General features: G+C 37.4%; 5 protein-coding genes and 2 long non-coding RNA genes across 8 annotated transcripts; 6 read left to right on the top strand and 1 right to left on the bottom strand.

Annotated features, from left to right (window-relative positions):
• Positions 1 to 15,751: 15,751 nt before the first annotated feature.
• On the top strand, positions 15,752 to 17,962 carry LOC133030136 (uncharacterized). The gene is made up of 2 exons (XR_009684002.1): positions 15,752 to 16,382; positions 17,427 to 17,962. It is a non-coding gene; the product is annotated as an uncharacterized LOC133030136 (long non-coding RNA).
• A 1,333-nt stretch (positions 17,963 to 19,295) lies between these two features.
• Positions 19,296 to 22,064, top strand: LOC115701298 (protein IQ-DOMAIN 28-like). The gene is made up of 5 exons (XM_061102357.1): positions 19,296 to 19,633; positions 19,965 to 20,053; positions 20,147 to 20,299; positions 20,747 to 21,077; positions 21,927 to 22,064. The coding sequence occupies exons 3-4, from the start codon at positions 20,210 to 20,212 to the stop codon at positions 21,065 to 21,067; spliced, it is 411 nt and encodes a 136-aa protein (XP_060958340.1). The 5' UTR covers positions 19,296 to 19,633; positions 19,965 to 20,053; positions 20,147 to 20,209; the 3' UTR covers positions 21,068 to 21,077; positions 21,927 to 22,064.
• On the top strand, positions 21,405 to 24,562 carry LOC115699884 (protein IQ-DOMAIN 29). Its single transcript, XM_061103115.1, has 5 exons — positions 21,405 to 21,539; positions 21,927 to 22,070; positions 22,699 to 22,779; positions 22,875 to 23,886; positions 23,976 to 24,562. The coding sequence occupies exons 1-5, from the start codon at positions 21,405 to 21,407 to the stop codon at positions 24,017 to 24,019; spliced, it is 1,416 nt and encodes a 471-aa protein (XP_060959098.1). The 3' UTR covers positions 24,020 to 24,562.
• Positions 24,563 to 28,510: 3,948 nt separating this feature from the next.
• On the top strand, positions 28,511 to 29,982 carry LOC115699883 (probable serine/threonine-protein kinase PBL3). Its single transcript, XM_061103114.1, has 6 exons — positions 28,511 to 28,583; positions 28,690 to 28,788; positions 28,878 to 28,970; positions 29,065 to 29,417; positions 29,529 to 29,664; positions 29,792 to 29,982. Exons 1-6 carry the CDS (start codon positions 28,511 to 28,513, stop codon positions 29,980 to 29,982), a joined length of 945 nt encoding a protein of 314 aa, XP_060959097.1.
• On the top strand, positions 29,769 to 32,059 carry LOC133030135 (probable serine/threonine-protein kinase PBL3). Its single transcript, XM_061102356.1, has one exon. It carries the CDS (start codon positions 30,049 to 30,051, stop codon positions 30,637 to 30,639), a length of 591 nt encoding a protein of 196 aa, XP_060958339.1. The 5' UTR covers positions 29,769 to 30,048; the 3' UTR covers positions 30,640 to 32,059.
• On the bottom strand, positions 30,765 to 35,118 carry LOC115699098 (probable serine/threonine-protein kinase PBL3). Of its 2 annotated transcripts, XM_030626335.2 has the most exons (7): positions 34,813 to 34,988; positions 34,530 to 34,703; positions 32,896 to 33,242; positions 32,675 to 32,810; positions 32,090 to 32,226; positions 31,865 to 31,988; positions 30,765 to 31,597 (listed from the first exon to the last, which is right to left on the bottom strand). In XM_030626335.2, exons 2-7 carry the CDS (start codon positions 34,591 to 34,593, stop codon positions 31,143 to 31,145), a joined length of 1,263 nt encoding a protein of 420 aa, XP_030482195.1. In that variant the 5' UTR covers positions 34,594 to 34,703; positions 34,813 to 34,988; the 3' UTR covers positions 30,765 to 31,142. The 2 variants fall into 2 exon arrangements, with proteins under 2 accessions (XP_030482195.1, XP_030482194.1); XM_030626334.2 differs by having other exon boundaries at positions 34,530 to 35,118.
• A 19,221-nt stretch (positions 35,119 to 54,339) lies between these two features.
• Positions 54,340 to 54,731, top strand: LOC133029982 (uncharacterized). The gene is made up of 3 exons (XR_009683904.1): positions 54,340 to 54,428; positions 54,530 to 54,631; positions 54,711 to 54,731. It is a non-coding gene; the product is annotated as an uncharacterized LOC133029982 (long non-coding RNA).
• The last annotated feature ends 16,880 nt before the right edge of the window (positions 54,732 to 71,611 follow it).

Below are 71,611 nucleotides of genomic sequence, written 5' to 3'. Positions count from 1 at the left end.
AAATAAACGGTGTTGAGGGGATGGTCTCGAACATGGGCGGCGGAAGTCGAAATGGTTTTATGTTTTTAAGGTTCCTGGGATCAGGACCGACTTTAATCGCAGACCCAGTATGTCGCATATTTGTTGACTTAGATAAAATCTGTTACTTTGTTTTTCGAGATCTTTTGCTAACTCGTTTTTTTTTTGTTGTCATCCCAGATAGACCAGCTCGACCAACGCTTGACGCGAATAAGAAGGGGGTAGCTGAAATTCTTGGGAGTCTTCCGGTACAAGATCGCGACTGGCGATTACTGTGTACGACTGCCAAATTGCGAGAACATAAGGCGATCCCACGAGAACGCGAGTCTTCAACGGGAGCGCAGTATATAAAGAACCATACGAGAAACGGGAGCGGATAGATAAACGTCTTTCTAAGCAAACTCCTCGACAAACTTCAGGTAACTCGTCCTTTTGCTATAAATTGACGGGTAGGATTGTGATTTTTACTTATGTGTTCTTTGTGTTTGTAGACATGACTTTCTTGAAGTACGCACGTACGAAGATCAAGCAAAGGGTGGAACACCGGCCGACTTCGCGGTCGTTGCCCCGAGAAGAGGAAGAGCGATGTGATGACTTCGCTTCTTGCAGATTCCTCCAGAAGTTGGCTAAGACTACTCGGGACAAGGGAAGAAAGTCGTCATCGACTCTCCTGTTCGTGCTCGCGACTTTCTGGCCATGCGGGGAAAAATTACGGGCCGAGATTCCTTACGAGGATCTTGCTTCTCGATCTACCGAATCGGCCGAGTACAATCCATGGCTTTGTTCATGAAAGCCGCGGCTACTCCTTCGAAGAGCCGATTCGGCCGAAGAGGCGGAGACGTCCATTTTCAAGAGAACATAAAGAAGGCTGAAGCGGGGAGGTGGCGAGGATGGAGGGAGCTTGACAAGGCCAAGGAGAAGGAGCTCGAGGAAGTCAACGGGGCAAAAGAACGAGGTGGAGCTCGAGCTCAAGAAGTCGCGAGGACACGATCGGCGAGATGGCTCGCGACTTGGAGGTGAGAAAGAGAGTGGGAAGAAACGATACGATCGGTACCGTGTCCGACTACATTTACACTTACTCTTTCCAAGGTCCACGACTTCGACTTCTCGGCCGCTTGGAGCCGAAGGCTGCGAAATGGTGAAGCCTTTCGCGCGATGTCTCCTACCCGGACTCGGGGTAACCTTCCGATGAAACGAGGGCACGGTGAAGAGGTCGAGAATGAAGTCGTGAGCAAGATTGCAGACGAGGCTGCTCCTGATGAGACTACTCCCATTGCTCCAGGCGTTTGATTATTTTCTATCTTATGTTGTTGTTTAATTTCACTCTTACTCTTTTTTTTTTATATATATGCGGTACACGGGTACTCGCACTTCTGTACTTAGAGAATTTTATCTTACTTTTTGGACAAATTTTCTATCCTCGCAGGGATAGCTTACATTTTAATATTTACGCAGTACACGGGTACTTGCGATTTTATATATATTTAACTTTGATCACAGCTTGGTGTGAATGCAATTATATATATATGCGATTTTAATTACAGCTTGGTGTAATAAAGTAGGAAAAACTCGGTAAATCAAATTACTCGAAAAACTTAATAAGTGATTTTATTCAAGCAATCAGTAATACATGCGGGTACACATGCCCCTATACTTAGGAAGTATTTTGAACAATAAACATCTAAGTATAAGTACTCGAATTATCATAACTGAATAACGCGAATATTACTGATAATAAAATTTCAAGCTCTCGCTATTCCATGCTCGTGGAATCGCGGTTCCATCGAGTGTTGCGAGTCGATAAGTGGCATCACCAATTTGATCTGCGATTTTGTATGGTCCTTCCCAATTGTCTCCAAAGACTCCGTGAGCTGGGACTTTGGTGTTTGGCATTACTTTTCTAAGGACCAAGTCTCCTACTCGCAGAGGTTTTATCTTTACTTTCGAGTTAAAGTACCTTGCTGTTCGTTGTTGATAAGCCGCGTTTTGTAGTTGCGCTTTATCACGCTTTTCTTCTAAAAGATCAAGGCAAAACAAGCTGATTCTCGGCTTGCGAGATATCGAAAGCATCTCTACGCAAGGATCTGCCCCAACTTCTCTATCAGGTAACATGGCCTCGCACCCATAAGAAAGTGAGAAGGGTGTTTCGCCGGTTGTAGATCGAGGGTTGTATTGTAAGACCATAGGACTTGCGGTAATTCATCGGCCATGCCCTTTGCGGTCTTCTAATTTTCCCTTTATGGTGTGCTTAATTATTTTGTTGGTAGCCGTGCCCATTGCTACGGGTAAGCGGCTGAGAAAAGGCTTTTTAATTCCTAAATCATCGCATAGTCGTCGCATCTCTTTACAACCGTTTCCCATTATACGAAATGAGCTTGTGCGGAATGCCAAAGCGACGAGATGATGGAAGTGTAGGCGACGACTCGCGCAACCCGTTGCTATGATGGTCGCGAGTGCTTTCGCTTCAGACCCACTTTGTGAAATAGTCAACCGCGACTACAGCATATTTGACTCCGCCTTTTACCTTGGGTAACTCGCCAATTAAATCAATTCCCCATATTGCAAAGGGCCGGGGACTCGTGATAAAATGGAGGTTACTCGGGGCGGTGTGTGTAAGTGGCTATTCGCTGGCATCTATCACACCTTTTTGCAAATGCGAGGGCATCTTGTCGCAATGTTGGCTAGTAATACCCTTGCCGCATAATTTTTAAGGCAAGGGAATTACCTCCAGTATGATTGCCACAAATTCCCTCGTGTCCTTCACGCGATATGTAAACAGCAGTCTTCTCAATCGATACATTTGAGAAGTGGTTGACTAAAACCTGCGATACAAGCTCGGTCATATATCACATAGCGGGCTGCTCGTTGTCGCAATTTCCTTGCTTCTATTTTATCATTAGGTAAGAGCCCCTTGTCAAGGTATGCGAGGATAGGGGTCATCAGTAATCTCGAACGTCATCGATCTCCATGATTGTTTCTCGATCTATGGTTGGATGAGACAATACGTACGGAATTACATCGAGTAATGGTCGGCTTCTCTAGTGGAGGCCGGTCGGGCCAAGGCGTACACGCATGGGCATTTTGAGTACGCGGTACTCGAGACACAACTACATGTTTGAACTTCTGCATGATTTCGCGAACGATGGCTAAGTATTTAACCAATCTTCCGCCTCTCGCTAGGTATTCTCCACTTACTTGACATACCACGATTTGAGAGTCGCTAAATGCTTGTAGGTATTCGACTTTCATCTCGAGAGCCAATTTCGGACACTGCGATTAAAGCCTCATACTCGGCTTCATTGTTAGATGCAAGAGAATTCGAAACGTAGAGCGGCGTGTACCTTGAAATTATTGGGACGATTAACAATATCCCACTTTCGCCGAGAACCTTCATTATTTGAGGCCCCATCGACATACAATGTCCATACCTCTTTGTCTATCATGGCGATGTCATTTCCACCCTCTACAACCGCTACCTCTGTGCTCGGGAACTCAAGTATAAAATCTGCTAGGGCTTGCCCCTTGATCGCGGTTCTTGGTTTATACTTGATGTCGAACTGACTCAACTCCATAGCCCACTTTAATAATCTCCCCCGATGCCTCTGGCTTTGCCAAAACTTGTCTTAAGGGAAGTTTGTCAAAACTTCAATGCGCGTGAAACTTTGGAAATAAGGTCGCAATTTTCTTGAGGATATTATCAAGGCAAAAGCTAGTTTCTCCATCCGAGGGTAACGCGTCTCGGCGTCCAATAATCGCTTGCGACGTAGTACACGGTGTCTTGACGTCCTTGGTCTCGCGAACAAGTGCGGGCGATCGCATACTCGGAGGCTTGCTAAATAAATAGACAAGACCTCTCGGGCAACGGTTTTGAAAGAATTGGAGGTTGCCCCGGATGCGTTTTTAACGCTTGAAAAGCCTTCTCGCATTTCTCATCCCATTGAAACCTCTTGTTACCCTTCGGGATACGAAAAAACTCTTTACACTTGTCGAGAGGATGCGGATATGAAGCGGTTTAAGGCGCGACTTTACCTGTGAGGCTCTGAACCTCCTTTGGCTTAGTCGGAGACGGCATTTCTACCAACGCTCTAATCTTCGCGAGATTGGCTTCTATTCCGGCCCGATTCACCATAAAACCGAGGAATTTTCCGGAACCCACCCCAAAGACGCATTTTAAGGGGTTTAGACGCATCTTATATCGTCGCAATATGTCGAACATGGCCTGCAAGTGCGTGATATGATCCTCCGCATGTTGCGACTTTACGAGCATATCGTCAACATATACCTCCATTGTCTTTCCAATCAAATCTGCGAACATCATATTCACTAGCCTTTGATAAGTCGCACCTGCGTTTATTAAACCAAAAGGCATGACCTTGTATGGTATAATCCTCGATCGGTAATGAACGAGGTATGTTCTTTGATGCAGTTCGTACATCGGGATTTGATTGTATCCCGAGTATGCATCCATGAAGCTTAAAAGTGCGTGGCTGCGTGGCATCGACAATTTGGTCGATGCTAGGAAGAGGAAAGGCTTGTCTTTGGGACGAGGCTTTGTTCAAATCAGTAAAGTCAACGCATGTACGCCATGAGCCATTGGGCTTTGGCACGAGTACGGATTGGCTAACCGGTCGGGGTAAAATGACTCCGTATAAAGCGCGAGTGCAAGAAGGCGGTCAACTTCTTCTTTCGGCGCTTGGTACCTCGCGGGGGTCCATTTTGCGGCGCTTTTGTCGGACACCTCGCACTTCGGGGTCAATGTTCAAGCGATGACACATGACACATGGAGATATCCCGACCATATCTGAATGTTTCCAGGCAAAGATATCAAGATTTTGTTTCAGAAAAGTTGTTAATTGTTCTCGCAACTGTATGTTTAATCTAGAACCAATTTTTAAAACCTTGTTATTATCTACAGGATCTATAGGTACCTCGATTGTATCTTCCGCGGCTTGGGCTGCGGCGGTGTGATCAAGGATTCTCGGATCCAAGTCGGTTTGTCTATGTGCGGTACCTCCTCGATCCGAGGATCTCCGGCGAGGTGGTGGTGCGTCCAAAAGGTGGATAACATTCACTTGTCCTTTTTTCGCGAGCTTGACCGCATTGTAACATTCTCGAGAGTCGATTGGACTCCCCTCACTTGATCCTACTCCCGGAGGGAGTAGGGAACTTCATTGTTAGATGATAGATCGAAGTCACGATCTTCATCTCCTTCGGAAATTGGCCGTCCAATTACGGCGTTATATGTCGAGTATTGATCAATTACGCGAAGTCGGCCATCGACTTGGCGAGTTATTGAAAGCGATTCCCAAAGTGATTGGGAGTTTGATCATCCCTTTGATAGCTATGACATCTCCCGTGAAACCGTAGATGCTCGATGTCATTGGCCGCAAATCTTTTTCTTGTAGCCCCATTTGCTTGAAAGCTTGGAAGTTCAGTAAATTCACCGAACTTCCATTGTCGACCAAAATGCGATGGACGTTATCTCCACCTATATTGGCGACTATCACAAGTGCGTCGAGAATGCGGGTGGTGGACCCATCTCGCATCGCTCTCCATAAAGACAATGTCCTCGCATTCTCTCTTGAAGAGCTTCTGGCCGTTCACCAAGATTGTTCACATTGGTAAGCGGCTTCTCTTTGGCTTCTGCAGCATATCGTTCTTGTGATTTGCGAGAGTCGCTGCGATGTGTGGTCCTCCGTTATAGTCGGGATATTGCGAGGTGTTCTGGAGCCACTCGCATTGGTTTTCTCCTTTGTCATCCGCTCGGGGGTGACTTTCCTCGCTCCTTTTATACTTGTCGAATTTTCCCTTCGATCAATTCTTCAATTTCGTCTGCCAATACCCAACAACTCCCGGGGGTAGTGTGGCCGATATCCTTGTGGTACTTACGGAACTTTTTGGGGTCTCTTCGGTCGCGATTTCCCACGATGGGGGTGGCTTCTTGAAGACGCGCGTTCCTTTCCTCAGCCGCATAGATGTGGTCTCGAGGTATGGCAAGGTGTAATTGACGAAGCGAGGTCCTCCTTTTCTTTTGGGCGAGGACTCCTTTTTGGAGGCGACTTAGCCAACTTCGGGCTCGCGGTTTGCGTGGGCTGCGTCTTACGGGGCTTCGGCCCCTGGAATTCTTTCCTCGCGGACTGCGGGACCGTGACCGCGGTATGGGTGATCGCCGCTTGTTCTTGCCCTTCTCCAATTCCGCCAAGGAGTTCTCGATTCTCTTATGAGGTTCAGCCATGGCGAAGAATTCTACCAAGGATTCGGCCTTCGGCTGTAGCCTCCTTCAAAAGTCGGTTCTTGGCAAGACACCGTTATTAGCATGCAAACAAGCGAAGACTCGGGGGCCTTCTCAACTTTTGTTACTTCGGCGTTAAAACGCTTGAAATAATTCTGCAAAGACTCACCGGAGTTCTTGCTTGATGTTTGCCAAAGTCGTATAGGGTGGCCTATACGTCATTGTGGCTGAAATGTGTGAGAAATAGATCGACGAAGTTCTCCCATGTCGATATCGATGCCTGCGAGTAATTGGGTGAACCAATCATGGGCATTCTCCTCCAAAGGTGTGCCGCGAGAATGCGACACTTCGCGAGTTGCGGCACTGGTCCACTTCCATTATGGTGTTAAATTTTTCTAGGTAGTCTAACGGGTTAGAAGTACCTTTATATTTGAGGATTCGGATAAACGGAACCCCTTTGGAAGTTGGGCCTCGTCGCACTCGGTAAAAGGCGAGGTGCCGTGCAGCTTGTATATGGGCTTACGCTGCTCGAGCATCTTCAAAGCTTGCGGAAGCATACTTTGGTCGATTCCTCTGTCGCGGGAGGTGGAGTTACACCGGTGGGGCTCGCAGCCACGCTGCGGCAAGGTTCGAAGGGATATTAATCCCGGTGGTCGCGATCGGCGCGATGGGCGGGTTATTAAGCGTGACCGACACCTGATCGCCGTATGGGGATCATGGAGCGTCTCCATGTTATGCGGGCCGCGGAGCGTGCCCGAAGCTGCATTGAGATGATCACGCGGATCACCTCGGTGTACACGGTAGCGTCCTCCTTGTGTTTGCACGAGCCGGACCTCGTATACCGCTTGGAGTTCGGTCATGCGAGGATGAAGAGGCCGACTGCGTCGTTATCACGAGGGTGACGATCTTGCGAGGGTTGCGGCGCTCGGGATCCTCGTCGGTTTGTGCGCTCGGTTAGGCAACCTTACGTATTGGTCTCTTGACGTCGGGTGATTCAAGTCCAAAATTTCGGGATGCGATTCTTCGTTCCTGCGTGCATGGTTAGTTTGACGTCGAGAAGCCGTTACCCGAGGGTTTTCGTTACGAACAGCGAGGGGACCCGAGGAGGGCGTCGAGCTCGGCTCGTCCATCCACCTCAGCGTGTGCTCGCGGCCGATCCTGGATTGCGGCGTATTGATCGGTCGTGGTGGACCACTCCTTCGGACACGGCCGCCGGGGTGACGGGGGGAAAGTGCATGGTTGCTTGGTGGTGTGGACGTGCCTCGACTTGAGGACCGGTTGTTTACGGGAATAGGTTGAGTGGTCGATGTTGCTCCTCCTGCCCGCCGTTGATGACGTCTACGAGGTGGCACTCGGTTCCGAGCAATGGTACGCTCATCGTTCCAATGTTGATGGATTCATTGTTAGCTCGTTAGCGTGATTTCCGGCCATGTTGAGTGATGTTCTTTGAAGTGAATAGAATCTTACGGTCGAATTTCCCACGGACGGCGCCAAATGTTGTTACGATATTTCGCAACACCAAAAAGTACAATTTAGCGGAAAAAGAGAGAATAATTTGAGAGATGACAAATGCGAGTATTCGGCCTAGAATGGCGAGTACTCGAATAGGAATGCGAGAGTAAACAACAAAGCTGGAAAAATAACTGAGACGAGTGAATTATAGTGGTTCGGTCGATTTCGTCTCGCTTTAGTCCCTTTAAGGATTCGTAGGTGCATTTTCACGGTGGATCACCCCTTTATATACAAAGCAGGTGCCCAATCGGTTACATGAGGATCACATTTATTGTTAATCCATTATTTACACATTGAATTGCAATGACTAAACTCAAACAACGTTAACATTAATAAATGTATGACAGTTACTGAATTCATCAACGTATGCGTCTTTCGCATCTGCGAGTTGACCGTTCATGTTCCGTCTGTTGAGCTCGTAGGATCGCACATACGTTTGGAACGTCTGCGTCCTTAAGTAATCGCCCGTTGTAGACGTCGCTTGTTGAAGCTGATAACATCTGGACATGCGAACTTATATTGGTCTGTTAGGGCTGTTGGGTCGCTGGGACCAAAAACTACCTCATAGGGCATCGGTCTCCATACTCGTCGCGGAGGTATAGAGGGAGACACTCGCACATGTTCTGACATATGCGAGTTGGGTCTACCCTGCATAATGAGGATTATGGTTATGCGGTGTGAATTAGGTCGCACCCGCAATATCTCGCTGGTTTTATCCTGGGCGAGGTCTAAACTTCGAGAAGTCTCTCACGGACATTTCAGCTTTCATTGGGAATCTGAATACACGTGTCCTTTTAAAGAGGAGTCTGGTCTCGAGTTTCTAGGTGAGAGAAATCTCACTATAACAGTCCTGATTACTTCAACACTATTTATGACATGTTCAGCAATGTATGGACCACTAGACACAATATGCCACAAATCATAGTCTATAGATTGAAGGTAAGTTTTCATTCTAATTTTCCAATAAGGAAAATCTACTCCATTGAAGTATGGTGTTCTATTTGTGCTAAAACCTTCTAACAAGTTATTTTGTGAATTACTTGAAAACGCCATGCTCTAGATTGTGAAATCTAATCAAATAATTTTCCCTTGCTCTGATACCAATTGTTAGCCCAAGATATGTTTCTAAGAGGGGGGCAAATTAGAAATTTAAACTAATTTCAGTAAATTAAAACTTTTAACACAAAATTAAGCAATTAACCACTTAATCAAATAAAAGCAAGTAATAAGGCAAGCAATGTATTATAACAAATATTCAAACCTGTAAAGTAAAGAGTTTAAGGATTAGAAAATACAAACTCTCGATTTTTACAAGGTTCGGTAGAACTATGCCACCTACGTCCTTGCTCTTTAAAGCTATGGATCTAGCTTTGAGTTCCAATATCGAGCCAAGTTAACGGGCTTGACTAACCCTTACAACTGGGAAATTTTCACCAAGGTATTTCCAAACCTCTTACAATAGTTTCGTACCCCCGAGGACTATTAACCTCTTTCTCAGATTGTTGAAGTGCCAATCTCACTATAATCGAGTTGTTTACAATACCGGTGCCTACCTCACCTCAATCACAATATCAAAATGTATTTGATATTACAAGAAAAATCACTCTAGAATTATGATAATACAATGGAAACCTAAAGTGATAAGCAAGCACACTCAAGATGAATAAACACAAATTTTGGCTCAAAGTGTGTGAAAAGTGTTTGTTGGATTTTAAACTTGGAAGCTCATTAATCTCACTTAGATAGGTTAGGTGTATGACATAAATGCTCAGCCAACTTGATTTTTTAGTGAAAAATCGAGTTTCTATAGTGTTTAAGAGAAAAGTAACCGTTTATAGCCGTTAGCATGCTTCTCAAGACAAAGTCAGTCGTGCACCGAAATTTTGAATAGGAACTGAAATTCCGAATTAATGACAACCGGAATTCTTGATTCCAACTGGAATTCCGGATGGCTAACAGAGGCAAAATGCCATTTTTCGAGACTAAAATGCGCATAACTTCTTACTTGATTATCCGATTTCAGAAATTCTAATTTTTTTTCTCTTAGTTAAATGAAATGTGATTTAGAAATCCAATCAAAAAAAAATTTGAACTATCGTGTAAGAAAACTTGTTGCACAAGTTAGTGAGTGGGCCAAATTTTGAATTTATAAAACCTAGTGTGCTATGCAAATCACTTTAACAAGACTAAAGTAAATTTATACCATTGGATTTTGAGTAGTCTTGATGTAGATGAGCCTCCTAGCTTGATTTGCATGTTTTTGATCCCATGTTGAATTTCCTGAGAGTTGACTTTGACTTTGACTTTTAGGTTGACTTTTGACTTTGGGCTTTTGAAGACCTCTTTTGACTAGGGTCTTGAGTTGTTGATCCCTTGATGAATCTTTTTGCTCTTGATAAGCTTGTTGAATCCATTTTGAGTTGCTTTGAAAAGTTTGGTAAAAATACCAATTTATCTTAAAAGATTTATTTTCTCTTTTAATTTTGCTACAAAATCAACAAATCATTAGTAACAAATAATAATCAAATATTTGTTAATCATCAAAATAAGGAGACCTAAAAGTTTGAGTTAACAAAGACTACTTTGAAAAAAGTTTTAATTTTATGAGATTTAGACAACACACTTTCACCAACTGTATTTAGACCTAATCACACCCATTGGTATGATCTCTTCAGATATCCTATATTCGTGACAAGGTACATAAATGGACCTAATGCTATAAATACAGGTCAAGCCTTTCAACACAGTACAAAACTAGCATGAGCCCAAAAGGCCCAAGCACAAACTAGCTCAAATAATACGATATTAGGCACGACATGACATGATATGCCTAAAGGCATGGCATATAAGCACGAGCAGATTAGCTCGAAAGCATGACACATTAAAAAATTCAATAATTTAATAATAATAATAATAATATAAAAATATTTATCTATCAACTATAAATCAATCAAAATGATAATAATTATTTAAATTAATAATTATAATTAATTTTTTCTACATGATTGTGGGTAATTATTGTTAAATAAGTAACTCAAATTTGTAAAAAATAGTTAATAATTATATTATTAATTAGGCTAATTATGATTTTTGTTCCCTGAACTTGGACATGTACCAAATTATTGCTTTTACCAATTATTTTACAAGATTAATATAATACAAATATAGTACAATAAAATTTAGCAAAATAAAAGAAATGTAGTGTAATAGAAAAAAAATCAATCGGTTGTAAGTTATATTCCCTTACTTTTTTTTTTTTGAAAGCTATATTAGTTGAGAGAATTCTTATATGAAAGCGTATTATTCTCATTAAGAAATGAATGAATATCTCAGTACAATATTTATAGAGCAGAGCTCTTACATACATGGGAAGAAAGTAAGGAAAGAGTTGTTACAACAGTATAATAGAAAGTATAACTAACTCTAACCAACACGTGCCCAACTAATCTAACTACTAACAAACTCTATGGAGTCTAATAGCCCCCCTCAAGATGGAGTGTATAAATCTTTGACACCCATCTTGAAGATAATATCCTTGAAGGCAACAAGAAATAGAGCCTTGGTGAAGATGTCAGCGAGATTGTTGTTGGAGAAGACGTGTAGCATCTTAAGCTTCCCTTGTTGAACTTTTTCCCGAACAATATGACAATCAATGTCAACATGTTTAGTGTGCTCATGAAATACTGGATTCTCATAGATATGGATTGCAGCATCATTGTCACAATAAAGGACAGCAAGTGTAGAGTGAGAAATATTGAAGTCTTTGAGTATGGCAAGTATCCAAGTTATTTCACAAGTGGCATGTTCCATTGCTCGATATTCAGCTTCTGTTGAGGAGCGAGAAACAGTAGCCTGCTTTTTTATTTCCAGGATACTAGAGAGTTGCCAATAAACAAACAATAACCAGAAATGGATCTTCTGGTGTCAATGCAACTACCCCAGTCCACATCAGAAAAAATTTTGATGCTGAGACTGGTTTCTGCATAAGCAGAGATTTGAGTTCAACTTTGCTGGAAAAAAAGAGGCCCTGACCTGGTGTGGTTTTAAGGTACTGAAGTATTCTTTGGGCAGCAGTAAGATGTGGTTTTCTAGGGGAAGCTAAGTATTGACTCAATCTATTGACGACATAAGAAAGGTTAGGCCGTGTGATTGTGAGATACAAAAGCTTCCCAATTAGGCTACCATAGGAAGTGGGATTGGATAAGAGTTGGCCATCAGTAGAACTCAATTTGAGATTGGGCTCCATTGGTGTTGAAACTGATTTTGCACCAAGATAACCGGTTTCATTGAGCAACTGGAGAGCAAAAGTTCGTTAAGAAATGTAGATTCCTTGTGGAGATCTACTGATTTCAATGCATAGAAAAAACATGAGGGGACCAAGGTCTTTTAATTTGAATTTGTTGTTGAGAAATGTTTTAAAAACATTAATTGTTGTAGCATTGTTGCTAGCAATTACTATATCATCTACATAGATGAGAATGGCCATGAAGAGGTTGTTGTTTAATTTAATGAATAGGGAATGGTCAGATTGAGACTGAACAAAGCCATGAGAGAGAAGCGTGGTACTTAATTTTGCATACCATTGTCTTGAGGCCTGTTTAAGGCCATAAATGCTCTTTTGAAGTTTGCAAACTGCATTTGGGGGGGAGTTTCCCAGCTGGTTTGTAACCGGGGGAAGTTTCATGTATATATCTTCATGTAAATCACCATGAAGGAAGGCGTTATTTATGTCCATTTGATGCAATTCCCAATTGTATATTACAGCAAGTGCAAGTAGTATTTTAAGAGTGTTGAACTTAGCAACAGGTGTATAGGTATCAAGGTAATCAATACCATATTTTTGTTTGTAGCCTTTGGCTACTAATCGTGCTTTGAGTCTGTCTACCTCACCATTGGGAAGGTATTTTATTTTATAGACCCATTTGCATCCTATGGGTGTGTATCCAGGGAGAAGAGAGATGACAATACAGGTGTTTTTATCTTCCAAGGCTTGAGTTTCAGTATTCATTGCCTTGTTCCATCTCAGGTCTTTGGAAGCAGCAGAATAGTTTGTTGGTTCAGTAATTTTATAGGCAGATAAGATAGCAGTAAGGAATTGTGGAGATAGTTTATGATAGGAAATGTATTGCTGGATAGGGTGAGAAGTGGGGTTTGCCGTGGTTTTCACAGAGCAGATGCAGTCCTGTAAATGCTGAGGTTTTTTGAGTGATCTTCCAGTTTTTGAAACTTTGGGTGATTTTTGTTTGGGGGGGGGGGGGGAATTGCTGCTGGTGTGAGATGGAACAGAAGCAGGGACAGCAGTGTGGAAAAATTGATCTAAATGATCTTGAGTAGTATTATTTGGGAAATGGGAATATTGTCTCATGAAAAACAACATCTCTGGATTGAAAAATCTGATTTGTTGCCAAGTCTAATAAGGTGTAAGCCTTCATACCAGAAGGGTAGCCAAGAAATATGCAACTCTTGGCTCGAGGAGCAAATTTATGTCTTGCTCTATTGAGGGTGGAGGCATATGCAAGACAACCAAAAGTTTTGAGGTGATGATAGGATGATTGTTAATTGTGTAATAACTCATAAGCAGTTTTCTTGTTTAAAATTTTAGATGGAATTCTATTGATTAAGTAGGTGGAAGTTTGTATGGAAAATGGCCAATAAACTAAGGCAACTTAAGATTGAAATAATAGTGCCCGAGCCACATTAAGAATGTGTTGATACTTTCTTTCCACAACTGAATTATGTTGTGGGGTATCAACACATGAATTATAATGCATTATGCCTGCATTAGTATAGAAAGAAATGATGTTGAATTCTTTAGCATTTTCAGTTTTTATAGCTTTTATCTTTGCACCAAACTGAGTCAGAATACTTTTGTAAAATGCAGGGATGATAGTTTGAACCTCTGATTTAGTTTTCATCATATGTATCCAGGTGTATCTTGACTTATCCTCAACTATGGTGAGGAGATATCCATACCCTTCAAGACTAGGAAGATGAACGGGTCCCCAAACATCCATGTGCAATAAATCCAATAGATTGGCAGAAAAATTATTGTGTGAAATAAATGGTTGTTTCTTTTGTTTTGCTTCATGATAGGTAGAACAATGGAATAAAGGCTGCTGATGAAAAGAAAAGACAATCTCTTTATTAATTCCTGTTGAAATTGTTACAGATGGATGACTAAGGCGATTGTTCCATAGGTCATTCTTTTGAACTATATTATTGACAGTACATGTATGATTAAGTAGAGATGTTGAACCAATTGTGATTGGAGAATGCTTCAAGATGTAAAGCCTGCCAATCTTTCTAGCCATCCCAACCTTCGAAGTCATTAGGTGTCCCTGAATAAAATAGTGAGTGTTAGTAAAGAGGACTAAATTATTGTGATCCTCAAGGTAGGAAGTAACAGAGAACAGATTGCACTTGAAGGAGGGTACATAAAGCACATTGGTGAGTTTTAGGTGCTGGTTTATATAAACGGTACCCGAATTAACAATAGGAATTAAGCAACCATTAGGTAACACAACATGTTTAGGATGATGATTATTATTGAAATGAAAAAAATGCTTAGAATCAAAACAAATGTGGTGAGTAGCACCACTGTAAACAATCCAAAAAAGAGAAGATGGAGGGACATTACCAGTGAGGTTAGTAGCAGCAACAACCGAGGTAGTGTTAGATTTGGAGTTTTGTTGGTGGATTTGTTGACTCAAGAAAGAAATCAGTTGTTGATAATGAGTAGTAAGATCAGGTGGTTGTGTAGACAAGGCTGGATTAGGTTCAGTGCACAGAGAAGGTGCAGAAATTGAACCTTGAGAAGTGCTTGTCTGGTGTGCCTGAGGATTGGATTTAGATTTGTCTGATTTGGATTTATCACCATAACCAGGGGGAAATCCATGAACAAAATAACATTTATCAACAAGATGGCCAGGCTTGTGACAATGAGAGCAAGAAGGTCTTGGTTTCTTGCTTCTTGGAGGGTTTGAAGGCTGAGTAGCAGCAGCCATGGGAGGACGACCTGATCCGAGAGTCCTTAGGCGTTCTTCTTGAACAACCATTGAAAAAACTTTGGAAATGGAAGGCAAAGGTTCAATAAGCAAGATTTGCGCTCTTACCGAATTGTAGGATTCGTTGAGGCCAGTGAGGAATTGGAGTACTTGATCCATGTTGTAGAAATCTTGAAGGCGTTGAAGAGCACCACAAGTACAGTTGGCTATGGGTTGGAATTCCTTCAGTTCGTCCCATAGGGATTGAAGCTTGGTGAAGTAAGAGCTGATGGATTGATCTCCTTGCTAAATGCTATGGAGTTCGGCCTTTAATTGAAAGATGCGAGGACCATTCCCTTCGTTGAACCGATCGATCAAGTCATTCCACATTTTAGATGCAAGATTGAAGAAAACTATACGTTGGGAAATTTCTAGCGAAACAGAGTGAAGAAGTCAGGAAATTACCATGTTATTGCACCTGGTCCAAGAACAGAAAGCATGATCAGAAGGTATTGGTTTTGGAAGACTGCCATCAAGAAAGGCAGTCTTGTTTTTGGCAGCAAAAGCCATAGAAATAGCTCGACGCCAGGACTGGAAATTAGGTCCTGTGAGAGGAGCAGATACAAGCACAAGCCCAGGATGATCTCCAGTGCTCAGAAAATATGGACTGGATAAGTCCTCATGAGCAGGTCGATCCCTGTTTTCCATTGAAGCTTGTTGAATCGGAGCAGAGGTGATTTCAGGATTTGGAATGGGATCGGAAGTAGTATCGCCATTATCCTCATTACACTAATACAAAAGACCCTATTTGCGTCGGTCAACGCGTCACACTATAATGGTTGACCGAGGCAAAAAATAGAGGGAGGTTTTATGCTTTAGAGTATAACTGAAGTTAAAAAAAAAAAAAAGAATTAGCATCAACTCGTTCCCCGACGCTAAAAGAAGAACCGAGGAAAAAGGTGAAAATTTTAAAAATTATCTTTCTCTCTTGTGAAACTATCTTTCTCTCTCGTTTGAATAGAGCATCAAGGTTCTTCTTGTTTTTGGGCTGTTGTATATAGGCGGTTGGGTTTTTGAACTGTTCTTTCTTAATCTTCCTGTGCTACCTTAGTTTGGTAGAAGAAGTTCCTGTAGGGTTTATTTTTTTGAGGCAATCCCTTTAGGTTGCGTCTAGTTGGGTTCTGATCTATATACTTGCTTTTTTGAATTTGTGATTTCATTTAGCGAAAATGCACTCCAGTTTGGTTAATTTATATGGAAATCTGAAGGGAAAAAGAAGTTTTCTTTATATTTTTGAGATAAACTCATACATTGTAATTTTTTTTGTTGGCATTTTGAATACGAAGAGAGTAACAAATGTGTTTTTTTAATAATAAGCATAACGTGTAAAAGGGGGAAAAAAGATGTGGGCATAGTGGCATTTGAATCAACAAGCTCAGGGATTGAGAATTTCTGTAGGGTTCTCTGGTTTTAATGGTTGACAATGACATGTTAATTTTCACTCTTCTTTTTGTTGTGTTCAGGTTGTGGCTATAACAGTTTTCTTCTTGCTATATGTGGCATATTATGCCTTCTTTTCTTCATTCCTTGGAAATTATATTTACCAATATGCAGCTATTGGTGTTTATTATTTCTTGGTATGCTATTTATACTCTTTTAACTCATGCTTTCCTGCTCAGTATAATATTGACTACGTGTGTTCATCCCTTTCCATTAATAGATGGCAGGCAAGACAATCTTTAGAAGTACATGTGAGGGGTTCTGTTGATAATTGGTATTTTTTGGTTGAGGTTTGTAATTACCATCGTGGTTTCATTTTGGTGTGTTTTGAATACGTGTTTTCTTTTGCAGCATGATAATCAATATTTCACCTCCCTAAGAAAAACAAATAACACAAAGATTTTAAAGAGAAATTGATTGCATGATTCAAGAAAATACAATATTATTACTGCCGATCCAAGTGTTGTACATGGCTCCATCCATTGAGGGTGGTAGAACTATGGACAAGAAATCAAGTTTTGTTCTTGAAAAACAGAACAATAGACATGACTCTGCTCCAATTTAAAGAAATATTAGGATTGGGGTTTCACTCTAAAACTAAGTGGTGATAAATTAAGTTACTTTATATTTCTCATATATTTTTCATGTAAAACATAAATGTACTACTTGTATAATTGTTTAAAAGTGAAATGCTATAGATACTGAAAGCACATAGTAACAATTTGCTCTGAATAAGGGATGAGTTGTGATATTTTGAACTATGACCCTTTAATAGCAAATCATGTCTCTTATACGTAATAATTTAATGGCCGATTATAATTGAGATTAAGTTACAGAAATTATGGTATCTAGGATGTAAGACTACAACATAATGTCGTATTGAAATTTAAAAAAACTATATATATAACTATAGGATTTTTTGTTAGCGTAAGGTATTTACTTCAGTTTTTACCAGCTTTGAATTTATCTCAGTAATGTTATTGGTGGGATGTAGAACCTTATAATAGTATTCAATTAATAATTTATCAAGATGATTCAGTCTTTTTCTTTTTACTTTTTGATAAATTTAGTTGTGTTCATATTAAAAATAGCAGGAGAAGAATTTTATTTATGAGTAATAATAATGAAGATAGTGAAAATTGGTAGGTAATTATAATTTGGTTATATTTTCCTTTTGGCAGAGCAACCAGGTGTCCTTCAAGTTGTCCCAAACAGGAAAATGGAACTGCATTCAGGTAAAGGGATGTTGCACTAAAGAAAGAACTTTCATGGTTTAAGAAAACAAGTTATAAGGCTAAATATATTACTATATGTGTATGTGTGGATCTGATTAATTATGACATTTAATCTTACATCTTGAATAATAATTAAATAAGTTGTTTAGTTGAGGTTCTTTTAGTTACTTGAGCAGTACCAACTAGTGTTGTACATTCGGGTTGTGCTATTCGGGTTCATTTTTTGTGATTGTTATGGCTATAAATAATTATTTTTTACTTCAGACAAGCTTGGTCCGTGCAGTGGTACAAGAATGTGGCACCCTTATAATTGTTATTAGGTATTGTCTTCATCTCTAGTTGGCAATGGCTTCTAAGGTTTTGTTTTGTTCCTCTTAGCATCTGAATTATTAATCTTCATAGAAATGTAAATTTTAGCCACCAAAATAGGCTTCCACATTGTAAATTTTCAGTAAACTATTCATACTTTCTCAATGATTACACATTTGCATGTCAAAGAATACTAGAAATAAGACAACATTGCATGAATTCATCTCCTTGTATCCATAAATCAGTGAAAACATAGATGTATATTTGTATTTCTGAAATCATGGTTATGTTTTTAGAATTATTGTTGCGGTATTAAAATAAGATAGGCTAATTCCATTTAGCCAACTATATGATAGAAAAATCATATAATGAACAAGAATTCTTGCCTCAGAGTATCCTGTTTTTATTGTGTATAAACCAGAACTGAAATTAGTTTATTAGATTGTGTAAATTTGACTTAGATGTGATTTAAGTACACAAGATCAACATGTTCACTGATGGGTAGCTCTACCTTGAACAACTTTTCCTCTTTGTATCTATGCGTTATAGATCATTCACCATGCATGGTGTTATATTACCTTTTTTTTTTTTTTTTAGGTTTATTTTAAAATTAATTTTGTTTTCATCAGAGTTATTTTTAAATTAAGCTTGTTTTTTGTCTTTTTTCTTTATTTATTTTTTCATGTTTTGGGAGATATCACTCATACTTTTCTTGTATATATGTATATATATAAATATATATTTTTGTATAATTTGAGATATATTTTTATTATTTGAGTTTTGGATTTAAAATTTCAAATGTAAATTTTTATTTTTTGGTGTATAAACAAATATTTATATTGTTTGTCTTATATTGTATTATTTTTTTATTAAAGGATTGATGTGATATTGTATTTATTTTTGGTTGGAATTATTTGGTTTCAGATTTTTTTTTTTTTTTTAAATGTTTTTGCTTCAGTTAATAACCGAAGCAAAAAATAATTAGCGTCAGTGCACTGGTTAAACCTTTTCTTTTTGCTTCAGTTTATAACCGAAGCAAAAAATCAATGCAAAAAAATTAGTATTTGCGTCTACGGTTATAGTGTCGGTTATATCAACTGAAGCAAATATTTTATATGTCACTTAAAAACCGAAGCAAAAAGCTCTTTTTGTAGTAGTGTTAGAAGAGCTCCTGGTGTGGTGTTTCGTCATTGTTGCAGAGAAAGAAATTTCGATCTTGAAGTGATCGAGAAAGGAGAAGAAGATGACGGAAGCGTAATATCAATCTGATACCATATTAGTTGAGAGAATTCTTATATGAAAGTGTATTATTCTCATTAAGAAATGAATGAATATCTCAGTACAATATTTATAGAGCAGAGCTCTTACATACAAGAGAAGAAAGTAAGGAAAGAGTTGTTACAACAGTATAACAGAAAGTGTAGCTAACTCTAACTAACACGTGCCCAACTAATCTAACTACTAACTAACTCTATGGAGTCAATAAGCTATTCCCTTACTTTTCATAGGTATAGATTTATCATTGAATTTCAAAAAATTACTTTTTTTTTTCCTTTGATAAATCTAAAGGCTCACATCATTTGAGGTGTTGAATACCTCAAAATATTAGTGAAGTTTTACATAATTTGCCATACATAAAATATAAAATAATAAAAGTTGGAGGTCACATCAATAAATACAAAGATTCCTTTTCTAGACTAAAATTTATTCAGGTGCTTTAACGATAGTCAGTTTTCAGTAGAAGACCGCAGCTTAATCCATAATAAAGAAAAAAAAAAGAGAGAGAGAAAAACAAAAGGAGTTACTTCACACAGGTCACAGTCTTCTCCGCCTCCTCGTTGATGGTATCTATGTTTTTATTTATTTTATTTTTTTTTCTGTATAATATGTTTTTGTCTCTTTACCACACTTCCACTAGAGGCCGGCTTTGATTATTGACTCCCCATTCTGCAAGTTCGTCAAATTTGACTCTTCTATTTCTTGCTTGTCCCTGTTTGGATCTACTTCGTTTCATTTTCCACTATCTTTGAGTTTTGAACTTCATTTCATTACTTATTTATTTGTAACTTAGTCCACATTGGGTTCTAATCGAAGCAGATCTTTTGCTTCAATCTTCATTTTTTCTCATAACCGTTTGTTATTTTGATGAAATCTGTTATGGGTTTTGGGTTTCAGATGTTATGGGTTTTGAATCCATTCTAGAGGCTGCATTTCCGTATATATGAAAAAGGACACTTTGCTTTTGCATTTATTCACATAAACAGGTATATTGTTCATTCATTTTCTTCTTTATGTCTATATATAGCTTTTGTTTATCTATTGTAATTTCGAATGTGGTCACTTTGTGTTGGAAGCAGGTTGTTTATCTGATTTTAGTTTTGGGTATTGGCCATTTGGGGACTCAGTTTTAGGTTCATGCTATGGGGAAAACTCCAACAAAATGGCTTAAGAACTTGCTTCTTGGAAAGAAATCATCAAAGTCTAACCTTTCAAAAGGGAGAGAGGTACTGGTAAGTTAAAACTTGAAATTTATATTCTTTAAACCGTTACGTTGTTATTTGGTACTCTAAATATGCTACATTATAGAAGAATAAGACTGTCAAGGACAAAAGCTGAACATGCCGTATTTCTATAGCTGATACTCTGGGTTCATTAAATGACATATGTAACTGCATATAGGTTTGATCGTAAAGAAATAGAGCTAAAAAGGGAGCTGGGTTGATTTTTAGAGCTTTAATTCTCATGTTTATCTACATTTATATGAACTTACATTGTAAACATACATGCGGCTTTGGGGGTTATAGGCATAGCTTAGGGAGGTCCCAAGTTCAAATTTTCCTTCCCCTCAATATAAAAAAACTACTTACACATGCCTTTGCTTGAGTTGATTTATAGGGTTTAACTATTAAGGAAAAACTCTTGACTTTCTGATTGGTTTCTATAATTCTTGTGCAAAGAAATCTTCAAATAAAGGGGAACAGTTGGTTTCTTCTAAGTTGCCTGTCCCGGATGTAAATGTGGATGCTCCAATTATATCATCTGTACTGGTTGGACCCATTGCTAGTAATGAACTGGGCTCAGAAATTGAAGCTTCTGCCAAATTACAAAATGATGAAGCCATCACAATGAGTGCAAAAGAAGATGGCTCTACAGAAGCTGCAAATTGCTCTGAGTCCCCTGAAGATGCTGAGAAAATCAGGCTAAAGCAAGCTGCGACAAAGGCACAGGTTGCTTTTAGAGGTAAAGCAAGCTGCGACAAAGGCACAGGTTGCTTTTAGAGGTCATGCGGTAATTTTCTGTTACTATGCTTAGTGTAATTTACAGAATTTTCTCTCTTCATTAACTTTAATGAAGTAATTGTTTTCCCCTCAAAATGTACCTTTCCTTATTTTATTTTTTTGAACAAAAGGAATAATTTTTATCCAAAAATAGAACAGAACAAAACAAGAGACTGAAGCAAAAGCAACATCTCACAAAACCTCACCAGCCCTCAACAATGTTAATTACATAACTATCACCTTTTTTTTTTGAGCTATTACAATTAGAACCAGGCACCCTATACTTGACCACTTTTTTAATCTCACTACTGAGAATACCAGTAGTATAACAGACAGAATGCCTATTACCTCTGACCTTTGCCCTGTGTGTGAGTTGGAAAGTGAATCTCACTGCCACCTATTCATGGACTGCATTTTCACTAAGAAACTTATAGCTGAAATCTGTTGCTGGTTTGGTGTTTTTTGTTGGAAAGTGAATCTCCACTTTTTCTGCAAAAGTGGAGATTGAACACTTCTTTTGATCTGAAGCAGCAAGTGACTAATATTGTTATTGCTGCTACTTTGCCTTGTTTTTGTTTGTTTTTCTTTCATTGAATACTACTTTATGCTCTAATGATGGGTTGTGAATAGATCAATTCAGCTTTTCGATTAGAAGTACTAATTGGATTGGTTGATTGTGAAACTTGGCTTTTTCACCTTATGTAACTTATGCATGTGCTAAAAGAAAAGTCTAATTTGGAACCTTCATAAAGAGAGGGTTTCTTAGATTATTTACTTTCACATGCATTGTATTTTTTGACCGGTTGAATTTTTAGTCCTTTGTATTCTACTTTACTTATGCCACCTTGATGATTTGAAGGCTCGTCGGGAATTTCGATCTCTTAAGGGCCTTATAGTGCTGCAAGCACATGTTCGTGGCCACTTGGTTAGAAGACAAGCTGTATCTACTTTATCCTGTGTGAAGGGAATTGTTAAGTTCCAGACTCTAGTTCGACACCACAAGGTTAGAATTTTTGATATTGGCTTGAGAATGCATCTTGTGCAAATAGGGAATCGCCAGTTGGATATTTTGAGGGGCTTCACACTTTGAGCTGAATCTTACTATTTTCTCTTACTTTGTCACCAGAACAAATGTGAATATTTGAATTGCTTAGGGCTCATTTGGAACGTCGTATTAGGTCGTATTGTATTGTATTGTATTATATTGAATTGGATTATATATCATATTTTTATATAATACTATGTTAAACTTTAATTTATACTAAAATATATATATATTTAGGTGTCCATAAAAGTTAATACCATATATAGTTTTACATAAAAATATTACATAAAATATAATTCAATATAATACAATACAATATGACCTAATACGGCGTTCCAAACAAGCCCTTAGTGTCTTATTTTTGCCGTACCAACTCTCTCCAAATGCTTATAAACATTGAGTGATAATTAACTTAAAATGAGCATTATCGGGTATGAGATGCTGAAATTTTAGATGAGTAATATTTAATATAAGTGTTTGTCTCCTACAAGATATAATTCAAGGTGTCGGATTAATGATGATTAACATGAAGTGCCTCCTTGTTGTGCATCTTAGTATCTTACAATATTTTCAAATGGCTTATCAGGGTGCTATATATTCAAATTTCAAAGGAGTTGGTACATCTACTGAGGTCACGAGGCTGTCGAAAAATGCATTTGTTTCCAATGTGAGGTTTTTTTACATCCAGTGGCTTTATTATCGCTTTAGTTCTTATGTATATAATGTGAGTTATGGTGTTTTTTACTCTCCTTTTTATTTCAGCTTCTTGATTCATTGCCTACTGCGGTTCCACTGCATCTCCAGTATGATTCTAGAGAGCCTAACTCTGCAACCTTGTGGCTTGAACGTTGGACCATCTCCCGTTTCTGGAAACCCTTTTCTGAACAAAAGGAAAACTCTGAATTAAAATCACGCAGGAAGCATGAGAGCTCTCGATCAATAGAAACTGAACAAGACAAGTCAAAAAAAAGATCGAGTAGACTATCTAGTGCAAAAGTTGAAATTGGATCAGATTCTGAAAAGCGCAATCGTAACCCAAGGAAAGTTTTAAGTCTCCCTGTAAATTCTGTTCAAGAACATTCACAAAATGAGACTCGTAAAGTTAAGACTAGTTTAAGAAAAGCTACTGATCCCTCGAAGGAGCGTTCAGATCAATTTGAGGTTCAGAATGCACAACCGAAACGCAAAATGAGGAAGCCATTAGGCTCTGCTGCTCCTGATATTTCAGAGCCTGAAGCTAAAGTTTGTGATTCTACTGAGAAGTTGAAAGATATTGAGGTGGTAGCACCAAACCAATCTGAACTCGAGGACTTGGAACTGCATAAATTTGATAATCCTGGTGATAATTGCCAATCTTCCATTAGTTTGCAGCCAATAGAGATTATGGGGAAAAATAAAGATATTAAAGAACTAAATCAGGAGTTAAGCTGCAAGGATGATTGCATACGCAATGATAGCCAGAAAACCAGTCAAAGAAGAGCTTCTTTGCCTCCAAAGTTTGACCCTCAAGAGAATGTTGTACATGACACACCGAAACTGCCTAGCTATATGGCTCCAACTGAATCTGCAAAAGCTAGACTGAGAGGACAAGGTTCACCACGGCTTTCACGGGATGTTGTTGAGAAAAATGCTTTATTGAGACGGCATTCTTTGTCTTCATCCACCAATAGCATGTTGACTTCACTCTCACCACGAGCATCCAAGCTTGTTCAAGTAACAGGCAAAGGAGTGATCAGAGGTGACAGATCTTTGTCATCTTCTAGAGATGGTGGAGGTAAGTTTTAAACTCGAGAACCCATATGCTTTTTTATTTTGTCTGGTTGTATAGCTTTGTTAATAAGTTATAATGACTGGATCTCATAGGGGGATGTATTCCTTTAACCTTGATCACTCCTTCCCGTGCCTGAGTTTTAATCAGAGATGCATACCTTGCATAGTACTTAGTATGGTGCCATCAAATGAGGAGTCCATGGGCTTGTGGTTTACAATCACTTGTAAATTATCCTTTTCTACTGGGCTGTAAAATCTAATGATCTTTAAACTTAGTATAATGGGTGTGGCGCAGCCTAATGATTATCTCCGATAATAATTATGTATGACATCTTATTTGTTGAGAATTGTATGTATTATGAGCTCAATCTATTGTATCATGAAGATTTTTCAGCATAAGCAAAAGTGAGGTTTATGATGTTCTTAGGCAGTTAGGCTCTATGACCCTGAGACTTTCAAGGATAATTTTCAGGAAAAAGTTTTAGGTGTCTTTGAAAATACATATTTTCTTGTTCTCCACTTATTACTTTTCTAATTAACTACCGTGTTATAAAGATTGACAATGACGATCCATCATGAATTTTTATAAGGTGTTTGCTTTGTTCATCTATCTATTAATTTATTTAAGAAAAAATAGTGAGAAGAAGCCTACTTTTATAGGTGGAGTAATTTTTTTTTAATTGAGTACGTATTCTCATATCTAATGGTCCATCATACTGTATTAAATTGTCAATTTTTAGATAAGCTGATTCAAGCCGAGTGGAGAAGGTGATTTTTCCACCACATACATGGAAAAGCATTAGAGCTGGGGAAAAATTGAACTAACGTAGCAGGTTTTACAAAATGTTGTCGTTTGTTTACATGAAAATGGGTTTAGTTGCAGTAACCTTCTTTCAGCATGCTCAGCTTGTTTTCTTACTTTCCTGGCTTTGTTTGTTTAGGTAGGTAACACTCACAAGTCTTAGTGTTTGGACTGGCATCTTATAGGCTTGAACTGTATAATTTTCATCTGTCATCACATTGTTATGTTTACAAAAATTTGAGAACTGGGAAGCCTTTATTCTTTAAGCAGCTTGTGATATTCTTATTATTTGATGCTTGAGTTTTGTTATATGTGGGTGGAATAATAGGACAAGATTTAGAACATACCGAAGGTTATTGATTATTCATGTCCATTGACATTAGTTATTTACTTTATTACATTTAGCTTTTTGTCAAATGCTCCTTCATCATAGAGCGCAGAAAGCAAAAAGAGAAGTTCCGGTGGTCCGAGTAGGGTGGAACTTTGCTAGGTTTACAGAATATTCAATGCCAGTGTCAGTCAATGCATCCATAACTTGCTGAGGCACCCCAAAAAAATAGTGGCATTTGTAATGGTTCCTCCCATCAACTAGGTGATATTGAATTGAATAGATATGACGGTAAGTTTATTATATCTGATCCAAGTTCAATATCGGTCCCTTCTGATGCATACTCCATACATCCAACCCAAGCTTACTTTAACCAATGCCTGAAAAGGACATAGCACTTATCCAAGGTGCAAGTAAACAACATTGTAGATTATCCTATCAGTTAAACCCCGTGTACTGATAAATCATAGGAATACATTTAATCACACAATCTTGATTATTTTCTACTATGTTGACAACATAATAAACAAGAATATCAGTGTGATAAGAATTTGGATGAATTTATAAATCAAATAAACAAATAAATGATCACATGAACGAAATAACACATTAAATAAACAATGAAAATAAATCTGTTTCTTTATTGATAATTGAATAGAAAAGTTTACATTGAAATAGAGTTTTATTTAGGACACAAATCCCAACAATTTTTGGGAGCAAATTGAGAGGGGTGACGTTGGTTCGTCCCATACCCCCATTGATTATGTCAGTCGGATTAGCTCCATCACCTTGGAGTGGGACAGGCATTGTTCCAACATAAGAAGATCTAGTGTTTCCGTTTGTCTGGTTTGCAGCCATGTTTATTTTCCTCCAAAATCAATAGATGAACTTCCCACATACGACACCAAATGTTTTCGGAGGAATTTGGACAACACCAAATGTAAAATAATGATTTGATACTTAACTAAAAAATAGCGAGTACTCAACCTAAAACAACAAGTATTCAAACGAAACTGCCTAGACAAATAGAAATATAATGAAAACAATGAACACAAGGAAGTATAGTGGTTCAGTCAGATCACGATCTGCTTAGTCCACTGTTGCAAGGATTTTATGTCTTGTCTTATTCATGTTGGATCACTCCTTTATATACAAAGCAAGTGTCCTTTTAGTTACACAGAACTTAATCAGTTATAGAACCGTTTTACATTAAATACTAACATTAAATTAAAATGAACGTAAAGGAATAAATGAAGAACAGTTTAAATCTGTTTCACTAAATACAGCAATGTATGCGACTTTCATAGCGCGAGTTTCCTATTCATTTTCTCTCACAAGCTCGCATGCTTAGGGTGCGTTTTATTACAACAAAGGAGGCTAAGGGACCTTGCATTAAGGTATTTGCGTCCTAATCGAGTTGCGTATGTGGATACCTTATCAGCATTAATAACATAGGACATGCGAGTCCTTATCGAGTCATCGAATATGCTTGGTCATTTGGACCAATTCCTTATGTAAAGAAATGATCTTTACTAAGTCGCAGAAGAAGACTACTTAGTCATCGCATATATCTCGGTATATGTGCGACTTGTATACTTCCTTCTTGGTCCTGGTTTTACTTTATATTATGTGAGGCGTAATAATGCGACTAGACTCTGTCACGGTCACATCATCTCGCAAGTTTGGTTCAGGCGAGGTTAACTTCTCAAGGAGTCCCTTCTTGACAGCTCAGTAATCCTCAAGGGATGTGTCGTGTCATTCTTATGGGAGCTTGGTCTCGAGTTTCTAGGCGAAAAATTTGCTCAATAACAGCTCCCAAAACAGAAGTTGAAAGAATCATCATCTCTGAGAAACTTTAACGAGTGAATCAAAGAAATCAATGAAGACAAATAGGAGTTCATGTATACTCAGAATTTAGGATGATCTACTAATGATCATCGTTGTGATATGAATAACTCTTTCATGGTAAACGATACGTTAATGAAAGATATTTATTACATATTGGTCTAGTCATGCATAATGGAATTATAAACATCACCTTTACTACATGTCTATCCACATATGTGATCCGAATCAAAATCACACACACTAGAAGTATAGTGTATAGTAAACCGTACTGAGCAGATCCATATTAAAGATTCACATTACTTTAATACACTATTGACTTATTTTATTCATATCGTATAATCTTAATTCTCTTGTACATCCTTACAAGATTATGCCTTCTCTATATGAATAAGAAATTTTCAGATATTTATTAATTATACTATTATAATTAATGTATCATTTATCTTATAATTGTGTTTCAATTATTCTCTAGTATATTATCTATTAAGTACTTACTTTTAGGGCATAAATCCCAACAAGTAGAACGAGAACGAGAGAGAGAGAAAGAGAGGGTTAATGGGTGGTTTTAGTCAAAGACTTGGGACTTGCAATGGGCTGGGACGAAACTTTTGAGAGAGAGAGAGAGAGAGAGAGAGAGAGAGAGAGAGAGACGAAAATGATCGAGCTGAGTAGGTCAAAATTAGATTTATAATATCCAATGGTTTAAAACCGTCAGGTAAACTATAGTCGACAATTTTAAACCTTCGGGTACTCTTCATTTAAAAAATCTGTGTTTAAACTCTTAAAAATCGTTGCAAATAGCCTCACAAGTGTTCTAAATTGTCGGGAATACCCAATTTTTTTCGACGGTTTTAAACACTCATTTAATTTTATTAGTGATGATCCTCGGAAAAAATCATTTTGAGGAGCGACGGGAATGCCCGATTTTGTAGTAGTGTAACGATCAGGCAATGATCAGGTGTGTGCCTATCCATCCTTTTTAACAACTCCAAACCTGTTACTTACGGCTTTATGGGTGCCCAAAAAGGAGGCGTTATAAAAATTTCATTGCAGACGGTTGCTTGCTGAGTCAGTCTCATTTCCTACTCTATTTCTTCACTTGAAGTACACATTTTTTGGATTTGAATGCACATAATAAAGTCCATCTCATCCTAAACTGTAAATAATATATTAAACAGATTTGGATGATATATACATACTGTGCAAATCAACTAACTTCCAACTGTCCTAAAATAGAAGTTTTTGTAAGAGAAAAAAAAAAGTATATACTACTATATAGTTATCACCTTATGGAACATGATTTCATCATGGTAAGAAGAAAAAGAAGCATCTTAATATATATGCTTAGTAATAATCGCCAGAATGTGTTGCTCTCTTATTAAATTTTCACGAAACGTCCCACTATGTTATTGACCTTGCTCTATTCACCAAACGGCTAAAACAATGTCTATGGGGAATTACTTGGCCACCTTGATTTATAGTAACTTTTTCTTAGAATTAAACCCTTTCTTCCTCTTTTTAGCAACTATAACTATAATATCATTAACACAGGATCATCATCAAGTACTAGATCTTCTTTATAATCTTCACTCTAGTATTACAAATTTCATTCACGTTTAGTTAGGTCCAAGTTTGATCTACTCTTGGGTCATGGGAAACTGCTGTGTTAGAAACCAATTTCGACAGCCAAACCAAAACACCCTCATTTTTGAGCTTCCTTCAGGTCTGCATGCCTACACTACTACTACTTACATGCTTAATTATACAACTTCTTTAACTTCAAAATATTTATTTCCTAGTTTAATCTGTGATTAATTTTATTGTATAAGGGCTCAGCAAACCAAGAGTTTTTCAACCCAACATAAACCGGGAAATTAGATCCTTAAATGGAACTAATGTTAAGACTTGTCCAATTAGTCTAAGAGAAGGTACTTATGACACCTTGTTTCATATTCTGCTCTTGGCCATTACATAACAACTACATAACATTATTCTTCTTAATTTGATGATAAAATAGCAGCAAAGCATAATAAATTACATGAAAGCACTAGAGATGAAAAACACAGTCGACCAAAGAATAGTTCATTTGTTTCTTCAAACACAAACATTGGTAAGTGGGCTTTGTCTAGTATGAAACATTATTTGTTTATCTTTTTTTTTTTTTGGTTCCAACGTATTTTTTTGTGATCTTAAATAAAATGCAGCAAAGGGGACTGAACAATATAAAAGACCTGGGACTGGGAAGAGACCAAGTTCAATAGAAAAAGTGAAAAAGAAGAATAGTGATGATGTTGAGTTGAAAAAGGAACACGTGGGGTCTAATGTAGCACATCATGATAATATTAGCTACAAGGTCCCCTGTTTTCCCTATAGTATACTAAGGAAAGCAACACAAAATTTCAGTAAAAAGAATTTAATAGGTGAAGGAGGGTTTGGTGATGTTCATAAGGGGTACGTCACTTACTGCACCATGAACCATGCTAAACCAAATGAGGGTAAACCAGTCGCTGTAAAAAGGCTTATTCACCGGAGTTCACAAGGCCCCGAAGCATGGAAGGTGGCCTCTTTTTTCTTCACTATTAATCGTGACAAGATTAATTTGAAAATGTTATATTCACAAGTCAAATTTTGAAGGAAAAAAAATGATTTAAAATTTGGGTGACTGCAGACAGAAGTAGATATTTTGGGCATATTAAATCATCCACATGTAGTACAACTACTTGGGTGTTGCAATGAAGGTAACCATAGAATTTTGGTATACGAGTACATGACTAAAGGCAGTCTAGACACCTTTCTTCTCAGAGGTTAGTGCGCCATTTTCAATTTAAAGGTCCACTTTAGAAAGGAAAAAAAAATGGTATCTATTCTAGTCACCTTTCTCTCTAGTTTCTACTCATAGCTAGTTGGGTCTCCTTTCTTTCACATTGACAGAAAATCGGGAAGAGTTACACTGGCGCAGAAGAGTCCAAATAGCAATAGGTGCAGCCAGTGGCTTAGCCTATCTTCACACTCATGGGAAGCCTATAATTCATAGGGACATTAAAGCTTCCAATGTTCTTCTAGACTCTGTAAGTTCCCTCTTTCTGGTGGTTTTCATAGGAATAGAACATAGCAGTCAGTAAAAATTGTTTTATGGTTTTAAATTATGTGATTGCACTGAATATTTTGCCAACATTGGTAGCACTTCAATGCCAAGATTTCAGATTTCGGCCTTGCTAAATATGGACCCGAAGATGAAAATGATCACCTCAGCACAAAGGTTATTGGCAGCAGGGGCTACTTTGCTCCAGAGTACTTCTATAGAGGTAGGTATCAAAAATCAACCTTTCCCCCTCACCAGTTTTTGGAGAAATAAAAAAAAAATATATTTTTTAACGGTTACAGGGCACTTGACCATAAAGGCTGACGTATATAGCTTCGGAGTGGTACTTTTGGAGATTTTGTCTGGTTCATGTGCTGAGAAGAGATGTTCAAAGGGGATTCCAGAAGATCTAATTGAGAAAACAAAGTACCTCCTCTGCCGGAACACCAAGCCGGAACTGCATACAGTCATGGACAAGCAGCTTGGAAACATCCCCATGGAAGAAGCTCAAATATTCGCTGAGCTTGCCTACCAATGCCTCAGCCAAAACCCCGAAAGCAGACCAACCATGGGAGAAGTGGTAGCTGGTTTAGAGCAGTTGCAACACAGCAAAGTTGGAGCCAGTACTCTCCACAACTCCATGGTTGCGAGATTTTCTGCCTGGCCTCCTCCCTCTTCCAAAAGGTCCTCCAGATAATTTGGATGTGAACAATCAAGTTTGTTGATATGACTATCCTGGAAAGACCTGCACGTGCCTTTGGCGATAAACCTGATATCTAACATGTAACAATGATAATTTGTGTAATGCCAATGAGCACATGCTTTCTAAAACTTCAACCATCCACTTGAAAAGATTTCACTACGGTCCAATATGTTGTGATGTGTTCGTTCATACTATTACTATTATACAATGCGACACAACTTGTCATGAGTACTGCATGAAGGATAAATGTGTATACAACTCAATCAAAGAAAAAAAGTGTATAAATATAGTTGCGAATTTAGCTTGAATTATTCACACCAATATATTAAACAAGTGGATTGCCACGACTTTGGAGCTCCATATCATATGAAAAAAAGGCTGCCCAGTAACCTGTTCCAGCATACTTCAAAATTGTGTCGCATGAATGACATGCCTCGTACTCCATTCTAAGGGAACGAAATGGTAACAGAAGAAATTTACAAATCTGAGCGCCCTTTTTAATGCACTCGTGGAGATTGTTGGATGGATCGCAATGGAGATGCAATGGGTGGTGGATTTAGAGGAGAACGATGTTGTCGCATTGGAGACTTCCGAGGAGAAAAGGAAACTGGGTGCTGCTCTGGTTGGGGAAGAGAAGCTGAATTTCTTGGGCCTTCAAGTTGTTCAAGCGTTGATAATACATCTGCCATCTTAGGCCTAAGTTTAGCTTCATTAAGCAGGCACTGCATGGCAAGCGTGGCAGCTGTATATGCACCTTTCTGAGGATATTGGCCCTCTAATTTGGTGTCCATGATCCGAAACAACTTTCTTCTGTCACCCAAATATGGCTTTGCCCAGTCTACCAGATTCTGCTCAATACCTACTTTTGTTTTATCAACAGCACGTCGTCCAGATAGTAGTTCCAATAGTACAACCCCAAAACTATAAACATCACTCTTAGCTGTGAGACGACCTGTTCATTGGCAAATCCACAGGTAAGATGACCACCTTAAAATCACTTTTAATTTATAAATTGACAACAAAGTTAAAAAAAAAGCAATAAACAGAGTAAAAATACACTGTTATTCTCTTTAAACACTGTTATTCTCTGAATTGCACTTGCCATAAAAGGGTCGTTTTTTTTTTCCACAATAGCTCACCCAATAACAGATACTAAGAACTAATAATTGTGGATAGCAAGGTAAGACTACACAATAAATCAAATTGAAAGCACATAAACCTGTAGCAACATATTCTGGAGCAGCATAGCCATGAGTTCCCATAACCTGAGTAGACACATGAGTCCTGTCACCAGTCGGACCTGCCTTAGCCAAACCAAAATCGGAAAGCTTTGCATTGAAGTCCTGCATCACAATGTGTAACCGGTATATGTAACTTAGACAAGAATGCAAAACGTAATCATTATATAATCAACTGACAAATTTTACATTTTATTTTAACATACCGCATCTAATAAAATATTAGAAGCCTTAAAGTCTCGATATATGACTTGTGATTTGGCTTCATGAAGAAAACTAAGCCCTCTGGCAGCACCAATAGCTACTTTCATCCTTATTGCCCATGAAAGAGGTTGTGGCCCTCCTGTGAACCATTAAATAGGACTCAGCATTAGAAGAAAAGTTCATGAAGCCACACCAAGACATTTCTAAGTTCAAGTAGAGACGACAAAGTTTCAAAAGGCAATAGCTCTAGATATTGGAGAGGTGTAGAAACCCATTAAAATCATATTTTAGCCAGTGACATAAGCATGTGATTGGCTGTACATACAGCTCAACACTGTTTTTCCATCCCATGCAGACTATTTTAGCAAGACGAGTGCTACCAACACTATTTTTCAATCTCTTACAAACTGGCATGTGAATTCAGTAAAATTATAGTAATAAAAGAAACTGATAAATATAATTGCTAGATCTTCTCTTTTAAGAAATTAAAAAGCAGAAAAACTAACGTTCAGGAAGTACAAACAAGCTAAATGTAAGGGACAGATTTTGTTCTGCAAGACAACTTCAGAGCAGTGAGCACCACTTACTTCTAAATAGATGATTCTCTAGGCTTCCTTTTGGCATAAACTCATAGACCAAAAGCCGATTCTCACCCTCTACGCAGTATCCAATAAGCTTAACCAGATTTGGATGATGCAACTGACCGAGATAATTAACTTCAGTCTGAAATTGAAGGGCTTTCAGTGAATAACTAAGGCATAATATCGCAAATAAACTCACTTAATAAAATTAAGGAGAAGATACCTACCAACCACTCTTTGTGACCCTGAAAACCTTCAGGCTTTAGCTTCTTTACAGCAACCACTATCCCTGAACCAGGTTTTACAGCAGTATATGTGTGTTCGTCAATCCATCCCTTGAAAACAAAGCCAAAACCTCCTTCTCCAAGAAGACTGTCGGGACGGAAATTTCTTGTTGCATTTTTCAGCTCATTGAATGAAAAAGGATTCAGATTTGAAGATGATAATATTTCACCTTCAGTTCGTGGCGTAGGAAGACTTGAAGAGTTGCTCTTTTCGCTAAAAGAAGGAATGGTCAACGTGGAAGGAACCGAAGAACGACTAGTTCTGCTTGAATTCTTAGAAACTCCTGACCCTGACAATAGGAAAATGTTGGGTCAGAAAGAAGTAAATTTGCAGGAAAAATGGCACTGCTTCAAAGAACACTTAAAAGTCAAGTAATACAAATAAAAAAAACCACACCCCATTCAAAGTAACTATAATTGTCATATTTTCCACAAGACTTAATTATTTAATTTCGAAGTTATGGAGTAGATTTTGTTTTGTAAAAAAAGCTCCGTCATTGTTATCTTATTTATTTTGTGGTCACTTTCAACAGAGCTATATACAATGTATAAGGAGTATTTTAACAACAAAGAAAGTTCCATGCCGCCCTGGATGATGATAAAATGCTTAAAGGGTAACAATCTTTGACCCAGCAATCTGCCTAGTACCATAATATAATATGCATATCATGAGTTATCTCAAGGACCACACAATATCACTTTATAAACCTCCTAGTTCTCTGATAGTCTACAACCTAGACCTTATTATAAATCAATCCGCTTTAACACATGGGCACAGAACCTGTCTTGTGTCTGCTACTGTAAAAATCAAATTAAGACCAAGTTTCAAGAGGATCTAAAAGAAAAGCTGAATACTATACCCGAACAGTCACCATACTGAACTCAAAATCTAGTGCTACAAATATCACAATCTCTTCAAACAGAATGAGACTATGTTCAACTTGAAGCAATAAGTAGTTTTGGAAGATGGGAGACATGTTTATTCCCGCAATAGCAATTAGCAAGGCTTATTTCTAAAGCTCCGCCTTTCACATAACGAGGAATTGAGTGAAACAATTATAACAGACCCTTTTAGGAAAAAAAAAAAAAGGTCCCAACCATTTAATAAGTACTAAAAAAGACAAGTTTTTCAGGATGTAATAAAATACCCTTTGAAACTCTCATCTCAATAAATAGGAATATACATAATCTAACTATAAATGCAAAAATAATAAGAATAGTAAAAAATCTTACTGATCTTCAATGCTAATTCAAGGAAAATTGAGGTGAGAAACTACGCGTAAACCTACCATAACATACTACCGAGGTTCATAATATAACCCTGAGTAACGAAATTGGAAAACCCTAGAAAGTAAACCGATCTCAAAACGAGAAAGCAGGAGAAACCCCCGTTCCCACTAATTGAATCCAGTTTCGAAAGAAAAATAGTTGTCGCACCAAATTAATAAACCCATGAAAACCCACAACCAGCTCCTTGAACAAAAATGATCAATTATAAGCATTTATGGAGAGAGTAAAAACAGAGAGAGAGAGAGAGAGAGAGAGAGAGAGAGAGAGAGAGAGAATCAAACAGTTACCAGAAGTAACGTGGGAGCTCTGAGCTGTATCTACTTTTGCGGAAGAACCAAAACAATTACCCATCAGGAACTAGAAGAAAATCTTGCTCCAAAATCTTTTAATCTCCTCTGTTGCTCAGTAATTAGTAAGTCATTTCCAAGAGAATTACAGAACTGGAGCAAGAAAACTGAAACCTAGCCCAACAATATAAAATAAAATAAAATAAAAAATACTTAAGAAAACCCAAAACTATGTCTATAGTTTGCGTATTGAATTTGGTTTTGAAGATAGTCTCAAACTAACTGAAAAGAATTGATTTGAAGGATTTGGCCGCCGTGGAATGAAAGAAGCTGGAAGGAGAAGTAGCTAAGCTGAGCTGATGAGGAAACAGAGAAGGAAACACGTTAAGAGAAAAAGTCTTCTTAAGTCTCTCTCTCTCTCTCTCTCTCTCTCTCTCTCTCTCTCTCTCTCTCTTATTTTGGGCGTATACGACAAAACGCGTGGCTATATATATCTCATCACAGTGACGGATGCACCACCCTTTGTGCTTAGGTACATATTGTCCTAAATACCCTTGTCAATGTCACATGATAAATATTCATTTTTTTTACCTTAATTTTCCACCAAAAAATATCTAATATATTCAGTATTCACACCTCCTAGATCAACCCGAGACAGAAGAACAGGACTATCATTATCTGGTTTGACTTTTTTATAGCTAAATAATTAGTTTTTATAGCAATGAGCCTTTCTTTTATAGAAATACTCACTAACTAATAGAATCGCAGTAGCTAATTTAATTTTTTTTCATTATTTTAATAAATAATTATTTAAAAATATAAGGCTAATTTGTAATTTTTCTCCTCGAACTTTGTCATGTACTAAATTATCTCCTGGACTTTTTTGACCGTTAAAATTTCCCCTTAACTATTAAGATTGATAGATTTAAGGACTTTTATCTAATTTTAGTAAAAAAATTCTAACATAGATAAAAGTGCACGGGGCATGATTTAGTACATATCAAACTTTGAGGGGAGTGATTTGGTAGATATCAAAGTCTGGGCAGGATGGTTTAGTACATAAACAATCACTGAAACAGTAAAAGTGAATGAAATTAGACAAAAGTCCTTAAATTTAACAATCTCAATAGTTCAAGAAGTATTTTTAACGGTCAAAAAAGTTCAGGGGGCATAATTTGGTATATGTCAAAGTTCGGAGAAAAAAATTGCTAATTAGCCAAAATAAAATTCTAATACATAAGTAAAATTATAAATATATTATTTTATTTTATATTATTATTGATAATTTTATTTATTAAAAATTAAATGCAAAATTTTATTAATTATTTTTGCCCCTGATTTTGTCCAAAATACGTGGACCAATGCGGTCACGACACGTAGATCTGAGGAGTATGGCTTTGGTATAATTTGACTAAGTCTTTTTAAACCTGGAGGATCGGCTAAAGAGATACCTCCCGGAGAAGGCATGAGGGAACCACGCACTCTCGGAGGGCGAAGCTATAGCAAAGCACTTCTGGGCGATATCAGACACCATCTGAACAGTCATCTCGCATTTAATGTCGCATGGGAGAAGGCGTATTGGTACTGCCATAAATATTAAAGTCTGACGGCGTAACCCCCCTTCTGCAGCTATTACGCTATGATTAATAAGCCTAGTGACGGCTACTTTATGAGGGATCACATCAGTTAAGAAGGGATAAAGGAGTATATCTATCTAACCCCTAAAGGACCGAGGGTGCAGACCATGCATTTCCTATTTTGCATGGGCTAGGAATGCATGCCCCTACTGAAGTTACACAGAAATACATATGGGACAATTCTAGGAATTACCCCAGAAAAAATACTATAAATACCCCCCAAACACATTAAGGTAAGGGTCGAGAATTTTGGGTTTCAGAAGAACCAAAGAAAAAAGTCACCAAGAACATTCTCTGTAATAAATACTCTCATAAATACTAAAGACTCGTGGACTAAGGCTTATTAATGCCCCAACCACGTAAAAATCTCATGCATTAAACTTCTTACAGCTTTCTTATATATTATTATATTGGTTGTCGAAAACCTCGGTCAATATTTTGGTGCTTTCATTGAGAGTTGAAGGAAGCGTCTGCAAATAGACAGCAATATTGTGAGCTAAAACAACAATGGTGGAGACTCGCAACACGCGTCAACCCCGTCCTCCTCAAGACGCCCAAGATCCTAACGATGAGGAGGTGGCCTCAAGAGTTAACGTGGGCTCTGAGGAAGGAGAAGGAACCCACGACGACGGATACGAAGGAAACTTCGACGAGTACGACGCCTATGACGAAGGTAGTTACACAAAACTAGTGCTCTTGAGACAAAAGGCTGCTGATCGCGAAGGTGAAATCACAGCCCAAAAAGAACAAAACAAAAAGATGCAAGAGGTGATGCTTGCCATGCAGAAAGCCATGGAGGCGGCAGGAATCCACGTGCATCATAAAGCCATCCCTGCCGGACTTGGAGAAACGCCAGAAGAGTCCTCACCAAGTGCCCAAAAGCAGAAGTCTAGGGAACCTAGCCCTGTAACCAGCAGAAAAACCCTACTTCCACTCTTGAGAAAAAGAAAAAGGTGCAGGATCCGCGAAAGGTCCGCTCAGATTTCTCGAAAGGGAAAGGTCCGCAGAGGGGTAAACTCCAAAAAGGGAGTCTTGGCCCTCAGGATCGAGAGGACTGAAAGAGCGTTTTTGTGCACCAGGAACCCAGAGGGAGAGGAAGAAGGGGCCAAAAATACCCTCCCATCGATCTGAGACATCAGATTAACAGAAAACACAATGACCTCCGAGATCACCTAGACCAGAAGAAACACGCGCCCGCGGTCTCCACGGGAACGCTAAATGAAGGAATCATGGCTGAGCTTGCCATACTACGTAAAGACATTGCTCGGGTCTCCCGGAGATAAAAAGGTGACGACTCCAACTCTGACTGCGAGGATCGGGAGCCATGCGCCAGGCACATCCTGGAGGCGGAGCTCCCCAAAAATTTTAAGATACCCGAAATGGCACCTTATACCGAGAACTCGGACCCTAGCGATCACCTGTCACGGTTCAACCAAGTAATGACGGTCATGAGAGTCAGCAATGACGCCAAATGTCTATGCTTCCCGCTAACATTAAGCGGGTCCGCAGAGGAATGGTTCAAGAAGTTGGTGTAGGAAATTATTTTACCAGGATCTTAGATCTACTCACAAGTATGTTGATTAACACCCTAAATATGAACTTTCTAAAACGATGAAATAAACACATACAAAGCTTAGTAAACCTAACATTGGGTGCAGCGGAATAATATGACTCCTTCCGTTCAGATATCTAGCCCTTGATTCCTTTCTGTAGCAGAGCATTATCAATATCTGAACCTGGATCTCTTTCTCTGATTCTTTAGTGTTGAAACTCCTTCTTGTTGAAAGTCTTTCTTCACGATCTTCCTCACTATGATTGAGGTATCACTTGCTGTGTGTGGGCACTACTCTAATCACTAAGTATTTCGAAATTGAAGAGGGAAGAAAGAGAAGAAGGTGGCGGCTAGGTATAGAGAGAGAAGGCTCAGGTTTTTCTCTGAAGGAAAAGTGTGAAAGTTAAGTGTAAATTTCCTGAAGCATTCACTATCTATTTATAGCATTCCACTAGGGTTAGGTTTGAATTATTTGGCATTAAAATAATGAAAATATCAGAGGTAAAATCCTACAAAAGTGGTCGGCCCTATACATGTGGATTTGGGCCTCACTTTTTGCAATTTTGCAGTTTTATCTTTTCTGCATCTGATTTTCTCAAAAACGCCAATTTTCTAATTCAACCATTTAAATGCCAATTCTAACTATTTAATAACTATAAATAATTATTAAATAATATTGTCATTTATCATATTTATTAATTGAACCATACAAAGTATCATAATTAACAAATATGCCCCTAAAACTCTTTCTTTACAATTTCGCCCTTACTTAGTGAAAAATTCACAAATAGACATAGTCTAATTTGAGAATTATAATTGGTTAATCAAAACCAATTATATGAGTCTTACAAGCAATATTATCTCAACTAGTGGGGGGACCATGGGTCTATATAACCGAGCTTCCAATAAGCAGATCAAGAATTTACAACCTAAATTCACTGACTTTTAATTCTTCGTTGAATCCACGCATAGAACTTAGAATTGCACACTCAGTATATAGAATGCTCTATATGTTCCACCATATAGACACATCATTAGTTATCCATTGTTATAATCCTAATTTTATCAATGATCCTCTATATGAATGATCTACACTGTAAAGGGATTAGATTACCGTTACACCCTACAATGTATTTAATCCTTAAAACACTTAACCCCGTATAAATGATATTTCAACTTATGTGAAATGAGTACTCCACCATTTATTTTCGTTTGGTCAAGCTCGAAGGAGATCATCCTTTACTTACTATTTTCCAGATAGAAGCTATAGATTCCATGTTTATGTTAGTGCTCCCGCTCAATTGCACTACCGTGTTCCCAAAATGTACGTATCACCCTGACCTAAAAGTAGGCTTAACTAACAAATCAAAGAACACGAATAGCCTCCTGAGATTGAGCCTAATCATAACAGGATTAAGATCATTTGATCTAGAATCAACTAGGCGATATTGACTTGAATAGATATTACGGTAAGTTTAATAAATCTAAGTCAAAGTTCAATATCGGTCCCTTCCGATGCATACTCCATGCATCCAACCTGAGCTTTACTTTAACCAATGCTATGGAAAGAACATATCATTTCTCCAAATGCAAGTAAACTCTGTTGTAGATTATCATATCAGTAAAACCCTGTGTCTGATAAATCTAGGAAACTTTATTCACATAGTCATGTTTACTTTCCAATGTGTTGACAACACAATAAACAGGATCAATTATGTGAAAAGGGTTTTAGATGAATTCATACATTATGTACATATAATCATGAAATAAATCATGTGAACCATGCAACATTAAATGTTATTTCTGATCTATATTAATAAGTAAATCTGATTATATTGAAATGAGTTTTATTTAGGGCATAAAACCCAACAAACTCCCACTTGCACTAATATAAAACAAAAAGTGCATTTCAAATAATCTCAATACCTTGATATACAAATCAAGTGTAGTAGTAGTAAACTCCTCGTAATAGGATCTGAAAGGTTGAATTAAACACAACCTTTTCTCCACCACTACTCTTCCTTAATCACAAAATTATTGATAATGTGAAATTCCTCTCTATATGTCTACTCTTTTTGGGTTACCGGATTCTATACTTTTGGCAACTACTTTTGGTTAATAAGGAAATAACACTAGTAGTTTAGGCAATTTGGAATGGTGCCAAAAATGTATAAAACTTTCCTTAGACTGAATAAGTACCTTTCCTGCAACTTTAACATTCAGTCCCTTCCTGGTAGACCTAGAGACTTCAGATAGGTTTTTACACTTCTCCAAAATCACTATTCCACCCCCAGAGTAATCACCATCTTATCAGAAATATTTTCTAGCACAAAGGCAAATCTCGAAATCTGATGTGGTGTAGTCTAAGAGTTTTAAATACACCCTTATTGACTAACATATAGTTCATCTTCTTAATCTTAAGATTTACTTGATTGTCTTCCAATGTTCTTCTCCTGGATTAATTTGATACCTACTCATTACTCCCACTCAACAGCAGGTGTCTGGTCTAAGGCATACTAAAGCATATCTGAGACCTTTCACTGTTGATATAAGAAATTTTTTCATGGCTTTATCTTTTCTGGAATAGTTGAGACTTTTCTTTAGATAAATAAAATCTATGCCTAGAAGTCGAGAAGCTTCTATAGATTGCCATTAGAAAGAAAATGCTTCAGCATCTTACTAAAGTAAGTTGCTTGCATTAGAGTAAGTAATTACCAGGTATACCATAAGCCATAGGTTTAGATAAACTCAAACCTATAATACTAGGAACAGGAAGTCTTGTTAAGTCCATTGAATAGACTTATACACAAAATTTCCTTTTATGTCCTTGTAATAGAAAGTTTAGGTTACTCCATGTGAATGGATTAAACCATAGTTCTATTGGCTTTTCTTCTTAGTTTCTTATCTTGACAATTCATTACTTGTTTAAAATCACAATGGATTTTAATCACTAGTGTCTTCCAAGTCATAAGAAGGTGAGTTCCTAGAAACTCTCCCACTACAACAAGGTACCGTGAATTATGTCTAAGAAAACTAAATGGTATTAACCTCTTTGGTTGTGACAAGACAACAAAGGCAGTGGGATCATCATATGTCAAAGATGACAGAACACTTTTGGAATCAAGAAAAAAGATCTCCTTTATTTTCAGACTTAGTCATTTTCTTAGAAAAGTAGTATTTGTTTAAACAAACACTTTCTTATCTATTGACTATGGGATGGTCCACCCCTAATCACTTAGAATAGCTAACAAACCATGGTTAACAGTTCTAGCTTTTCTTAAGATTTTGATTAGGTCATCCATGAATCTAGTAATGACTTACTTTAAGTATACAACCATTACATCATTCTGAAATTGTAATACCATAGAAGGTCTTAGGCAACAACTAGTAACTAATCATCAATATGCAAATCGAAATTTCTGGGGAGGTAAGTTTGGATATAATTCAAAAAATAATTTAATGATCTTTGAACTGCATATCTACTAACTATTTCTCCACCCCTATCAGTTCGCAAGATCTTTAACCACTTACCTTAATGGTTTTAACCATTGCTAGAAATTTATGAAAATTTTCAAACATTTCAAATTTCTTTGCATAAGGTACAATCTAGAGTGATCGTTTTAAGAATACAACGAAAAACTCATATCCACCCCTGAATGTACATCCATCTTCGAATGAGATGAACAACTTTCAGTGGATATAGACATATTAACTCTTTACAGAGATTGATCTTGTCAAAACCACTATGAACAAGATACAAATGCCATAGATTAAAAAAAATGTGGTTGTGTCTTTTTGATGACTTAGGTTTAGTTACATCAAAGAGTCTTTAGAATAGTGCAAGTGGATCCTGGTCACAGAATACTAAACTCATATTCCATACAGTTTGAATCCATTAATAGAAGATGGATATTAAACACTTGTGAAAGTGTAACTGTATTGTATTCTGGAATTAGAAATATAAGAATATTTCTGTTTGGAATCTAAAATTAAAGTCAAAGACTTAAATTTATACCAAATATAATGAGTAATTCTTTATTGGACCACCACTACTAATATAACTCTAAGTCATATTTGCCCATACAAGTAGGAGATTTCTAAGATTGAGGATTTATATCAATTGGGAATAGAATTTCGGGTTATAATCATATGTCATTTAATTTCTTAAGAGAAAATAGAACGACATAAAATGATTTATAGACCATTCATCCAATAATATGTTATTGAGCTAATTCGAAATGAATAAGCTAAGAGGAATTAGGATAATTTTGTTGTTTAAATAAGAATCCAACGATGCTCAGTTTAGCGAGAGTCAAAGTAATCTTATTTATACAATCTTCTTGTTTCATATTGTAAAAATACTAGTCTAAGGTGTCATCAATTGATGAACAACTAGATGTTGCATATACAGTATTTATCTTTCGAGATCTAACATAATTATGTATGTCTAATGGTGAAAATCCATTAGGGATTTATCTCATTAGATAAACAAAATAAGTTAGACCAACAATGAAGATTTGAAATTAAACTACAATTTAATAACAGAAAATAACATGGTTCAATATAAATTCATACACAATTTAGAAATTATTAAACATATAGCAAGTAGGAATGACAAGTGAAAATACTAAAACATACAATCCTAAATAATTTCCAAGGTTTTCAACAAACTAATACAGTGTCCCGGTAGGCGAGAGTCAAAGTATCATTCATTGAATAGAGTTGTCAGCTCATCTAAAATAGAAACCATTCTAGCAACCTTTTATTCGATCAAAATAAGAATCCAACGTTGTCCCGGTAGGCGAGAGTCAAGGTTATTCTTATTTTATGAGCTTCCACCATTGTTTCATGTTTTATAAGTTTATCTCTAAGTAGTCACCGTAGGGGAGAGTCTAATAGAGACGAAAACTTACAAAACACTTATCAAATGAGATCTTACAGTGTTAAATGCGTTCAACGAATAACCATCCATAGGGGGACGAAGTCTAGTGTCTCGAGGTTATATTGAAAACATTTAACTATTGTAAGACCAACAATGGAGATCGAATATCCTAATAATAAAGCTCATTATTTAAAAAGAGTTGTATTTTCATTGATACTTATTTTAATCTATTTATTTTAAATATATATTTATTAAATTAAAATTTCCAATTTAGAATGAAAAATTCTAAATATTAATTTTAATTTAATATTATAAATTTTACTTAGATGGATATGAAAATAACATGAATTATTTCCATCTTAGTAATAATTTCCAATAAATATTTAGAAAAATATTCAATTTAAGTTGTTTTAAAATTAATTTAAATTAATTTACAAATCAAAATTTAATTTTCTATTAATATATATTGCATTTCGAAAAATTGAAGTATTTAATAATACAATTTTCGAAATTGCTTGTTAAAATAAAATAAAAATAAATCCTGGAAAAATTATTCTAATTTAATGTTGGCCCAAAATTAATTAATAAATTAATTTACAACAAAAAATATAATTTTCCTATTTAATTAAATATATAAGAAAAATTTCAAATATTTAAGTATGATGATGAAAATCAACTTAAATATTAATTTTCTATTTAATTAAATACACTAGAAAAATACTTCAAGCAAAAATATCACCTATCTAGATTTCCCTTTGACTAATTAATTCAATTTCTAATAATATACTTTAATTCATTTATTTTAAATTAATCAATAAATGAAAAATCATTGATTTAAGTTGGTCCAAGAATTAATTAAAATAAATAATTAATTTACAACTTAATCTATTTTTCAAGATAAATTCAAAATCATCTTGCATTATGAAATGCAATTTCGAAAATTGAATAAAGAAAAAATATATTTTGAAAATTATTTAAATTTAGTTGAAAAAATAAATTTCAACTAAAAATAATTTTCTATTTAATTAAGTGTCATGAAAAAGAAATATTTAAGTATCATGATGAAAATCAAATTAGATATTTAGTTTTCAATTTAATTAAATGTATTAAATTAAAGAAATTAATAATTAAGTGTAGAGAAAGCTTAATTATTAATCTCTAGTTTAATACTAGGAAAAAATATACTTAAAATAAATTGTACCAAAATTAATTATTTAAATAATTAATTTCACAATGTATAATATTTTTCTATTTAATATTAGAAATAATAAGTAGTCTAGAAATAACTATCTAGAAAATATCTTATTTGACTAAGTATCTTTTCCTCAAAATTTGAAAAAAAAATATCTTGTTTAAGTTGTTTTAGAAGAATCTTAAAAATCAACTTAAATATCTTTCAAATTAGATTTAATTAAATTTAAAATTAAGTTATAACCACTTAATTTGAAAATATTCCATTTTAAGTTAATATTTGAAAAAATATCAACTTAAAAAATATCTAAAGAATCTTGATAACCGATTCCTAAAATTCCTCAACTTAATTTTGAAATTTTAAATCCAAAAGATATTCAAATTTAAGTTGATTAGTTAGAGATAACTAAATATCAACTTATATATGAATATTTTAATGAAAAATTTAAATTAAGCTTCAGAAAGAATCTAGATGGTTATAATTCTATATTTAATTAAATACAAGAAAATACATATAGTTTAGCTTAGAATAAAAATTCTTTAAACTATGGTTTTCTTAAATTAATTTCAAAATAAATGAAATTAATTATGTTGCTAATCAATTTTATTAGGTTAAACTAATTTAATTAACCTAGTACAGTTATTCAAATCAGGCAAATGGGCCTTCACAATTGGGGTGGTTCATGTGAGGGGGTGCTGGGTTCAGTATGTCGTACCCACTTCTATGGCTCCCAACTCTCACACAAGGCCCAAAAGAGAAGAATTTAACCTTAAAATGAACAACTTTTATTAATTGAATAGGCCCAAAACTAAATGGGCCTAAATAAAATCTATCAAGAACTATGATATTTTATTTAGCAACAACAACCTATATGCATCTATAATAAAATTAAACATATAGGTGATAACTCTAAAAAAATAGAGTTATTTTTCACATTTTTTTTTAACTAAAATTGGTTTAGTTCTTAAGTTTTTAATTAATTTAGTAAGTTTTTAATTATTTTTGAATGTATTAGCTTTATTGTAATTTTATATGTTTTTGTGTGTTTTTATAATTATTTTATTATAATATGTTATGTGGTATTTATTTTTAATTTTATTTTAGTTTCTAATTAATTTTATGTATTTTTAGGTGTGTTTAGAAGAAAAAGATTGGGATTAAATTGAAGAAATATTGAAGAAATGGAGCTAAAAGTGCAATTTTGAAAAAGAAATCTCATCAGCCTTATGCAAGGCCCACTTGCGGTCAAAGTCAGTTTCCCATCGCAGCCGTCCACGTCCTGATCCGAAGGTCCAGAAGCGTGCGTGTAGCACACCCCAGGCAGCAGCAAGTGGGTGCAGCAGAAGCTCCTTTCACTCCCAGCCGCGTGGTCCCCACCTCGTCAGAGTACACCCAACCAGTGCACGCCACCTCACGCACGTCAGCTCCAGCCCACGAACCAGCGCCTGCCAAGTGTCCCTGCAGAAGAAAAAAAAGAGAAAAAAAAGTAGGCTGTTAATTGTTTGTCTACACCCGAAAATTACACTCACAAACACCAAAAATCCATATTTTCTCTCACATATTACACATAAATACTCTATTTACTCTTCCCAATTTATTTCACCTAAATAAACATTTCCATTTTATTTTTACCCTATCTTTTCACTATTTTTCCATCCAAACAAAAATTTATTTTTTTCCAATACTCTTACACATACTCTATTTATCCCTTCTCTTCCCAACACTAATTAAATTAATCATTCTATTTATTTTATTTTGATTAATTTAATCCTCAAATTTTGCTTATAAATATAGTATTGAAAGACCATTTCAAAATACATCTCTTCACCCTCCCTAAACACCTCTTCAACCCTAAACACTTCTCCATTCCACACCATTTCACTCCACACTTTTCATACTTCTACCATTACCTTCTTATCATTTTTCTACCATTTTTACATTTTGAAGAGCATGTCAAGTATGTTTATCTTTTGTAATTTTTATCTAGTTATGAGCTTATAATCTTTTTTCAAGATTATTAAGATGATAATGAAGCAAAACGTAACTAGATAGTGTTTATGTTTGTATGTTGATTTTCCATTTGTGCTATAAAGTTCATGGATTTTTCTATCAAAAATATGTCTTTTTCAACTTCAATATTATGTATTTTTGATTGTTAAAGCATATTTCCACTTAGTTCTTCATTATGCAAAAATATAATACTCTTTGATTAAATGTCTTTCATTAAATTGTTTACATCTAATTCTTAGAATATAAGTGTTATATTTTGCCTAAACATAGTTTCTTTGATTTTGTGTAGTTTCATTAAATTGTAACACATTTAATGCTTAGAAATTATACCTTTTATAAGTGAAGAAAAATCTTACATTTTTGAAAATAACTTGTACTTAAAAGAAAAATATATTTTGGAAAATATAGTGTGATTTATTTCAACTATATATATATATGAACTTGGAAATCAATATACTTATAAATACTATTGAACTTGCATTTTGTGGATTCTAATATCTTAATAATCTTATTTTACACATCTTATTAGAAAATTATTTTCATACTCACTCATCTTTAATCTTAAGTATTTTAGTTACTTGTCTTTTATTTTATTTTGCAAAACCAAAATCCTATCAAATATTTGGAGCTAGGTTAGAATATTCTTGTTTTATTTGAAATAGTTTCTTTTGATGTTAGTCAACTCCCATGGGTTCGACCTTGCACTTACATGAACACTATATTTCGAAACGATTCGTGCAGTTGCGAGTATAAATATTAAAACACTCACTTTTGAGGACAACAATAGGCTCACACAGGCACACAATTTGGATGGATCCTATCATGTTGCTAGGTCATACACAGATGAAAGAAGATTGTGAAAATATATCTGTTACAAATTATTTACTTGACCAAGGGAGCCATGAGTTAAAATCAGATCATTGGATCTGTCAACAAGTTAACCATGGCTATTTGAAATCAATCAATAGTAGGTTTTAAAAACTTACAAACAAGCTAAAACACATACTCCTGCAACAAGGTTAGCTGGCTAGTTGGATCTAGGATTTATTTAATTTTAAATAAATAATTTCGAAAAATTAATTAAATAAAAAAAATTTATTTTCGAAAAATAATAAAATAAAATAAAAATTTAAATATTTTTCGAAATTAATATAATAATATTTAAAATTAAACCTACAATTTTGAAAAATTAGGTTTCAACCAACCTAAATATCATTTCAAAATTTGCTAACTACTTTTAAAAAATTTAATGTTATTTTATAAATAAAAATTAAATAAAAATTAAAAAAGATAAATAAATATCTTTTTCAGATTTTATAATTTAATTTAAATAAATAAAATAACAAAATTTAAAAGTTAGCAAAATATCTTACATCTATTTAAAATTACATGATTATAGTTATCTTATTTTAAATTTAAATAAGGTCAAATTATTTTTAAAAAAATTAATTTAAAAAATTAATATCTGACCTTAAATTTAAAAATAAGATAAGATAATTAAGCAAAAAAGATAGACATTTACTATTTTCAATTCAAATTACACTAATATCATGCATTAAATTAAAAGAAAAATAATTAATTTAATTATGATAATTAGAATTGAATTTAGGAATAGTAAATGTATAAATACAGAACTACACAAAAAATCAGAAGTTAAATCCATGAAATAGCATGAAAAAACGAAGAAAAACGAAAAAAAAAAATGAGAGTTGTACGGACGGTATGCTGTGCATACACGTCCGCACGCGCTAGTGGGTTGCTTGGGCGAGGAGACACGGCGCAGGGAGGAATTTGCATGATTTCCGCGCGCGTGTCTCTCTTGCTTAATCCCGAAATTTTTTCGAAACTTCAAAAAATCATAACTAATTCAAATTAAATCGAAATTGAGTTCTGTAAAAAGGTAACTTGCTTAATTTTTTCCATACTATCCAATAAAAATAATTCCAGAAACAGATATTCAATTATTTTTTACGAAAATTCACAAACATCAATCAATCATCATATAACACTTAATACAACATGATACCATCCAAAACATCAAACAATCGTTTTAAAGTCCAAATTTCTTGCAAGCAAATCAATTACCATGGCTCTGAGGCCAGTTGTAGGAAATTATTTTACCAGGATCTTAGATCTACTCACAAGTATGTTGATTAACACCCTAAATATGAACTTTCTAAAACGATGAAATAAACACATATAAAGTTTAGTAAACCTTACATTGGGTGCAGCGAAATAATATGAATCGTTCCGTTCAGATATCTAGCCCTTGATTCCTTTCTGTAGCAGAGCATTATCAATATCTGAACCTGGATCTCTTTCTCTGATTCTTTAGTGCTGAAACTCCTTCTTGCTGAAAGTCTTTCTTCACGATCTTCCTCACTATGATTGAGGTATCACTTGCTGTGTGTGGGCACTAATCTAATCACTAAGTATTTCGAAATTGAAGAGGGAAGAAAGAGAAGAAGGTGGCGGCTAGGTATAGAGAGAGAAGACTCAGGTTTTTCTCTGAAGGAAAAGTGTGAAAGTTAAGTGTAAATTTCCTGAAGCCTTCCCTATCTATTTATAGCATTCCACTAGGGTTAGGTTTGAATTATTTGGCATTAAAATAATGAAAATATCAGAGGTAAAACCCTATAAAAGTGGCCGGCCCTATACATGTGGATTTGGGCCTCACTTTTTGCAATTTTGGAGTTTTATCTTTTCTGCATCTGATTTTCTCAAAAACGCCAATTTTCTAATTCAACCATTTAAATGCCAATTCTAACTATTTAATAACTATAAATAATTATTAAATAATATTGTCATTTATCATATTTATTAATTGAACCATACAAAGTATCATAATTAACAAATATGCCCCTAAAACTCTTTCTTTACAATTTCGCCCTTACTTAGTGAAAAATTCACAAATAGACATAGTCTAATTTGAGAATTATAATTGGTTAATCAAAACCAATTATATGAGTCTTACAAGCAATATTATCTCAACTAGTGGGGGGACTATGGGTCTATATAACCGAGCTTCCAATAAGCAGATCAAGAATTTATAACCTAAATTCACTGACTTTTAATTCTTCGTTGAATCCACGCATAGAACTTAGAATTGCACTCTCAGTATATAGAATGCTCTATATGTTCCACCATATAGACACATCATTAGTTATCCATTGTTATAATCCTAATTTGATCAATGATCCTCTATATGAATGATCTACACTGTAAAGGGATTAGATTACCGTTATACCCTACAATGTATTTAATCTTTAAAACACTTAACCCCGTATAAATGATATTTCAGATGATGTGAAATGAGTACTCCACCATTTATTTTTGTTTGGTCAAGCTCGAAGGAGATCATCCTTTACTTACTATTCGCCAGATAGAAGCTATAGATTCCATGTTTATGTTAGCGCTCCCACTCAATTGCACTACCGTGTTCCCAAAATGTACGTATCACCCTGACCTAAAAGTGTTGGGTTTTATGCCCTAAATAAAACTCATTTCATATAATCAGATTTACTTATTAATAAAGATCAGAAATAACATTTTATGTTGCATGGTTCACATGATTTATTTCATGATTATATGTGTATATAATGTATGAATTCCTTTTAAGTCCAGAACATATGAGTTGGTTAATGATTATAGTGTTGTCAGCACAGTGGAATATAATCTTTATTATATGTTCAAAAGTTGATTCCCTGATTTGTCAGAACACTGGATTTAGACTGACATGGTATAATCAGCGATAGGTATTCTTACACCTTGGAAAAGTGTTATGTCCTTTCCAGGGCATTGGCAAAGTTTACCAGTATCGGATGCATGGAGTATGCATTGGAATGGACCGATATTGAACTTTGATTAGATATGTTGAAATTTACCGTAATATCTATTCAATTCAATATCACCTGTTGATCCTAGATCACATGATCGAAATCCTGATATGGTTAGGCTCAATCTCAAGAGTGTTATTCGTGTTCTTTGATTTGTTAGTTAAGCCTAGTTTTGTATCAGGGTGATACGTACATTTTGGGAACACGGTAATGCAATTGAGTGGGGGAGCGCTAACATAAATATGGAATCTATAGCTTCTATTTGGCAAATAGAAGTAAAGGATGATTTCCTTCGAGCTTAACCAAACGAAGATAAATGGTGGAGATCTCATTTCACTTAGGTGAAATATCATTTATACAGGGTTAAGTGTTTTAAGGATAAAATACATTGTAGGGTGTTACGGTAATTTAATCCCTTTACAGTGTAAATCATTTATATAGAGGATCATTGATCACATTAGGGTTATAACAATGGATAACTAATGACGTGTCTATATCGTGGAACATATAGAGCGTTTTTATATGACTGAGAGTGCAATTCCAAGTTCTAAGTGTGGATTCAATGAGGAATTAATAAGTTACACTACTACAATATGGGCCTTTAGCTTCCCTTTTTTTAACCCATTTTATAAAAAGGGAAGCTAAAGGGTGTGAGAACACCCACCAGATTCGAAATTGACATTTAGAGGCGGTTTTTTGGTAAAAACCGTAGGTATATATATTAGTAAACCCTATCCCGTCGGTTGGAAATTGGGATTTTTTAATGGTTGTGGGAGACCCTATGCCGTCGGTTCCTAGCAAAGAACCGACGGCATAGGTGCACACTTTATTGACACGTGTGCACCTATGCCGCGTCGGTTCTTTGCGGGAGCCGACGGCTGACAGGTCTTGCAGAGTATAACCTCTGCATCGTCTTCTTCTTCCTCACTTCTTCTTTTCTCCGGCATATACTGACCACTTCTGAGAAAACCCACGAAAACCCTCGCCAACCACCTGCAAAAACCCACATATCTCACTCATTTCTTCACCATTTCACCTCATTTTTGTCTTAAAAGTTTCTATTTTCAATATCTAATCCCATACACTAAAAAAGTTTTGTTTTTTTCACCCATTTACACCGTAATACTAGAACCTATTTTAAAAAAAGTGGTGGTTTAACTCCGAGCACCGCTTTTAGCGGAGAAATCGTTCAATCTCAACGTTCATTAAGGTATAAATATGATTTACGATTCATTTTATTAATGTACATTGGTATTATTTCATTTTTGTAAATTTTTTTTAGGATTTTTTTCATTTTATTAATATTATATTGTGTGTGCTATAGGTGGCGGATTTTTGGTCGCAATTTGTCGCCGGATTGCGTTTATAAGGTAAATATTTATTTACTTGATATATAATATATATGTGTATATTTTGTATTTTATTATTGAATATGTGTTTATATATATGTTGTGTGTATATATATTGTGTATATACTATTTGTGTATTTTGTGTATTTGTATTGTATATATATTTGTTGTGAATGAGAATGAGAGGTAGTAGGAATTTAATTAGTTTAGAGTTAAAGTTTTTAAAATAATGGTAGTGTGATATTTAGTTGATTATACATGTATATATATGTATATGTTATTTTTAAAAAAAATTATGGAAATTAGTAACTAGTAACTTGCTACTTTGTTTAATAACTAGTAAGTAATTTAATAATTAAAATTTTAATTTGGTTGTATATTGCATTATGTTATAGGTTGTGTGCTAATATTTGAGAGTCGATCGACATATTTCGGTGTTGATCGGATTTGCAATAGGTATATCCATCCGCTAACCTTTTGTTAGTATAATTAATTATCAATGTATGCTTAGTTGAGTTTGAATATCTTAAATATTCATCCGTAGTGAAGTAGGTTGCGAATACATGTATCGGTACGGATTGGTGGATAAATTTTGTATTGTTTATGTTAGTTTCTTTGTTACGTATTGTTATATTTGTTCTGTTTGTTACTTTAGGCACTTTTAAAAATTTTGGGAACGTCCAATTATTGTAGTTATCCGCCAAAATTTCGGTAGAATTTGGATCAAATTTCGGTAGAATTTAGTGTTATTAGTAGCATGATATTCAATTTTGTTTGTTAATGGTGTAGATATGGCCAACTCGAGTTCGGGATCTGATTCGAGACCCGGAGGCGAGTGTCCAACCACAATACCTACACGAGGGCCGACGCAAATGAATGAAATATCCAAACTAATGGATCGGAGGCAAAAGAGTGGCCTCGAAGTTAATGATAAAGGTCAATCTTGTGGAAAAAGCTACGCGAAGCTCGTATCCACTCGGGAGTCGGATGTCGGCAGACAATAGGGTTGGCTTATAAAAATTGAAAGAAGTCAACCAGACTCTGAAAAATCAAGTTTGGAAAGACATTCAGGTAAGCTATTATTTGTTAGAATTTTGATTTGTTTTTCTATTACTCCAAATGTTGACTCTAACCGTGTTTGTTTTCCTTCAAAATAGACGGGGTTCATTGTGCCGGACACCTTCAAACATGATTGTCTCATCCTAGGCCGGGAAGTTAATGAAAGACTTCAAGAATAGGAGGACAAAAGACATCATAATGCCCGCATTGAAAGAGAATGATCTGGGACGACTGGCACAAGTCCCTGAAAAGCAGCCGGAGATCGACGCTGCTGATTGGTGCAAATTTGGTGAAAGTAGACTAACTCTGAATTTACAGTACGCTAATTATATTAACACTAAGATAAACTCTTAAATACAAGTACATGTATCTAATGTATTTTTTTGGCATTGTAGGAATTGAGTAAGGTGCAACGTGAACGTTCCTCAAAAATTCAATCCAGACATCGAAGTGGTCGGAGTGGGATGGTGAACGTTCGGGAAGCTGTGGTAAGTAATACTAAAAATTTAATGTGCTATAATGTGCTATACAATTTAATTGGTACTCATTTCATTGTTATAACGTTATGTAGAAAAAGGACCTCGAAGTCGTTGCATCCTCCCCGCCACCGTGTTTAGATTAAATCTCGCACCAAGAGTAGAAAACTTGTCACTGATTACGACAAGGAAATTGCCGAGAAGATAGTAAGTATATATTAATTCATATACTAATTGCTTGAATATATAATTCAATTAGAGTTAGTGTATATAATTCATATACTAATTGCTTGAATATATGCGTGCATTAGGCTCAATTAGAGGAGAAGCTTAGTCGGGGACAAATTCGGGTCCGGGGCCAAAACGATATCCTCACGCGGCGCTCGGGACACCGAGCATCCTAGACGTGTCGGGGCTGCTTGGGTATGCTATTACTTCAAATGTTATTTATTTAGTTACACAAATGAAATCGTTGCTAATTTGCATTTTATGATTTGTAGGTTCCCGACCGGGGTGGCATCTCAACGTTCGGCGAGGAAGAAAAGGGAAGTGTCGATGTCAGGCTCGGCAAGCGAAGGAGATTGAACAATTAAAAGCCGAAGTCCAATCCCTTAAGCGACAGAGAACGCCGCCGAACAAGAGGAAGAAGGAGAGGTGGGAGTGAGGCGTATGTTCCACAACCATACGCTCCTCGGGATGAGGTACAACCACAAATTTATGCCGAGGAGTTCATTTCCCTCGACGACCAAGGTATCCTATACAATTTTGATGACCAAGCGGCCTTACTCGCAAGTACATCTCGCTTTACGACAACATCGACAATATTGTGGCCCGAGGGTATTTGTACGAGCATGTGGGTGTGATCGAAAGTTCAACGCCGGGATTACGATTATTCACATGCTCGGATCATGGTTACGGAAATCCTGCAAGAGGACGCTGAAATCCCAGTCCCACTTGAAGAGTTCAGATATGTTAGGGACGTGTACCAGATGTTCCTTCCTTGGCCTAAACACTTAATTTTAACAACCGAGGTAACTTAACCGAAATTAATTATTAATGATTAGTGGAGTTTGAATATCTTAAATATTCATCCGTAGTGAAGTAGGTTACGCGAATATATGTCGGTGGGATGGATGAACAAACTACTGTTGTATATGTGTTATTTGTCGTTATACAGCCATGTTCTAAATTTTTGGGATCATTCAATTACAATCGTTATGCTGCCGAAATTTCGGTAGAAATTAGATAAAATTTGAATATCTTAAATATTCATCCGTAGTGAAGTAGGTTCTGCGAATTTGATATATACATATTATGTTCTGTTTTGTTTAGGGTCCACTCGCTCAACCGCCCTCAAGACGTGATGCGTCAAAGGGGAAAGCTCCGATGCTTTCTCCAGAAAGCCGTGGTGCACGGGAAGATGAGTTGTTCACGGAAGAGAAGATGGCGTTGATCCCTAATTCCGCCGAAATGGATGATTCATGAATTCCTAAGGCTCGAAAGATAAACGTGATATAATCACAATTTCGTCGAGGATTCATTGCACCGCGTACCCGCATCATTTTATGCGGAGAGGATTTGCGACAGTTGCTACGTGTAACTACATCGCAACCGAGGGAATGCCGTTTGGAATGATGTATACTCTTCTTTAATCTAATTAACCTTATATCAAATTATAGTTAAATTATTATAAGGCACTAACACTTTTTTTTAGCGGTGCACATATGGGAGAGCATCAACGGTACGAGAAAAATTTTCAAGTTTTACGACCCGAGCTTCTCACGGTGCATGGGATCGCCGATGAAGAACGTAGCCGATCTTTTGACGATGCGGCAAGACGATTGGCTAATTGGTTATCATTAATGAACAGCAACCACCAAATGTTCTTTATTCCTTGGAATATCGGGTAAACTTTATTAAATTCTTTAGTGCTAATTGTTCATTTCTATATTATGTCTTCAAATTATTTTTATACTATCTTACTTATATTCCAATATAATTTTCTAGGATGCATTGGACGCTAGTGGTGGTTGCGCCAAAGAAAATTATCCATTTAAACCCTCTAAAAGGCCGCCCAATTCCCGAAGAAATAGAACAAATGATCGGAAGGTAATTATTTAATGACTTCTTATGTAACGAATTTAAATTAACTAACGAATTGAAATGCTAATATAATTTTTCCAAACAGGGCATTCATGTATATAGGGGGACGCACACGTAGTATCTTGGCCCGTGGCAAGGAATTGCACAAGCAACCGTCCAAGACAACCTAAAAGCCAAGAATGCGGTTTTTATGTTTTGAAATATATGACTGACATCGTCGCACGTGCCAACCCCAACCGTTACATAGAAGATCAAAAAGCTGTAAGTTTTAATTATTGATCATAGTATATAAATTTTATAATAACAAATATATAATATACATATACATAAACTAATATAAATTTTTAATTTTTTTAATGATTTGGGGGTAAGAAGCAATACGATCCAAAAACGAAATTTTACCACTACGGCGAAGTGGATCGAACAATCGATGGCGGTGATTCACGGTGACGATTGAGGTTCAAAGGTCGAAGAATTTTTCTTCATTATGTAATTTTTATAGATTAACTTGTAATTAGATTTATTAACTTATTAATATTTTTAACTAATTTTACATGTTTGTGTAATATTTAATTATTTTTATGAAATCAAATTATGTTTTTACCCAAATTTAATTACTATTATAATTAAATTAAATAAATATGTAATTTAAAATTTAAATAAATATGTAATTTAAATTAAATAAATATGTATATAAATTAATAAATATAAAATTAAAATAATATAATTAAATTAAAAAAAAAATCGAAAAGGCGAAATTCGCGAGACCACTTACCGTCGGTTGCTACGCCCCCTATGGCGTCGGTTTTTGATAGGAACCGACGCCATAGGGACCCCTATGGCGTCGGTTCTAGCCAAGAACCGACGCCATGGGGTATATATGGCGTCGGTTCAAATAAACCCTTTAGCGTCGCCCTGATAGGCGTCGGTAGCGAATTTCGCGAAAACCGACGCCTAAAGGGCTTAAAAACCGCCTCTAAAGGGTGTTTTTGTAGTAGTGTTAGGGAATTTACTTGGTAAATTCGGTTCGACTTATTGGAAGCTCGGTTATATAGACCCATGGTCCCCATACTAGTTGAGGCCATACTGCTTGTAAGACTCAGTTAATTGATTTTTAATTAATCAATTATAATTCTAAAAGTTAGACTATGTCTATTTTATGAATTCTCACAGTTTAAGGATGAAATCGTAAAGAAAAGGGTTTCTAGGTTTAATTATTAATTAAGAGACTTTGTATGTCTAATTAATAATTATTTTAAATGACAATATTATTTAATAATCTATTTTAGTTATTAAATAATTAGTTTTGGCATTTAAATGATTAGAATTGGAAAAATGGCATTTTTGGAGAAATTGAAATAAAATTGAGGAAACTTCAAAATCCAAGTGAGGCCCATATTCCCTCTATGGCCGAGCACTCCCTTTGTGTTTCCCAATTATTATTTTTATTTTTTAATTGTCATGTAATTGCTAATCAAAGCCTAGCTATAATAGGAAAGTGGTGAATCACACTAAATAAGGCAGTTAATCAATTACACAGTAAAAGAGGAAACTGTTTATTTGGAAAGTTGTGCTCTCCCTTTTCCCTATATAAAGCAACCTTGTTCTCTTCTCTTCTATGCATGATAAGCCACGAAATTGAGAGAGAAAAAGAGAGAAAATTTCGAAAACCTTGTGAGATGAGTAGTGCCCACACACATCAAGTGGTATCTCAATCATAGTATGGAAGACTATGGAATTTCTGCATCAAAGAAGGAGAAAAGAAGATCCAGGTTCAGATCTTGGTGATGCTCTGCTACAGAAAGGAATCAAGGGCTAGAGATCGTTTGGAAGGAGTCATATTATTCCGCTGCACCCACTGTAAGGTTTTCTAACTTTATATGTGTTTATTTTCATTGTTTTAGAATTCATATTAGGTTGTTAATCCAATTTTTCCATGGGATTGTTTCCCAAAATTCATTTTTCCAATTTTAAATATTTCTAAATTGAAATGTTTCCAATTTTAAATATTTTCAATTTGGAATTTTTCCAATTTTAAATATTTCTATTTTGGATTGTTTCAAATTTTTAAATATTTCCTATTATGGTCAGATTTAAAAATTTGTTAAGTTCTTTAATATTTATTTATTATTTAATTATAAGATTAGATATTTTGATATTTAAGATATTTTAAATTAAAAGATAACTTTGTCTTTTTATTTAAAATATTATATTAAAATTATCTTATATGGCAAATTAAATAATTAATAAATTTGAAATTAACATAGATATTTTTATAGATATACTTACCATAATGTTTTCAAATTCAAAAATTTGTTATTTTGTTAAATATTTAATTATTTATAAATTATAAGTTTAAAAATGATATTTTTTCTATATATATCATTTTTTTTTTCTTATTGGAAATTTATATATCATATCTTAAATATTTAAATAACATAGATATTTTTGTAGAGATTTGAATATTGCTTAATTTGAGATATTTTGACATATAATTATGGTAATTATTATTTAACCAAATCTATTTTAAAATTGGTTTATTTTATTAAATTATAAGATCTGAAAGTGATATTGGAGATTCTTTCCTTTTAAATCATTGATCTTATTAGATATTTAATTTATTTGATTCAAATAAACCTAGATATTTTAAAATTAGTTTCCTTTATTTGGTTAGTTTAAGAATAATAATTTAATTATATTAATATCTTGATTCACATCTGTTACATGGACAATGTTTGTTTATTTAATATTGGTTATTCAAAACTTTTTAACAAACCTATTATTTATTTGATCTAAATTGCTATGATTAACTTGTTGAAACATCCTTGATCTGATTTTAATCATAGTCCAATTGACGATAGATCTTATAAATAATTTGTAACAGGTAAATTTTGTACTTCTTTCATCTGTGTAAAACTAGTAACATGATAGGGTCCATCCAAATCATTTGACCTGTGTGAGCCTATATGTTTGCTTTTGGGCTTAGATACATATAGGGAGCCCATTTACGTTTTTACTAAGTAAATGGACTAGGTTGCTAAAATAAATTTTGACATAAGGAAATTTATTTAGGCCCAATTAGATTTGGGCTTATTCAATGAATAACAATTGTTTATTTTAAGGTTAAATTCCTCTCTTTTGGGCCTTGTGTGAGAGTTGGGGGCCATAGAAGTGGGTACGACATACTGAACCTAGCTCCCCCTCACATGAACTACCCCAATTGTGAAGGCCCATTTGCCTTATTTAAATAATTGTATTAGGTTAATTATATTAGTCTAATCTAATTAAAATTGAATTAGCAACATAATTAACTTTTAAAATATATGAAATTTATTTTTCATTGTAATATTTTAAAGTTAATTTTAGAAAAACACTTAGTCAATGATATATTCTAGATAGTTATTTCTAGTACTAGTTATTATTTCTAATATTAAATAGGAAAATATCATAGATTGTGAAATTAATTGTTTCCTAATTAATTTTGGTACAATCTAAGTTTAGAATATTTTCCTAGTATTAAACTAGAATTAATAATTAAGTTTCCTCTTTACTTAATTATTTATTTCTTGAATTTAATACATTTAATTAAATTGAAAATTTCCATATCTAAGTTGATTTTCATCATGATACTTAAATATTGTTATTTTCATGTTATTTAATTAAAGTTGAAAATTATTTTAAGTTTGGAATTTTATTTCAGAATAACTTAAGTTTGAATAATTTTCAAAATATATATTTTATTTTATTTTATTAATCATTTCCCAAAATTTCGAAATTACATTTCTTTAATGTAGAAATTTCGAATTTTATTTGAAAAATAGATTAAAGTTGAAAATTATTTATTTAATTTTGGACCAACTTAAATCAGTGACTTTTTCATTTAATGGTTAATTAAAATAAATGAACTAAAATATATTATAATTAGAAATTGGATTAATTAGTCTATGAAAGTCTAGATAGATATTATCTGTTTTGCTTGAAGTATTTTTCTAGTGTATTTAATTAAATAGAAAATTAATATTTAAGTTGATTTTTTAATCATGATACTTAAATATTTGAAATTTTTCTTAGATATTTAATTAAATAGGGAAATTATATTTTTTGTTGAAAATTAATTTTTATTAATTTTGGGCCAACATAAAATTAGAGTAATTTTCCAGGATTTATTTTATTTTATTTTAAAGCATTTTCGAAAATGCAATATATATTTATAGAAAATTAAATTTGAGTTGTAAATTAATTTAAATTAATTTTGAAACAACTTAAATTGAATAATTTTCTAAATATTTATGGAAATTATTACAAAGATGGAAATAATTCACGTTATTTATCCATCTAAGTATAATTTATAAATATTAAATTAAAATTTATATTTGGAATTTTTCATTCTAAATTGGAAATTTTAATTAAATAAATATATATTTAAAATAAATGGATTAAAATAAATATTAGAAGAAAATACAACCCTTTAGAAAATAATGAGCTTTATTATTATAAGGATATTCGATCTCCATTGTTGGTTTTACATAGCTATTGTTTTAGTGAGTAATCCTCCCTAATGGAGGAACGTTCATTAGCAAGTTAGCACCGTTTAATCTCGAAAGATAAGTAATCTTGTAAGTTTTTTATATAGTTTATGACCACCCTAATGGTGGCGACTGTATAAGACTTGCAAGAATATGAAACAATGGTGGAAGCTCATAAGATAGAATAGCCTTGACTCTCGCCTAAACGGGACAACGCGGATTCACATCTTGATCGAATAAAAGGTTGCTAGAATGTTTGACATTTTAGATGAGCTGACAACTCTATTCAATGAATGATAGCTTTGACTCTCGCCTAAACGGGACACTGATATCAGTTTGTTGAAAACCTTGGAAATTATTTAGGATTGTATGTTTTAGTATTTTCACTTGTCATTCCTACTTGCTATATGCTTGATAATTTCTGAATTGTGTATGAATTTGTATTGAATCATGTTATTTTCTGTTATTAAATTGTAGTTTAATTTCGAATCTTCATTGTTGGTCTAACTTGATTTGTTTTTCTAATGAGATGAATCCCTAATGGATTTTCACCATTAGACTAACATAGTAGTGTTAGATCTCGAAAGATAAATATTGTATACGCAAGGTCTAGCTGTTCATCAATTGATGACACTTTAGACTAGTATTTTACAATATGAAACAAGAAGATTGTATAAATAAGATTACTTTGACTCTCGCTAATCGGAGCATCGTTGGATTCTTATTTAAAACGAAATTATCCTAATTCCTCTTAGCTTATTCATTTCGAATTAGCTTAATGACATATCATTGGATGAATGGTCTATAAATCATATAAAGTCTTAATTTCTCTTAAGAAATTAGATGACGCATATGATTATATTCCCAGAATTCTATCCCTAAATGATATAAATCCTCAATCTTAGATATCTCCTACTTGTATAGGCAAATCATAGAGTTAGATTAGTAGTGGTGGTCCAAGAAAGAATTACTAATTATACAGTTACACTTTCACAAGTGTTTCATAACCATTTTCTTTCAATGGATTCAAACTGTATGAGTTTAGTATTCTGTGACCAGAATCCACTTGCACTATTCTAAGAACTCTTTGATGTTGATGTAACTTAAGTCATCAAAAGATACAACCACATATTTTATAAATCTAAGGCATTTGTATCTTGTTCACAGTGGTTTTGACAAGATCATTCTCTGCAAAGAGTTAATATGCCTATATCCACTGAAAGTAATTTCATCTCATTCGCAGATGGATGTACATTCAGGGGTGGATATGAGTTTTCGTTGTATTCTTAAAACGATCACTCTAGATTTTACCTTATGCAAAAGAAATTTGAAATGTTTGAAAAATTTCATGAATTTCTAGCAATGGTGAAGGTAAGTGGTTAAAGATCTTGCGGGCGATAGGGGTGGAGAAAAAGTTAGTAGATATGCAGTTCAAAGATCATTAATTTGATTTTGAATAATATCCAAACTTACCTCCCCAGAAATTCGAGTTGCATATTGATGATTAGTTACTAGTCGTTGCCTAAATCCTTATATGGTAAAATAAAATTTCAGAATGATGTAATGGTTGTATACTTAATGTAAATCATTACTAGATTCATGGATCACCCAATCGAAATCTTAAGAAAAGCTAGAATTGCTAACCCTGGTTTGCATGTTTGTTAGCTATTCTAAGTGATTAGGGGTGGAGCATCCCATAGTCATTAGATAAGAAAGTGTTTGTTTAAACAAATACTACTTTTCTAAGAAAATGACTAAGTCTGAAAATAAAGTAGCAAATAAAGGAGATATTTTTTCTTGATTCCAAAAGTGTTCTATCATCTTATTTTACAAGATGATCCCACTGCCTCTGTTGTCTTAACACAACTGAAGAGGTCTATACCATTTAGTTTTCTTTGACATAGTTCACGGTACCTTGTTGTAGTGGGAGAGTTTCTAGGAACTCACCTTCTTATAACATGGAAGACACTAGTGATTAAAATCCACTGTGAGTTTAAACAAGTAATGGATTGTCAAGATAAGAAACTAAGAAGAAAGCCAAGAGAACTATGGTTTGATCCATTCACATGGAGTAACCTAAAGTTTTCTGTCACAAGGACATGAAAGGAAATTTTCGTTAATAAGTCTATTCAATGGACTTAACAAAACTTCCTGTTCCTAGTATTGTAGGTTTGAGTTTATCTAAACCTATGGCTTGTGGTATACCTGGTAATTACTTACTCTAATGCAAGCAACTTACTTTAGTAAGATGCTGAAGCATTTTCTTTCCAATGGCAATCTATAGAAGCTTCACAACTTTTTTGATATAGATTTTATTTATCTAAGGAAAAGTCTCAACTATTCCAGAAAAGATAAAGCCATGAAAGAATTTCTTAAGTCAACAGTGAAAGGTCTCAGATATGCTTTAGTATGCCTTAGACCAGACACCTGCTGTTGAGTGGGAGTAATGAGTAAGTATCAGATTAATCCAAGAGAGGAACATTGGAAGACAATCAAGTAAATTTTAAGATTAAGAAGAGGAACTATATGTTAGTTGTTGCCCCTGAATTCGCCCAAAATACGTGGACCAGTCGAAAAGGGACACGTGGATCAGATAACTTGTAAATATTTGATAAGTCTTTGTGCGCCACAAGGAAGCACCCTGGGTATGGGTCCCGGAGGAGGCACCCGGAGTACAAGGTACTCCCGGAAGCTCGCATAGCATGAAGCCTCTCCGGGATGTGTCAGGCCTCTCCTGAGTAATCAAGTCGCATTTAATGCCGCATGGGAGGAAGCGTGTTGGGACTGTAACACGCAATAAAGACTGACGGCACAACCCCCAAACAGCAGTGCTACAGTAATGATCAGTTAAGTCTAGCGACGGCTACTCTGCGAAGAGTCACGTCAATCACAAGGCAAAAAGGACATTCCTCATAAAAACCCTACAGCGCCTAGGGATTTGACCATGCATCACCCGTGGTATATTCATTGGGAATACCCAACTTTATGGATACTTACAGATACATTTGTAAGAACAATCCTAGGGATCACCCCACCAAAACACTATAAATACCCCCTCAAAGCTCATTTAATGGGGTCGAGAATCTTGGGTTGCATAAGAGCAAGAAGAGAAAATACTCACCAAGAACATTCTCTGTATTTATGAGAAGAATATTCTCTCAAGTGTGGAATCTGTATTAAATACATCCATTAATAACAAAGACTCGTGGACTAAGGCTCATTAACGCCCCAACCACGTAAAAATCCTCATCTCGCTTTCTTACAGCTCACTACTATAATCATATTTTAATAGTTGCCGAAAATCTTGGTCAACATTTTGGTGCTTTCATTGAGAGCTGAGGAAAGCTGCTACATAACACGCATTTGACTTCACAAGAATGGTGGAGACAAGAAGTACACGTCATCCTCGCCATCTGGAAGATGCTCAAGATCCAAATGAGGAAGATGTGGCCTCAAGAGCGGCAGAGGAGTCCGAGGAAGAAGAAGAAGAAATAGTCCCCGACGAGAACTACGAGGAAAACCTCGACGAGTATGCCTACGACGGAGGAAGTTACTCAGAGCTGGCGCTCCTCAGACAAAAAGCTATCGATCATGAAGCCGAGATCGAAGCTCAGAAAGCGCAAAACCAAAAAATGCAGGAAGTGATGCTAGCCATGCAGAAAGCCATGGAGGCAGCTGGTATTCACGTGCACCCCAAGGCAATGGCCGCTGGGCTCGACGGAGAGCCAGCGACGTCTTCGCCTAATTCCTAGCAGCGAAAACCTAGGGACCTAGCCCTATAAGGCACCCTGCTAAGGAAAATCAAACAAAAAACCCTACTTCTACCCCTGGGCGAAAGAAAAAGGTGCAGGATCCGCGAAGGGTCCGCTCAGATTTCCCTAAAGGGAAAGGTCCGCAGAGGGGCAAGCCCCAAAGAGGGAGTCTTGACCCTCAGGATCGAGGGGACCGGAAAAGCGTTTCTGTGCACCAGGAACCAGGGGGTAGAGGAAGAAGAGGACAGAGATGTCCTCCCATTGATCTGAGAAATCAAATCAATGGGAATCAAGGTGACCTCCGGGATCACCTTGACCAAAAAAGATACAGGCCCGTGGTTTCCTCGGGTACGTTAAACGAAGGGATTATGGCGGAACTTGCCATACTTCGAAAAGACATTGCTCGAGTCTCCCGGAGGCAGAAGGGAGACGACTCTGACTCGGACAGCGAGGATCGGGAGCCGTGTGCCAAGCATATCCTGGAGGCGGAGCTCCCTAAAAACTTCAAGATGCCCGAAATGGCAGCATATACTGGGAACTCCAATCCCAGTGACCACCTATCACGGTTCAACCGTGTCATGACAGTCATGCGGGTCAGCAATGACGCCAAATTCCTGTGCTTCCCCCTCACTCTGAGTGGATCAGCGGAAGAATGGTTCAAAAAGCTGGAACCAGGATCCGTGGGTTGTTGGAACAAACTCCAAACCAACTTCCGGAGACAGTTTGTCGCCGCCAGAAAGGTTAACTTGGAGGTTAGTGCCTTGACCAACATCAAGCAACTGCCCACCGAGACCTTGAAGAATTACATCAAGAGGTTCCGAGAGGAAGCCTCGAAGACCAAGAAGGTTGATGACGGACAACAGCTTGCACTTCTCCAAGCGGGAATCCGCACTGGGACTCCCTTCTGGAATGAATTGCAGCAAGAAGGTGCTGCTAGCCTCCAGGACTTCCAGAAAAGGGTCCAGAAGTATATTAACCTCGAAGAAGCCCAAATCGTGGCTTATGGAGGCTATTATCCCACCGGGATAGCAGGATAAATGCCAGGAGTGTCGCCCCCGGGTACTGCCCCGACCGCGACTCCACAAGTGAGTGGCATACAGTTCTCTGCTACTCCTGGGTACAGCCAGGGCCAAGCTTTGGCACCAGCATCTTCCCATTACGGCAACCCGTCCGGGGTGAATGGACGAGCTCCTTCACAGGCTGCCCCGACTGCTAGCTTAACAGGCCCTACCCAGGGGTCAAGGAGCAAAAGGTCCTCCAAGGGCAGCACCCGAACGGGGGAGAAGCGCCAGAAGAAGGGGTACACACCCCAATATACTCAGTACACAGAGCTCACGGACTCCCAGGAACGTGTGTACTTTGCCACTAGGCAAAATACGCACTACCGGAGACCACAGCCATTGTACAAAGACAGCTCCCGGAGAGATCCGAGTAAAAGATGCGAGTACCACAACGACATTGGTCATAGCACCAATGAATGTAAGAATCTCAAAGACGAGATTGAAAATCTAATCCGCTTGGGCCACCTCTATGAGTGGATCAAAAATAGGTTGCCCCACCTTAATCCAGGGCAGGTGGCTGGGGGTATGCCTCCGGGAACACCAGGGGGTACAGCAGGAGTATTGCCTCCAGCTGCTCCCGCAGGTAACACCCAGCATATTCCCGGGCTACCGCCCCGGCCTAATGGGCGGGTAGCCATGATCTCTGGAGGTCCCCATATCAGAGGAAACACTCGCAAGGAGCGAAAACGATATGCCGAGGCCGCGAAACACAATGAGGTGTGGGAGGTTACTCAACTCCCAGCTCAAAGGCCTCGGCTAATGGACCAACCCATAACGTTCACGGAAGAAGATGCCAAGACGGTGCGTTTTCCTCACCACGACCCGCTGGTCATAGAGACCCCCATCGCAAATAAAGTGGTGGCTAGGGTCTTGATTGACAATGGGAGTTCCGTGAACCTGCTCTTCAAAGAAGCCTTCACTGCGATAGGATTGACCGACCGGGACCTCTCGCCTAGTGGGTCGCAGCTCACGGGGTTTAACGGGACGACGCTAATCCCAATGGGAAAAGTAAGGCTCCCGGTTACCCTGTGTCTGGATACCCCCCAGAGCACATTTAAATATTGCACCTTCGTGGTGGTAGACTGTCCAACAGCCTACAACGCGATCCTTGGCCGGCCGGCCCTAGTGGACTTTGGTGCAATTACTTCAATCCGACACTTGTGCCTAAAATTCCTTACCCAGGAAGCCGGAGTCGGAACTGTGAGGGGAAATCAAGGAGAAGCCAGGCAGTGTTACAATGTTGCCACCAGCCTACCTGTACTTATGGTCCGGGAGTCTCCTGAGATAGAGAAGGCTGAAGAGGATGAGTTGGATCCTCGCATAGGATCCGAAAGGGTCGTGGAACCAATGGAGGACGTCGAAGAAATACCAGTGTGCGACGACGACTCCACCAAAGTACTCCGGATGGGGAAGAGCACGGATCCGGAGGAAAAAGACAAAATAATAAAAACAACGAAGGGCGCCATCGACATCTTTGCATGGCGCCAAGAAGACATGGCCGAGCATAAGCCCTCATGTCATCACCCATGTACTCAATGTCAACCGGACATGCCCCCGTACAAAGAAAAGAGACGCCCGCTCGACTCGGTGAAAGCCGAGGCCTTAGAGAAAGAGGTGGACAAACTTCTGTCCAGTGGCATGATCCGCGACGTGTACTATCCGGAATGGTTGGCCAATCCGGTCCTGGTGCCCAAGCCGAACGGGACTTAGCGAGTTTGCATAGATTTCACAGATCTAAACAAAGCCTGCCCAAAGGACTGCTTCCCGCTACCCAGGATCGACCAGATGGTAGACGCCACGTCCGGATTTAAGCTTGTCTTTCATGGATGCCTATGCTGGGTACAACCAAATAAAAATGCATACGGCAGACCAGGAGTGCACTAGCTTCAGGACCGATAAGGGGGTATACTGCTACCTAGTCATGCCTTTCGGACTGAAAAACGCCGGAGCAACCTATCAAAGAATGGTTAACCGGATGTTTAAAAGCCTCCTGGGACGAAACATGGAGGTATATGTAGACGACATGCTCGTCAAATCCAAAGCATGCAACAGCCATGCAAGCGACTTAGAAGAATGTTTTGAAGTCGTCCGGAGATACGGTATGAAGCTCAACCCGAAAAAGTCCACCTTTGGGGTCAAGTCAGGAAAATTCCTGGGCTTCATAGTCAGCCAAAGGGGGATCGAAGCAAACCCGGAGAAAATCCAAGCTCTCCTGGACATGCCATCCCCCAAGAAGCATAAAGACGTGCAGAGCTTGACCGGAAAGGTAGCCGCACTGAGCCGCTTTATCTCACGATCCACGGACAAGTGCATACCCTTCTTCAATGTACTGAAGAAATGCCAAAAGTTCGAATGGTCGGATGAATGCGAGGAGGCATTCAAGAGGTTAAAAGACCACATGGCCAAACCTCCTATCCTATCAAAACCCGTCCTTGGAGAAGACTTGTTCCTTTACTTGGCCGTCTCCGAGCATGCGGTTAGCGCTGCCCTGGTCCGGGAGGAAGAAAAAATTCAACACCCCGTGTACTATGTCAGTAAGCGCATGATAGGGGCCGAGACAAGGTACCCGGTCATTGAAAAATTAGTATTCTGCCTCCTGATGGCATCAAGGAAGCTGAGGCCATACTTCCAAGCCCATCCGATCAAAATCTTGACCAATCACCCGCTCCGGCAAGTTCTCCAGAAGCCTGAAGCATCCGGAAGACTCCTTAAGTGGGCAATGGAGCTAAGTCAATTCGACTTACACTACGTACCCCGGATTTCCATAAAAGGCCAAGCCTTGGCAGACTTCATTACCGAATGCAATGAAGCCGAGGCAACAGCTAATACACCGGTACCACCAATCCCCACCTGGAGGGTGTTTGTAGACGGAGCTTCTAATGAGAACGGTTCGGGAGCCGGAGTGGCTATGATATCACCAACTGGACTGCGGCTCCAGGCAGCACTCCGATTTAACTTCACAGCTTCAAACAATGAAGCCGAATACGAAGCTTTGATAGCAGGACTGAAATTGGCAAAAGCTGTAGGAGCCAAAAGAGTGGAAGTCTACAGTGACTCTCAACTGGTCGTAAACCAGGTATCCGGAGAATACCAAACTCGCGGCGAGAGGATGGTCGCGTACGTAACAATAGTTCGAGAACTGCTCCACGAATTCACGGACTATAAAATAGAAAGAATCCCCCGAGAAAAGAACGCTCACGCGGACTGACTGGCTAAGTTAGCCTCGGACAACGAAATCGAAGAGCTGGGGGTAGTACTAGTGGAACGCTTGGCAGAGCCAAGCATCAAAATAAAAGAGACCACACTAACGGTTGGGCAAGAACCCAGCTGGATGGTCCCCATCATAAAATACATAACCACAGGTGAGTTGCCCCAAGAGAGGGCCTTTGTCTCGAAAGATTCGATCCGGGCTCATCGTTATGTAATGATGGACCAAATTCTCTACCGGAGAGGACTCAGCATGCCTTATTTAAGGTGTGTATCGGACCCTGAAGCTAGACAAATCATGCTAGAGGTCCATGAAGGGTTCTGTGGAGATCATACGGGAGGACCCAGCCTCTCAAAGAAAATATTGAGGCAGGGGTACTTCTGGCCAACAATGAAAAAAGATTGTATAGACTATGTCCAAAAGTGTGACTCGTGCCAAAGGTACGCGAACATACCGAGAGCTCCTCCAAACGAGATCACCCTGATGACCAGCCCCTGGCCCTTCGCGGTCTGGGGAATAGATCTCATCGGGTCTCTACCTACGGGGAAAGGAGGGGTAAAGTATGCAATAGTAGCAGTAGACTACTTCACCAAATGGACAGAGGCTGAGCCTATGAAGACAATAACTGCTAAGAAGGCGTTGGACTTTGTTATCAAAAACATAGTGTGTCGATACGGCTTGCCTCACAAAATAGTCTCAGACAATGGAAAGCAATTTGATTGCGAGGAATTTACCGACTTCTGCAACCAACACGGAGTAGTGAAAAGCTTCTCTGCGGTAGCCAGGCCTCAAACAAACGGTCAGGCGGAAGCGGTCAACAAAATCCTAAAGGTCACCTTGAAAAAGAAGCTGCTGGCCAGTAAAAATAACTGGCCTGAAGAATTGCCAAGGGTATTATGGGCCTACCGGACGACCCCCAGAACCACAACCGGCCACTCGCCCTTCTCAATGGCGTACGGTTGTGAAGCAATGGTCTCGGTAGAAACATTATTCCCATCCCACAGGAGGACGACTTACGATCCTGCCACTAATCAGGCACTGCTCCAAGAAGCTTTGGATCAAGTCGAGGAACTCTGGGATGAGTCTCAAATACGGATGGCTGCTTATCAAAAGAAGGTGACCAAGTATTTTAACTCCAAGGTTAAAAACAGAAAATTCGCTATTGGGGATATGGTCCTAAGAAGGGTTTTCCCAGCCACCCAAGAACCCGGAGTGGGGGTACTTGGACCAAATTGGGAAGGACCATATGAGATCGAGGACGAGATCGGTTCCGGCACTTATAAACTGAAAAGAATGGACGGAACCACCGTCCCAAGAGCCTGGAACGCCGATCACCTCAGGAAATATTACCAGTAGCGAAACAAAACTAGAGTTTGTTCAAAAGGTTTGTACCGTCCAAATGTATACCTCCTCTATATTAAATAAAACTGAGTGCCTTAAAAACGAAGTTTCTATGCCACTCAGGGGGGTACTAGGGTATACCGCACGGACGAACAGAAAAACAAACTAAGTATAAAAACCCTGATCCAAAGGACAGGTTAAAAAAAACATAAGTGTGACAAAAAAGATCGCATAAAAAATATCCTAGCCCAAAGGGCAGGTCATATACATATAAATGGCCCGGGGACAGGCCTTAAAAATATATAATTGTCTCCCCTTCAAATAAAAGCTGCTACCTATATATATATATATTGTTCTAAGGCAGCAGCAAATATGTACAAAAAAAAAGAGTTATAAAAGAAACGGGTGGAATCTTGGTCAGTTGTACGGCAGCTCAGTCAGCCCGCGGAGGAAGGCGAGGTCCAATACGTGCCTCTAGCACGGCATCAAGCTTTTTCTTCTTTTCCCGAAATTTGGCAATCATTTCCTCGGGTTTGGGATAAAAAGTAAGCTTGATATTTTGATCATTGGTGGACCAAGCCATGTAGACTCCATCGTCAAAGCGCTTCGGACACCGGGCGCAGGAAACGGGAGAGAGGAGCTCGGCCCTTTTGGCCTTCCTGATGGATTGTTCCTTGAAATCCCTAAGCTCCTTCAGCTCCGCAGCTAGAGCGGCCTTGGACTCAATGTTCACCTGGTGAGTTTCCTCTAAAGATCTCACCTTGGCGACCATTTCATCCAAAGCCTCCCTGGCCTCCCGGAGGTCTCGCCTGGCCTTGTCAGCAGCCTCGGTTTGAGCCCTTAGTTCCTCCTGGTGCTGGGCCTCCATCCTGTCCCTCCGCTGGGCCTCGTCCCGGATCATGGCCTCCGCCTGAGCCTCCCTCCGTTTGGCCTCCTCTTCCTTGGCCTTGGCAGCCGCCTCCTGGCGCTCGGCAGCCTCCTGGTAGATCTGCCTCTCCGCAGTGAGGTCCTGAAGGACCTTCCTGACATCGTTCATATCCCCAAAGTCGGACAGAACGAAGCCATGATTTATGATGTTCTTGGAGAGGCGGCCAGCCTCAGCAGCAAGCTGAACCATAATGCAAGGATAAGAAGGAGAAGTTTCTCAAAGAAAAAAAAAATAAAATATAAACGATAAAAGGAAAAGCAAAAATTGCGAAGTACTTACCACCGTGAGAGAATGACTGAGGTCCTGGACCTGGAAGATGGAGTTCAGGGAAGCGCAAGTGGCGAACCGCTTAGGCGCGCAACGGGTGAGCTGAGAAGCGAACTCGCCGGTCATCTCCGCGTCAAAAGGAGCCAAGGTGGGCCCTAGGAAGCGGCGGAACCAGTCCGATAAGGGGTCCAGATTAAGGTCCCACGGATCCTGGTAATCCGGGTGATTGATGCTCGCCTCAACCTCCGCCCGCAGGATCCTCCTAAGGGCTTCCACTTCGGCGTACCCCCGGGAGTACTCATCCATAGCATAGTTATGCTTGGCTATTCGAAGCTCCTGCCTCACCTCGTCCCCCGGAATTGGGGTAAGCACGATGTTGGGAGGAGCAGGATTTTCCTCCATGGGGGAGACCCCGCCGTCCAGACCATGAGCAGGAGTGTCGGCCCTCCGAGGCTTCTTCGGCTCATCCTGGGCAATCATCTTGCCCTTGCGCTTACGAATCAGAGCCACCTCAGGCTCCTCTTCGCCCTCCTCAGCTTCCTCCGGAAGGGCTCGAGGCTCTCCCGCACCCTCAGCGGCTTCCTCCGAGAAGTCCCATCCCTTCCCTTGGCCTTCTCCCGGAAGCACCTCCTCGTCATCCACTAAGTCAATAGTGTCGAGGGGAGCGCTGGAAGAAACCTTCAAGGAAGGGGCCGGAGGAGAATAGGTAAAGGCCGGAGGAGCCACGGGAGTATGAACTCCGGCAAGCTGTTACAGAATGGCATCCATGGAGATACCTGTTTCACAAAATAAGCAAGTGTTAGAAGTCCGTGAGGAACCACTTATACAAGATACAACAAATAAGCTACTCCTACCCGAACTTCCTAATTCGGCCCTAGCAAAGTCCTGAACTTTAATGCTGGCAGCGTCATCTCCGAGATAACTGTCCGAGGGCCGGAACTAGCTGGACGTTATGTAAGCTGAAGGACCTAAGGGAATAGGTTCCGGAGGGCCGGAGCCCATCCGGGACCGACCTAGATAATCTCCTAAGTTTGAAAAATAAAATTCCTTCAAACGATCCCCCCACCGGGTCGATGGCATCCTAAATCTACGAAGACGCTCGTCGAACCCTACGGGCCTACGACTGGTGTATTCATCAACGGAAGGAACATAACGAATTATCAAGGGAGACTTACCGCCGGCACCAGAGGTGCTAGCACCAGGAGCCCCCGAGTTTGGTTCGGGGACCGAAGGCTGTGGCCGGGAAGATTGCTTCTCTGAAGAATCTTCAATACGAAGGGGCCTCCGGGCAGGACGATCCCCAATCTCTTCTTGAAGAATCTTGTCAAAAAATTTAGCCTCGGACTTCCCGGCAATGGCTTGGCTCCGTCGCACCACCGGACTCCCCACGCGAAGTCCTCTCCCAGAGGCAGCCTGGGCCTGAGAGTATGCTTTCTCCTGGGCCTTCCGGTAGAGATAATCTTGGTATTTTTTCTCTGCCGTAGCAATGAGCTCATCCCGGAAGGCCTTCTCCGCAACCGGCGCCCTCACATTGGGACAAATGACCCGCGAGAGGTTGGCGTCCTCCACGGATTGGTGAGGAAGGATAAGTTTGGCCTTCCTACAATTCTCCGTGGTGACTAAGCCCCCAACATCGAGATCGGCGCGGTCGTAGGAAGCAAAGGCTTGGGCCCTTCGGAGGAAAGTCTGAGTAGGGGGCGTCCGTTGGTAAGGTGGGTATCCGCACCCACTCCGTGAGGAGCTCCGGGTGGTCCACGGCCCTGAACCCGGAGGAGAAGAAAAAGCGATGGCGATACTCCTTAACGTGAGTCTGCCTATTATACGGAACCACCCCCTCGTTAGCAGGATGGATCCGGAACCCATAAAAACTGTCCTTAAGTTTGTCCCCTTTCTTGGGGACGGA

The sequence above is a fragment of the Cannabis sativa genome, chromosome 8, assembly GCF_029168945.1.
Source record: "Cannabis sativa cultivar Pink pepper isolate KNU-18-1 chromosome 8, ASM2916894v1, whole genome shotgun sequence".
Lineage (NCBI taxonomy): Eukaryota > Viridiplantae > Streptophyta > Magnoliopsida > Rosales > Cannabaceae > Cannabis > Cannabis sativa.
Note: the sequence above shows the minus strand (reverse complement) of the source record. Positions and strands in the feature narration are given on the sequence as shown.

What these genes read in the sequence shown, in the direction of transcription:
- LOC115701298 (XM_061102357.1), top strand. Translation starts at nt 20,210, where the DNA reads ATGGGGAAAACTCCAACAAAATGGCTTAAGAACTTGCTTCTTGGAAAG. An exon ending in CAAAAGGGAGAGAGGTACTG is followed by an intron (nt 20,300 to 20,746) that starts GTAAGTTAAAAC and finishes TCTTGTGCAAAG; the next exon opens with AAATCTTCAAATAAAGGGGA.
- LOC115699884 (XM_061103115.1), top strand. Translation starts at nt 21,405, where the DNA reads ATGCCTATTACCTCTGACCTTTGCCCTGTGTGTGAGTTGGAAAGTGAA. An exon ending in CTCTAGTTCGACACCACAAG is followed by an intron (nt 22,071 to 22,698) that starts GTTAGAATTTTT and finishes ATGGCTTATCAG; the next exon opens with GGTGCTATATATTCAAATTT. An exon ending in ATCTTCTAGAGATGGTGGAG is followed by an intron (nt 23,887 to 23,975) that starts GTAAGTTTTAAA and finishes TGGATCTCATAG; the next exon opens with GGGGATGTATTCCTTTAACC.
- LOC115699883 (XM_061103114.1), top strand. Translation starts at nt 28,511, where the DNA reads ATGGGAAACTGCTGTGTTAGAAACCAATTTCGACAGCCAAACCAAAAC. An exon ending in TCCAATTAGTCTAAGAGAAG is followed by an intron (nt 28,789 to 28,877) that starts GTACTTATGACA and finishes ATGATAAAATAG; the next exon opens with CAGCAAAGCATAATAAATTA. An exon ending in TTCTTCAAACACAAACATTG is followed by an intron (nt 28,971 to 29,064) that starts GTAAGTGGGCTT and finishes AATAAAATGCAG; the next exon opens with CAAAGGGGACTGAACAATAT.
- LOC133030135 (XM_061102356.1), top strand. Translation starts at nt 30,049, where the DNA reads ATGCCAAGATTTCAGATTTCGGCCTTGCTAAATATGGACCCGAAGATG.
- LOC115699098 (XM_030626334.2), bottom strand. Translation starts at nt 34,593, where the DNA reads ATGGGTAATTGTTTTGGTTCTTCCGCAAAAGTAGATACAGCTCAGAGC. An exon ending in AGAGAATCATCTATTTAGAA is followed by an intron (nt 32,227 to 32,674) that starts GTAAGTGGTGCT and finishes AATGGTTCACAG; the next exon opens with GAGGGCCACAACCTCTTTCA. An exon ending in TCCAGAATATGTTGCTACAG is followed by an intron (nt 31,598 to 31,864) that starts GTTTATGTGCTT and finishes GCCAATGAACAG; the next exon opens with GTCGTCTCACAGCTAAGAGT.